We start from the raw sequence: 72,089 nt of genomic DNA on the forward strand, positions 1-72,089 counted from the left end.
CTGCTAAAGATTGATATATTTGGAAACTTCAGAATATCCCCTATAAAAAAGAACAAGATATTCAAAATATGATGCTAACTAATTAAAATAATAATTATAAGAATATTGAGTTAACATCCTTACCTGATATATTGTTAGGATAATTAATATTCGCGAACCTCCAATTGCCTTTGATCTTAAAACCATACAATTTCGCATTCTTGTAGTTCGAAGGCATCCTATAAAACCGATAATTCTGGTTGTGATGAGTATGATATCCCAACGCATAACTTTTAAAAGAAACCTTGTTTTGCCGCATAGGCTTCAATAACTCAAACAAAAGGTCTGAAAACATACTCCTTTGATAAACCTTACAAATCCTCGCTATACGGGCAAAGATAGCCCAATAGTTAAGAGATAATTGTAAAGGATGTAATCTCTATCTAGCTAATAACTTGGAAACTGATTTTCGGAATGGAACACTACAACCAAGTCAAAAATGTGAAAACAATAAAATTATCTCATCCTTTTCACACTTTTGGTTGATATCGCTACCAACATACTCAATAGATACATCATCACCAATATCATACTTTGCTCTCAAACTATCTGCATCAATACCCTTCGCCACCCTATTCATATTAAAATCCCCTTTATCACCCCATCTCCTCTTCAAGTTATAAACTCTCTCCATTAAGCAAAAAATATCAGGTTTTGATTAAAAGAGAAATCCAAGCAGAGAATGGACTAACTATAAACAAAGAAGTCTCGAACACTTAACTGACGCTAGACGAAGAAAAGAAGATCGAACCTTTTTGCTCTCTCAAGTTTGTCTTCGGTCTAATAGTCTGTAACTCCAACTCAACAAGTTCTCCTTTTATCTAAACTCCAACACACAATACCTTTCGTATCTCCCTTTTATAAAATAATCAAACCCGCCAAGCTAGAGTCTCAAACGAGTAAGCAAACAATCTTTGGTGGAAGCAGTCTAGTCTACTGTTCTCTTTTGATGAGGAATATAAGTCTTGTGATATATATTTTCTCTTAAACCTCAGTTGTTCCACTCTCCCACTTCACTATGTTTCTCGATATATATCCCTTTGCAACAGCTCTCCAAAAATCTATCTTCACAACAGATTTTGTAAATCTTCTATATTTATCCCTAATTTCTTGTTAATTGATCAGTTTCACCGATCGATTTGAATTGTTGACAATTAGTTTGGTGCCAACCTCTTTACCAATTGTTTGATATGTCTTATTCCTTATTGGTGTGTTTGATCACTTTAATCAAAAGATAACAGTGACCTTCCAATTTCCGATCATTTTGATCTACCTCAATTTCGAATTTTGAAGAGTCCTACTTCACCTATAGTTAGCACCCGGCACCTATTTTTCAACAGACCCTATTAAACAAATCACTACACAATTCAATTACACTATGGCCTCTTCAATTACAAACAGTCGATCCTCTTTTCTATCCAGATCGATTGTCGATCCCATAAATGCCGCTCGCATCGCTCGCATTGCCAATCCCATATTTGCCGTTGGTACTACCAATCCTTTCGATTTGAATTTCCGCTACTACTGTTGATTGGCGTTGCTTGGTTAATTTCCGCTGTTACTGCCGTTGCTTGGTTAATTTCCGCTGTTACTGCTGATCCCATTGAATTGAATTGTCGCTGCTTGGTTTCATGTTGCTCACTCTTATATGGAAATTTGACTTTCCACCATTTATGGTGCCCATCCTAAATGATGGTACTATAATGACAATTTCTAAAGATCGAGTACGTGAAGCCGTCCCCTCTCCCAAACAGCTGGAAGCTTGCGGAGATTTTTGCAACTGATATAGTTCTTAGAAGTTACATGGCCATCATGACAGTTATATTCTTTTGGGCTGCATACAAGACAAATTTCTTCCCAAGTGTATTTAAGATTCCAAGCCTACGACATACAGAACAAGATGACTTCAAAAAACTTGCATCGGCGGTGTACCTGCAAGTGAGCCAATCACTCATATTTGTGACACGGTCGTGTAGTTGGTCTTTCGTTGAGCACTCGGGATTGTTACTTGGGGCTGCTTTCTTGGTTGCCCAATTGGTAACCAATCTTTTTGGTCCTTCGTTTGGAGCTCCTTTTAAGTTGGTATCTGGGTTGGGAGATTTCACTAGAAAGTCACACCTTAATCTAGCTACTTTCTATCCCAAATGATTTCAACTTGGAGATCACACCAAGGAAATCACCCACCCAAGACTTTGGTAGTTATCACAACAAACTCAAATAAGCAAAGCTACTAATTTATCATCACCCATAACAAGCAAACAATAAATAAGAAAGTAAATATGCAAAGAGACACAAAGATTTAGGTGGTTCGGTAAATGTTACCTACATCCACACAAGAGCCGAGTTTCCTTTATAGCAAAGATTGGAGAGTTTACAAGAGATATCAAGAATAAAAAACAAAAGGCCTCACTCAAACCCTAGCTCAATAGAGCTCCCACAATACCCAAGAAATGAATCTCTCAAAAGTTATCTCAACCCTAACCATAAGTTTCTTTATATAGGTGGGGAGAAAATTTCATGAGAAAGTGGATTTGGTTATTGAAATTTCAACAAACTGTCAAAATTTCATAATATTTCGTCAAGACGAATTTCGATCGGTTCACCTGGGCCATCCAAACTTCTCAAGGTTGGTCACATCAGGCCGACTTCGAAACAGGAAGGAAGAAATGTGCATGGATCTCAGTTGGTTCTCTTGGGCCGTCCAAACTTCTTAAAGTTGATTAGATCAGGCTGACTTCGATGGAGGAGAGAAAAAACTACACAAAGGTGGAACAGTGCTAACGGGCCGTCCAAGAGTGAAAAAACTAGCTTAATCCAGCCATCTATGTTTCACAACTGTTAGTTCCTCGCTACCATCACCGAAGCAAAGCTCGACGGTTCCACAAACCCAACAATCTCCCACTTGGAACCTATCGAGATTCTACAAGCACATCACATCTCAATTGTAACAACTCCATCCAAATCCAATTTACTAGTGAAACACTCGGCTCATCCAATATGGTCTTCAAGCAAGAAAACCCAACGAAGTTGAACACTTCAACTTCATCTTCACAACACCCCTACCATAACATAGACATGTCTCCGTGGTACTCCATAAATAACACAATATCCGTTTCACCGCTTCCCAATAATGTTTGCCAAGGTTATCTATAAACCTCCAAGCAACTCCCACTGCATGGGATATATCTGGGTGCGTGCAAACCATCTACCATTGCCTAGGAGCTTGTTGGAAACCATGCAAGCTCTTTCTCAGCTTGCGCACCATATTCTCTCTATCCTTCCGTAGGAAACCCAACAGTTGTCGCGTGTAAATCTCCTCAACATGGTCACAATGGAGGTGAGCAGTTTTCATATCTAACTGCTTAAGATTTAAACCTTCCGCTACAACAATACTAAACACTGACTGAAAAGTATTTGGGGAGAATATCATTGCCAAATATTTCTTGGAACCATCATGTTCCTTCTTGACTCGATACACCCATTTGCTCTGTAGAGTCATGTCCTTGGGTACTTTGGCAAACTCCCAAGTGACACTAAAGACGAGGGACTTCGTCTCATCATGCATAACAAGCTCCAACTCGCTATCATCACCAACCTCCAATGCCGCATCATAGCAATGAGGTTCACCATCATAGTAAATAAATGGGTGGAGGGAGGACACTTCATGCTCGGTACAGTTTGCCTGGATAACCTCCTTAGTGCATGAGGTGGAGATGGACTTGGTGGCGTAGTCTCTTCACCCGAGTCACTACTATCATCATCTAACTGTGGAACTTCCACAACACCACGACTCATATCAAAGCCTTCCAACTCAACATACTCAGTGTCACTATCTGTAACCGGCTCCACGGGCTGTGTTTCTTTTCTGTCCTTGTACAAAACCATCTCACTGAACAAGGCATCTTTGCTTCGAATAATTTTCCGGTTTTGGTCATCCCAAAAATGATAACCAAGATCATCATCACCATATCCAATAAAGGTACACTTGACATCAAGCTTACTCCTAGCTTGGTCACTAGTGTGCACATAGGACTCACACCCAAACACTCTCAAATGGGAAAGGTTCACATCCTTCCCACTCCACACTTCCTCTGGAATCCTGAAATCCAAAGGTACTGATGTTCCTCGGTTGATCAGGTAAGCTGCTGTGCTAACACTCTCTCGCCTGCAATTGCTCAGTAAGCAAGCTACAGTGTATGCGATACACCTAGCCCTATCTGTCAATGTTCTAATCATCCGCTTTGCAACCATTCTCCTTAAGTGTCCCTCGCAAAGTCTTTTCCATCTTGATGTCACTGTTAGCACAATACTTCTCAAAACCTGAATCAACATACTCTCCATAATTATCGGATCTCAGCTTCTTCACCTTGAAGCATGTCTCATTCTCAACCATGGCCTTCCACATCTTGAACACTTCCAATACCTCGGACTTGTGTCTCAAGAAATAGACCCACACCTTCCTAGTATGGTCATCAATGAAAGTCACAAAATATAACTTTCCGCCAAGTGAAGAGACATTTGCTGGCCCCCAGACATCGATATGAATCAACTCAAGCTTCCTAGCTTTCAGAGTTCAACCCATCTCCCGAAAACTCATCATTCTCTGCTTTTCAAACATGCAATTCTCGCAGAAGTCAAAGTCCATCAACTCTAACGGGAGTTTACCAGTGGAGTGAAGGATTTGCATTCCTTTCTCACTCATGTGACCAAGTCTGCGGTGCCAAACATTCGGATCCTCTTTGCTATTTGCCACAGCATTCGACCCACACCCGTGTGCGGTCATGTAGAGAGTACCATCCTTGTCGCCTTTAGCGACTATTAGAGAACCCTTAGAGACTTTCCAAGTATCCCTCATGAAGATTGTAACAAATCCTTCACTAGCCAATTGACCCACTGAAATCAAATTCTTCCTCAAATCCGGAACGTGTCGAACATCCCTTAATAACCATGTCCTATCTTTCAACATGACACGGACATCACCTTTGCCAACAATGGCACAAGATTGGTCATCACCAAGAAAGACCTTTCCAAGGTCACCTTTGGTGTAGTTCACAAAGAACTCTCGATTTGAGGTCACATGGAATGATGCGCCGGAATCTAGAACCCAAGACTCCTTATTGTTCTCCATTGAACATATCAGGGCATCATCTTCCACTTCAACTACATTAGCTTCTTGATTCTTCTTGTAGTTGTCATTCCTTGGTGCTTGGCATCGGTTACTATAGTGGCCAGGCAAACCACAATTGTAACATATAATGATACTATCATCTCTAGGCTCATCGCTAGGGGCATGAGAGTTCATTCTCCCCCTTCTATTTCTCGGTCTACCACGATCTTTGTGCATGTGCATCCCTTCACTCTCGGTACTCAAAGCGGAACCCGATGTCAAGGCCCCATCCGAACTCCTTCGAATTTCCTCCGCTAGTATCATACTAACAACATCATCGAATTTCAACTTATTCATTCCCGCCGAGCCACTAATAGCCGCAACCGTAGCCTTCCAACTTGGAGGCATTTGTCCTATTAACGCCAACGCTCTCACTTCATCACTAAATGTAATCTCAACCGACTCCAATTGGTCTGTCGTTTGGTTAAATTCATTTAAGTGGTCCTTGAAGGAATCATTCTCCGACATTCTCATGGAGAAGAGCTTGGTAATCAAATAGACCTTGTTCGCGGCCGAAGGTTGCTCATACATGCACGTTAGTGCCTTCATAAGAGACGTCGCCGTCTTCTCATTTTTAATATTGAAGGCCACAGACTTCGAGAGACTCAATCGGATTGTCACCAATACTTTTCTATCTAGCGAATCCCATTCACTTTGCTCGCAACTCGCTTCTCTCCCATCAAAGGTTCATACAAATCCTTTTTTATAGAGTATGTCCTCAATTTGCATCCTCCAATAGCCGAAGTTTGTACCATCAAACTTCTCTATTTTGTAGCTTCCTTTGTCGGTCGTCATGACTCCCACTTAACCAAAACAACGGTGGAGACTTTCTCATAGGAATTTCTTCAAACACCTAGCTCTCAATGCTAAAGGTGGAGTCTTTCCTCACACACCTTGTTCCAATGATTCAAAACCGTGCTCTGATACCACTTGTTGGGAGATTTCACTAGAAAGTCACACCTCAATCTAGCTACTTTCTATCCCAAATGATTTTAACTTGGAGATCACACCAAGGAAATCACCCACTCAAGACTTTGGTAGTTATCACAACAAACTCAAACAAGCAAAGCCACTAATTTATCATCACCTATAATAAGCAAACAATAAATAAGAAAGTAAATATGCAAAGAGACACAAAGATTTAGGCGGTTCGGTAAATGTTATCTACATCCACACAAGAGCCGAGTTTCCTTTATAGCAAAGATTGGAGAGTTTGCAAGAGATATCAATAATCAAGAACAAGAGGCCTCACTCAAACCCTAGCTCAATAACATAGCCTTATTCACAACTGTTAGTTCCTCGCTACCATCACCGGAGCAAAGCTCGACGATTCCACAAACCCAACAATCTGCACAAGAGTAACATTTGATGTGATTGAAGGGATAGGGTGGGGCTGGGTTGGCGTTTTTGGCTTTATAACATAGCCTTATTCTACATTGCTAATCTTCCAATGTAGTGTCTTCGTTGAGATTGAAGAGAGACAGATAAATGAGAGGTGCAGCACGAGTTCCTGCTACATCAATACTACCCTCCCCATATATGGCTGACATGCCAATCCCTTCGTCCTATATCAACCTTCAGATTACCATCAGACAAGTATTAGAAATATGCCACAAGGTATTGGGACATTTTCTACAAGCGACACCATAACAAGTTCTTCAAAGACCAGCATTACTTGGAGAAAGAATGGGCCCATTAATTTTCAACCAATGTGGACTCTACTAATCACTCTTCACCAAAAGTTATATTGGAGGTTGGTTGTGGAGCTATCGTATGAAGATTTCAGAGAAGATCAAGTGAACGCGTTTGTTTGTGATCTGACGAATGGTGATCTTTGTGAAAGAGTTGTGCCTTCTTCAGTTGATGTTGTGACCTTGTTTCTCCAAAAAAGATGCCCTTGGTATTGCAGAACCTGAAAAAAGTTCTCAAGCCAAGTGGTCATGTTCTTTTCCGAGATTATGCAATTGGAGATTTTGCTCAAGAGAAGCTCATTGATAAAAACCAAATGATCAGTGAGAACTTTGGTGTTCGAGGAGATGGTACTTGTGCATTTTATTTCTCGGAGTATATTTTGTCTAGCCTGTTTGCCAGGGAAGGGTACAAAACTATAGAAATCAATACATATTGCAAAGAAATTGTTAATCGCTCTCGAAATATAGTGATGAATAGGCATTGGATGCGTTCTATTTTCTGCAACCAGGATCCTTTGGATACTCAGCACGCTTCCATGTTGAAACCCAGATGTTAATCTTACAATTGTTGAGCAACGAGCAATTTTTCCTCCAATTCGTTGGTTTATGATTTCAAGATAAGCCGTCATTAGTTCTGGTGATCTTTGTCATTCGGCGCAAATGCCTCTTCAAATTACTCGATCACTAGTCATCATCATTTGGTGAAAGTCTTCCAGCTACCATTGTCTGATGGCTCAACAAATATGGTAATGGTGCGTGTCACTGACATCAAAGCTACTTCTTTCCTTGCTGAATTTCATGCAAATCAATTCTGCTTTTGCAAGCTCTAGGTGGACTGCCATCCGAACCCTCTACAGTTATCAAATGATCATGTAGGAGCACAGATATAAAGTTGGTCAAGGAGAAATGACCATGTTTTATGTACAATATGGTCTTAAACCAAACACAGTATGAGTGTATGACCGGTTATCCTTGGCAAGTTGGCATGCGTTTAACCCAAAAAAATAAAAAATAAAAATAAAAATACTTCTTTGCCACATAGGCTTTGCCCATATAACAAAGAGAGGGCAATGTTCCGACCCCCACAAATGTGGCCCAATAAAAGCTCAATTTAATACAAACTCACACTCAAAGCCTATGCTCAAAGCCCAAAAAGCCAACGCTCAGAGACCATGCTCAGAGTTTATCTATAATAAGGCCCATGCTCAGAGCCTAAAAAACCCACGCTTAGAGCTTATTTACAAAAAAACCCACGCTCAGAGCTTATTTACAAAAAGCCCACGCTCAGAGCCCATGCTCAGAGCTTATCTACAATAAAGCCCACGCTCAGAGCCCATGCTCAGATCTTATGCTCAAAACCTACATACCTACACGTAAAATCAATATCAATTGCGCACATGTTTTGCGAGTCAAACAACTTTCACAACTTCGTCTACAACTTCGTCCACATTCAAGATTCACTTCTATCAACTTCATATCATGTGACAGTTCTCCCGCCAGTTCTTCAACTTCATCCCACGATTGGACAGTTCTCCCACCAGTTCTCCAACTTCATCCCATGATTGGCCAGTTCTCCCGCTAGTTCTCCAACTTCATCCCATGATTGGCCAATTCTCCCACTAGTTCTCCAACTTCATCCCATGATTGGCCAGTTCTCCCGCCAGTTCTCCAACTTCATCCCATGATTGGCCAGTTCTCCCGCCAGTTCTCCAACTTCATCCCATGATTGGCCAGTTCTCCCGCCAGTTCTCCAACTTTATCCCATAATTTGACAGTTCTCCTACCAGTTCTCTAACTTCATCCCACGATTGGAATATTGGAGAACGAGGAAGTAACTATCACCAATCCTACCTATAAAATCCAACCTTCATCATTTTTCCAAAACTACGCCATCGAGACTTGATCCCAAGCAATACATTTGGGTACGTAGGCAACTTCACACTGAAGTCCAGTCTCATCTTTCCCCAACAACCATCTCCTTCTCCATCTCCAAAAACATTATTTCCGACCCTCAGCTGGTGTGTTTTGGCAAATCTTGCTGAAACAGAAACGAAACCCTAATAACTCAATACCAAACACGATATAGAAAAAATGATATCAAATTAAAACCGAAAGAACAACTCTTCATTCACAAATAAAAAAATTACTAACCAACTCTATTACATCTGTTTCAAATCAAAACTTTCCACTTCAGAAAACTTAAACCAGTCAGGCTCCAAAAGCGAATTCAAATCAAACGTCGTCATCCACTGCATTCTACCATCTATGTTTCCAATAACACACCCACGTTGCAAAAGAAAGCAAAAATGGGTCGGCAAATTGAATTTGCTGGTATGAGCAAAACTAAAATAATATATACAGTACTACATTCAATCTTCCAAATAAATAAATATAACATTACCAACCATTTCATCTTGGAAGACAAGATAGTTCTATTTTCCAAAACGGCGTATAGTTTCTTCCCAAGTAAGATTTCAATCTCAATATCTAGTAAATTAATTTAATTAAAATCTTACCAATAACCGCTTACGTATTAGGATAACGTCCCTGCATAATATGTTAATAAGTCCTACCCTCCTACAAAACAAAGTTAGGTTTCCCAAACATAAATATTTAATTCATACATCTAGCTACTTCTCTCACAACAACCATGAGAATACACAATCTGGCATAATATATCATCAATATTAACATTCATGTCACACCACCATATCTATTATATTACGCTAACCACATTTACATTCCTTTATAAGAAATCATATGTATCATATCATAATACACAACCAATCATATCCAATAACTCACTCATACAGAAAGCCAATATTTTACTTTAAAATCACTCGTCTACTTGCGAGAATGAAGAGAATCACAACTAGGGAGTATATTCATCCGTCGTGAGTATCAACTCACACAAACCACGTATACATTTCTTGTAAGACATCATGTACATCATAGTGCATAAATATTTATATGCAATAGCTCACTCATACGTAAAATCAATATTTTTCTTTGCTTATTAATTATCTCGTTGACTCATTTATTAACAGACACTGCCCAACCTTTAGTTCCTACTCCACGATTTGTACTTCATACATTTGCCAAATCACACATAACCGTGTACCTCACTCACACCGAGTACCACTACAAGATATATGTCCCAAACAGGGATATCGCCTCCAGGAAGCATATTACCATCTTGTAAACTCGTAACTTGTGAGTCACAGCCATCTCTGGGCTTTCCATATACATAATCACAGCCTCTTTTGGGCATAAAAGCATAACAGGTCATTCATGGCATATTTAATGAATACCTTGGGTCATTCCCGCCACGTTCAAGGAATACCCATCATAACACTCACAGGTCATTCATGGCACATTCAATGAATACCTTGATTCATTCCCACCGCATTCAAGGAATACCCATCATAACACTAACGAATCATTCATAGCACATTCAATGAATACCTAGGGTCATTCCCGCCACATTCAAGGAATACCCAGACCTACATTCTCATACACTCAAGGAATACAGCCAACGCACAAAGCGAATGATTTAGTTCCTCTCTAAGGCGGCTTTTCACATGACATCATTAGTCATAAACATTTCTTTTCTTTTCTTTTTATCAAAGAGGCGTTGAGAGATCTAAAGATGTGGGCGACACATTAAATTTTTACAAGACAACACTTTTTAACACCCAAGAGTTATAATTTATTATAATATTTTCATCATAAAATATATATATTCTCGATCACACAATATAATAATTAATAAAGATTCCAAACACAATAGTCATTCAACTCGCCTCAATATCGAATATATAAACCATATATATCAAAATTCTCAATTATAAGTAATGTATTAATTAAATGCCTCATGAATTAAAATACACTCTCAATCGAGGAGCAACACTCTGAAAGAGCACAATCAAGTTCCACATACCGTTTATCACAAAAACTAATATATAATATAGTGGTTGTACTTTTGCTCAAAGCTGCATACATATCCAAATCTTTCAAGATTGGAATCAAACCTTCGTAGTTCTTATCAGCTATATAGTCAAAGTCAAAGTCCATCAGTGCCAATATATATATAATTGCATAAAACCATGTCAAATCTTTATTAGACAATGACAAACATGTTTATACAAGTTTCAACAACATCCTATTATTAGATTTGTCCACTAAGTTCAATATGTCAAAAGTTTGAAAAGTCAACAATCAAAAAGTCAATGGTCAACTATCAAAGTCAACGATCAACAGTCAACAATCAAAGTCGACGGTCAACAGTCAACAGTCCTAGTTGTGGTCAACAGACTCATGGTTAAGGTCATGGTTCATGGTCATAGCCATGGTTCAGACCCAACTAACCAAAACTAAAGACTAAAACCCAAAATATAACTAAAGACTAAAGCCAAAAGTCTAAAACAAAAACCCCGGCCCATGACAACTAAAATAGATCCACATAAAAAAACACTTAATATGTTAAGGGCCCAACCCACACAAAATTAAGAACCGGCCCCTATAACTAAACCAAGCCTAACTAGAACAGATTCGCCCCAAAAACAAACTCTAACCAAAGCCCATCTAAATTAATAGAATCCAGTCACTTAAAAATAAAAGGACCCAGCCCACAAAAATTAATAGAAACCAGCCCAACAACTCAAGGCCCATCTAAATTAATAGAATCCGGTCCACTTAAAATAAAAAGACCCAGCCCACAAAAATAATAGAAACCAGCCCAATAACTCAAGGCCCAAAATAATAACTAAACTTAAGCCCAAAATCTAAACTAAATAACGACTGGGTGTACAGGATCACCCTCGCCCTCATCTTCATCCTCAACCACCGAACCAGCAAACCCTAAGCACTAACCCACCGACCGCCACCACCAATCGGCCCAAAAATCATTTGAAATTGGTTAGGGTGAAAAACCCAACCACTTTAATTAAACCAAAATCGACAAATCAAATTCTTTCCAAATTCTCTATCGACGCCATTAATGCCCCCTTCGGAGCTTCAACAACACCCACCCAATCAACCAACAACCAAACATCAATCCCTTAATCCCCCGACATCAACCAACAACCCATTCAATCAACCAAATCAATTGATTCACACAACCAAAACAAACAACAATTAATAACCTACGAAACTCCAATGAAACTCTAATAATTTAACTTAACAAATTTTTGTCAGTATATAACCATCACATTAAAGTCAAGTAAATTCGAATTGTTATCAATTCACTTGTTCAACATAGGCAGACAATTTGCAGACAGAGCATGCATAACCATGGAACGACACAGACTGAATATAGATTCTCCATAGTTTTAAAGTCAATTTTATATAAACAGTAAACCTTTTGTTTTCGATAGAAAACCTTTTGTTTCGAGAGAACATTCAATAGAAAATAGAAAATTCAGTGAAAAATAAAATCTACTCACCTCTTGTATCCCGTAAAAAGAATATATATAATAGAACGTCAAAAATCCGATCCAAAGCTAGCTAAGAGGTGCACAAATCCGCCCCTTTCTCTTTTCTTCTCTCTCTCTATGTAAAACTCTTCGTGTGAACTCCTCTTTGTGTTTTTTCAAAACCCCCCAAAAACAGGGAAGATGGTTTATCCTCTTTATCCACGTTGTCCTCTCTCCACTAATCTTTATCCTATTTGTTTTATTTGATTTATTCTAATATTAATATTAATCATATATTGTAAAAATAATAAATAAAAATAGCCGGGTGTTATAATGGTCTTCGATCTGCTATTCAAGGAATTGTTGTTTCTGATGGACCTGGGTTTGGGGATCTCTAGTGACGTTTGTCGACCCTTCTACTTCGTCTTGGTGCCCTTGGTATTTATTGCGCAAAGGATGTCATTAGATTTCTTTTGTAGCCTCACAGATTTAGACTGAAGAGCTCCAAAACCTCATTCTTAGATATCATAACACTACGCCTATGAGTGATGTTTTTTATAGTGTCACTACTGAATTGCATATGCATCTTCCTGATTTTGACCTCAGTAGTCTGACCTCAAGAGGCCGCCACCCCACCAAGCCACAATATGTCTTGGTGGAAGTCTACTACGGTAAAATTATTATAGGACTTGAGAGGGAATTTGATTTGTCTGATCGTTAAAAAGCTGTTATTAGTTGCCTACATTCCTATGGATGGTTTTGGACAACACATGTCACCGGTTGAGTATCAGGCTATCCTTCGCTACCATCTCATGATCCATTTATATATTGCTGGTGATCGATGTCCTGTGTGTATGAAGAGTTGCCTTGACATTTTTGGAGATCATGCAACACAATGCAAACACTTTCCAGGATTTAAATACATACAGACCATGTACGTGATATTTTGCGTTTGATATATTTGGTTTTTTAGCTCCAGATGTGGTTGAGTTGCTTAGGAGGATGCAAAAAGTGTTAGACCGCTGGTTCTCATGAATATGTATTTAGGATGATTGGTTTTGTTTTACAGTTCAATTTGTAGTGTGTTTGACCTCTAAATCGTTTGTTTGATTTATTTTTTATATCAATAAATATATTTTTGATTAAAAAAAACAAAAAACAAAAGTGTTTATTTGTTCACCTCCCCAAGCCCAACAAGGGTACAAGCCCCACTTAAAATACAATTGGGCTTGGGCTTAAAACTTTTAGTCCCATAAAGCCCACAGTAAAGAAACTTCTTCTTCATCATAGAGCATTTGAGTTTTACACAGTAGAGAAACTTGAAGAATCTAGACTGCCTACTAATTTTTCTCTCCGTTGGAGTTTAAAAAATGGCTGCTACTTCTTCTTCATCATCATCATCTTTAGTAGCTTCAGAAAGAAGGGGAATACCAGGAGCATCATTCGTTGAAGATGTTCAGATGTATCTTCAACAATTAGGTCTTGATGTCAACTCTACTTTAGCTTTTCTTCAAGAAAGGTTATTTTTTACACTTTTTTTTTTCATTGTTTCATTGAAATATTCTATTGTTACTTGGGCGCTTTCTTTATATTTGATTTTTTGTTTTGTAAGCTAGTATGTATCAATAAAGAACATAAATTTCAGACATTTAGTACTTTATACATTGGTTTAGATGGGCACATGATATAATTGTCTGAAAACTTCCCGTAGTATAGAGTGTGTTAAGGTGTGTGGGTCAGTGCAAATTAGTAGGTTACTACGTTGGACAATATTGAAAATCAATGCTTAGAATTAGTACCCACTCAAAGTAGAGGAGTTAGAAGAAAACAGGAGTATGATAGAGAGGTTAGAAGAAATAGTTAAAGAGGATAAAGATCTGAAAGTCTTAAAAAGTTGAGACGAAGGTGGAGAGTGAGTATTGGAATGAAGGCAATGAGAGGTTTTAAAGATTGTTCAAATGGCGGCAAAGGAGAGAAGGTTGAAACATGCGTTATTGTCCCTGGTGGGTGTGAAGAACGGTAAAGTGGGTGGAAGTCCTGTGGTAGGAGATTTGGGTCAAACCGTGAATGGCAAGGAAAATTTTGGAGACTGGTAGTGCGAGAAAGAAGTTATTTCACAAAGGAATATGTTGGAGTTTGGTAGGCACAGGACAAATGTTGTTGAGCAAAAAGATAGAGTTCTGAAATTAATGGATGATAGGAGGAAGAGGAGGATGGAAGCGGAAAGAGCTGGTTTGTGGACAGAAAGTAGCAAGGAGTTTGAGGATATTGAGGATGAAGCCAAGCTGGACCTTGATTACTCGAAGAATTTGAAGAGGGAACTGAATAAGAGTAGTGTGGGAGCCGAAGAACTAGTGGTCTAGGAAAAGGGGGTGGTGGAAGCTGTGGGGGTTGGGTCTTTGTGCTGTTCTTTTGTTCTCCCCTTCCTTGTTTATTTGTGTGAACTTTGTAATTTACATTCTCGTTGCTGGATTAGTAAGTATATTAGGGTTAGTAGGGGGTTTAGTGGGTCTCCGGTCCTAGCTGGGTAGTTTCTGGCTGATTTCCTTGGTGTTGATGACAATTATAACAATATATTATCTTTAACTAATGGAATGAAAAAAAAAACTATGTAAAGTTTCTACAATGAGAATAATTATGTAATAAAGGACCATATCTGTTCCTATCATCAAGTCAATCTATGTAGAAGGGCTATGAAACAAGCACACCTGATTTAGTGAAGGGGGTAGCTATAATATGTAGAAAAAGGAGTTGACAAGATATTGCCATCTACTACAAATATAGTAAAGGCTATGCTACAAACTGAAGTTAAAGGATAGCCAATGGATTTCGTACCTACCAACTTAGGAGCAAACTACTTCACAAGGTGAGGCGTTGACTAGAAACAAAGAAGCAAGAAGCCAATATTGTATTGGAATGTGTTCATAGGAAGAGCTCTAAACTCCAATGATGTAGATTGTTAGCTCGTTGTTTTGAAGACATATGCATGCGCCCATGTTTTCTTCTCATATTATAGGCGTGCGCCTATAGCTCAAGTCCAAGCCCAATGGGTTGAGAGTCCACTAGTTTAGTTATTCTATTTTGGTTGTTGCTCACGTGGCGTGTTACTATTGGTCTATTGTTTTTAGGGTTGTTATAAATAAGGGCTTATAGTTAGGGTTTCAGTTAGTTGTTTTAGTTGTGTTTGTGTTTATAAATTATTGAGTGAGATTCAATAAAAGGTAAGACTTTTAGGGTTCTATAAAGTGTAGATTTTAATTAAGTGTTGCTTCCGCTACTTCAATCTACATTATCTAAAATGCACAAAAACTTGTTTCAAATTTGGATAGATGTGAAGGTAAGATATAGGGAACATAGGTGACAACTTAAGTTGTAATCACTGGATAATTTCTACATTTGTGCATAATTTTCCATACATATATAACCCTCATTCCGCACGAGTGGTCGATTTTCATATCATGGAACACCCCGAAAAATATCTGTTAAATGAAAAAAAATCAGTAATAGAGAAAGATTCAAAAATCGAGAAACGAGTGAGGTACATCTTTGCAAAAATTATGCTCAATTTTATATGTGGTAATTCCATATATATATATATATAGTCATTCTCTAAAAAATAGCTATTTAAGTTAACTTAAAATAAGTACGTAAGTAAAACTTCACCTAGAAAATGAATTCAACCTTAATTTTTTGTGGATATGATATGCTCAACATTAATATCATCTCTACAAAATTTCAGCTTATTTGGAAACCTCTAACATTGACAAATTTTGATTGCAAAAACTCGATATTTCTGGACTGTTAGATTTCTTTTTAAAGATGACAACAATTTATATCTATGTTAGAGGTTTCCAAATGAGTTGAAATTTTGTGGAGATGATCTTTATGGTGAGTGTTTCATAACCACCTAAAATTAGGTTTTAATTCATTTTCTAGGTGAAGTTTTACTTACGTATTTATTTTAAATTAACTTAAGTAGCTACTTTTTAGAGAAGGACTATATATATATATATAATAGCTACTTAAGTTAACTTAAAATAAGTACGTAAGTAAAACTTCACCTAGAAAATGAATTCAACCCTAATTTTTTGTGGATATGATATACTCAATATTAATATATCTCTACAAAATTTCAGCTTATTTGGAAACCTCTAACATTGGCAAACTTTGATTGCAAAAACTCGATATTTCTGGATCGTTAGATTTCTTTTTAAAGATGACAATAATTTTTATCTATGTTAGAGGTTTCCAAATGAGTTGAAATTTTGTGGAGATGATCTTTATGGTGATTGTTTCATAACCACCTAAAATTAGGTTTTAATTCATTTTCTAGGTGAAGTTTTGCTTACGTATTTATTTTAAATTAACTTAAATAGCTACTTTTTAGAGAAAGACTATATATATATATATATAGCTACTTAAGTTAACTTAAAATAAGTACGTAAGTAAAACTTCACTTAGAAAATGAATTCAATCCTAATTTTTTGTGGATATGATATACTCAACATTAATATATCTCTACAAAATTTCAGCTTATTTGGAAACCTCTAACATTGGCAAACTTTGATTGCAAAAACTCGATATTTCTGGACCGTTAGATTTCTTTTTAAAGATGACAACAATTTTTATCTATGTTAGAGGTTTCCAAATGAGTTGAAATTTTGTGGAGATGATCTTTATGGTGATTGTTTCATAACCACCTAAAATTAGGTTTTAATTCATTTTCTAGGTAAAGTTTTACTTACGTACTTATTTTAAATTAACTTAAGTAGATACTTTTTAGAGAAGGACTATATATATATATATATATATATATATATATATATATATTGATCACCTCCTTTATTTTTCTTTCCCAGAAATTCAAATATTTATCTAGTGTGTTAGCTAACGCGATACTGAACAACGATTTTGCAGACTTCAACAATACAAATTGGTTGAGATGAAACTACTTGCTCAGCAGAGGGATCTTCAGGTGCAAGCTTCTTGGCAATGTTTTGCATATGCTCATATGGGTTTTAGCCGAAGCATAATCATAGCTTTGATACAAAAGTGTATTCAGTTCAATATAACCGCTTTTTGGGTCCCCAGTTATTACTCGATTAAATTGAGACTGAAGTAACTCGACAAAAATGCAATCTAATTGACTCAAAACATTTACTTGTGGACCTGTAAAGTTGTGTAATGCTTTCTGTTAGAGTAGTAAGGGACATCTCTAGAGGGAATTTAAGGGCCCAGCCCGCTCCGTGTTATTTTCTTATAAATATTGGAGTGATACAAGATCAAAACTAATTAATTCATAGTCTCCCCAAATTGTCTTCTTCATTAGTAGTAATATAATTTTACCCTCTCTACATAATGAAGAGGGAAACCCAAGAGTTTTCATTTGCAAACATTTCTTCTCCATCTTCTGAGATTTTTTTACATAAGACATGCTAGAGTTGACGAATACGCACTTAGTTGCTTACCTAGTTCTGGACTGCTTTGGCATTGAGTTAAAATTTGAAATTGCTTTTCTGGAGTTTCTGTGTGTTCCTTAAGCATTTAGTTGCTCTTGCGGGTTTTTACAATGTTCTCTGTTTCACATACACCGTAAATATGCCATTACATTTTCCTTACATTTATTTAGCATAATTCCAAGTCATTTGTAATCATTTTAGCTAGTATTGTGATTCTGTTTGTGTTTGTTGGAATATGTTATCCTGAAAATATGTACTACTAGTTGTGAAAATTACTTATCTTGGTGACTAAGTCATGCTTCTTGTTTATTGTCGTTGCCAGGCAAAGATCCCTGACATTGTGAAGTGTTTAGATATAGTTGCCACATTGCAAACAAAGAAGGGTACTGGTGAGGTTCGTCTCTATAATCCATGCAAGTTTTGAAGTTCCTTTGTGATATCATTAAATTTCATTTTGTTTCTTTGATAACGTTATTCACAAATCGACAATCATATCATATAGCTTTTATATTACTTTTACTCGTCTCTCAAATCTGGTTGTGCATAATCAGTATAAAAATTAGTTCGACATGCTGTTACCTAGGACTCTTGGGTATTTTTGCGTTAACACCCCATTGTATGGTAGCCTTTACTAACCCCCCCCCCCAAAAAAAAAAGAGGTTGTGTAAGATATATATATATATATATATATATATATATATATATATATATATATATATATATATATCTTACACAGTAATTCTCTAAAAAGTAGCTACTTATGTTAACTTAAAATAAGTACGTACGCGAAACTTCACCTACAAAATGAAATCAAACCTAATTTTTTGTAGTTATGAAGCATTCACCATAATGATTATCTTCCCAAAATTTTAGCTCATTTGGAAACCTCTAATATAGATAAAAATTGTTATCATATTTAAAAAGAAATCTAAAGGTCCAGAAATGTTGAATTTTTGTAATTGTTTTTTGCCAATGTTAGAGGTTTCCAAATGAGCTGAAATTTTGTAGAAATGATCTTAATATTGAGTGTATCATATCCACAAAAAAATAGGTTTAAATTCATTTTGTAGGTGAAATTTTACTTACGTACTTATTTTAAAGTTAACTTAAGTAGCTACTTTTGAGAGAAGGACTATATATATATATATATATAGGGGATGGTTATATGAACTCCATTTAAAATGACTCCAAAGTTACTCCACTCATAATAGTGGACTTACAAGATGAATTGAGATCTAATTTTTTGTGAGGATATACATCACATGATGGAGAACACTCCCACAAAAAATCAGCTCAATCGAATACGTTTAACATTGTCAAAAGTTGTACCAAAATTAAAATAATATGGGCCGTTGGATAACTTCATAACATTATAAACGATTTTTGACGAGATTGTACATCTTCAAATGAATTGATTTTTTGTGAGGATGATCTATATTGTGTAGAGAACATCTACACAAAAAATTAGCTTCTAATTCAATATATTTAGTGGTGGAGTTTTTTTGGAGTCATTTTAAATGGAGTTCATATAACCATCCCCATATATATATATATCCTCCAATCATATGAGGAAACGTGACAATGCACCAACCTAATGATGAGCAGACGACACGTGGCAACTGCAATATGGCAAGGGAGTTACAGGTTGACTAAGTCTTGGTCTCATAGTTATTTGGCATCAAAGGCACAATTAAACATCCAAATGGTTACAAAGTAAATGACTTGATTAATGTAATATGGTTACATGCATGGTGAGCCATTATGAACCATCTTTATAAACCAATTTAGACTCATTCTCTCATGGTCTCTCTCTCTCACTCACTCATGAGACCTCTCCACTCCTCTCTAATGGCTTCTTCATGTCATTCTCTACAACCACTTGTAAAAGGAATTGGGTCTTGCTATAAACCATTCTTTACATAAAAAACAACAATGTAGTCAAATCACTCTATATTAATATATGACTCCTCACACGAGTCTGGGGATGTACCCACACATTTCTTTTGGGAGCTCTGTCAACAAATCTGTCTCTTTACTATTTTCTATTTAGCAAATATTCAATTGGTGTAATAATTGGTGTAATGCATACTTCATTTATGAATTTACATTTAGTGCCTTCTATGGGGATCGAACTAAATATTACATCAATATAAATTGTTTTCTAATGGAGGATGCATGAGATAAATAGAGAAATAGAGACAAGATATTTTACAAGGTTCCCCAATTGAGTTGGTAGGTCCTCGAGCAGGTAGGTCCTCGGACTCATATGTAGAGCCGTATATTGATATTGATTGTTTGGTGTTGCTACAATGGTTTAGGCTACCTTGTTGATGGTGTATGGAATGAGTTTGTAGTTCACCCAATTCCATTACATTATGAAGATAAAGAATGGCGTGGAGAAGAAGCCATTGTGGGAGTGTAGAGAATATGAGAGAGAAGACCTCTTGTGAGCTTCTCTAGCTTGATTTATAAAGGTGGTTCATAATGGTGGCTCATAATGGTGGCTCATAATGGTTCACCATGCAACCATTAATCAAATAATAACTTTGTAACCAGTTGGGTGTTTAATTGTGTTGATGACAATTAAACATGACCATGACGGTGTCAAATTGTAACTCCTTCCCTTGTAAATGTATTTGCCACGTGTCTCGCTCTTATTGGTGGTGAAGAATGGCTCATGTGTTGCCATGTAGCGCCACGTGTCGTCTTGTGATTGGCGGACAATATATGTACTTATGCGTTGCATTGATTAGACTTAGCTCCTCACTCCGCCTCAGTTTTTTTGAAGAAAATGTTGGTATCTTTATATATTGCCAATCATACCCTTTTTTAATAATAGTATAATTATAAGGGTTAATTATAATAGTAAAGTCTTCTTATTATAATTAGTATTATTGTTATTCTTATTATTATAATTACTGTTATCATTATTGGTGCTGTTTTTAAAAATGAAACTTTATTATTGAAGAAGCAAAGTAGGAATCAAATAAAACTTCATCTGTGAAAAAGCAATGTAGTAAAGTACTAAAGTACATTCAAAAGAGAGGAAAACCCTCATGCTTCCTTAGCAAGACGCTAAGGTGAGCGGTAAAACCCCAAACCGGAAACAAATATACAAAAGAACTCAGTTGAAGACAGTGTCTAGGAGTTTAAGCCCCATGAAAGTTGGCATCACCAAAGTCCAATGAGTGGGCAGCTACTTACGGTCAACTTCCATAAACCTCCCATAAGTTAATATAGTTTCAGTTGAAGATGCTGCATTCCATTATGAATTTCCAGGGCTAGTACATTGTATTTGCTTTTGTTAGAAGTTTGTTTATATCTATACAGTATACACATTCTAGAGATAGAGCATTTGTTCGTTTTTGCATGCTTCTGTAACTGATTAGAAATAGTGATAAGTAAACCTTGGAAGTAAAAACCTATGATGTATGAAAAATATCCTATGATGAGTATGTTACTTTTAACCACTTTAGTTGGCTAGACCATTTGTTAGGGGAGTGGAGTCTTTCTTGCGTCCAATTTCGTTGGACACTAGTGTGCAATGAACCAATAGTGAACAGCCACATATACAAGGAACAGGTAGGTGGCTTCAGCCGGTTTAATCAGAGGGGAAAAAAACACTCAGAGGTCAAATTGTACCTCTTGATTTCCTTATGCTGTCAAAAGGGGTCAATTAGTTTGCGCATCACCCCTGAAAACATTGGCCCCTGAATAGAAGGATAAACCTTATAGAAGTAGGCATTAACAGTCATGTTTTCTAATAGTGTAAATTCTGGAATCGCCCGTTGACTACAAAGTACACAAACAGGACGTGCCCTTTTGGTTGATCGGTTTTGCGAAGGCAGTTTTGGTTTTGAGTGAACAACTTAATTCCCTCAGGCTTCCGTTTTTATGAAACATGATGGTAAATGATTACTTATCTAGCATTTTTTGGAGCCCCTTGAGACTATGCGAGTCTTTTGCCCTTCTTCTTCAATATATAGTTGAAGTTCGAGGTGAAGCATGATTGGGGTTTCATGTCAGGATTAAGAGTTGGGATGCCATTATTTTCCTTTGGAAGGAGGCTTTGCACGGGTATGGGTATTTCGCCGGCGTGTCCCGAGTCAACACCTCCATGACACAAATTTGCCATTTCTGATCCGTAAGGGGTTCAACCATCCTCAAAATCAAATAAAAATGCAACATTTTGTGTTCAAGCACGTCTAAACAGTAAAGAAAGAAGGAACATGAAGAAAGAACAGAGAAAGAGGCAAGCTTTTTCTTCCATGGCACCTGGAAAGGTATTATTTGTTGAAAGGGGGGATAATGATATTAAAAGACCTATTCCGGTCTCCTTCCTGTCTTTTCCATGTTCCTCTTTCGAGCTATAAGTGTAACTGATAGTTGTGACACAATTATCCATAATTGTTTTAGGGGGCGACACTGGACGATCACCCTATTTAGTCAACTGGAAGGTGATCTATATCTCTAACGGGACTCTCTTGAGGAAATTTCTAGATATTAAGGAACTGACTGAACAATGACTGATTATGTCGTCTATACATGGTTGACTAAAAAGGTGTTGTGAGAGAGGCTGAGGAAGAATTTGTACGTCATGTTATCTTTTAAGGTGGAAAAGGTACATCATCATATTTTAGACTTGGGCGGGGGACTTCTGGAGCAGTGAGAGGGTGGTCTTATTGTAGCTTGGAATTTGGGTAGATTGCAATATTTTAGTGGTTGGAAGATTGATGCTTTGGTTTCCTTAGCGTTGTACGCAATTTTAGCCTCATCTATTTTTAGATCCCCACCCTCAACCTCTCCCTCTTAGCCTGTAGCAGTTATCCCTCTACGTCTGGAAATTTTGTTGGGAGTGAAAGCTCCTCAGAAAGTTAGTTTTTTAGTGACTTAGTGTTGGTTTGGGTAAGTCCCGCCATTAATAAATATTCATACAAGGAAACAATTATTATCACTCTTTTGAGAACAATGTTGTGCCTCTTGGAAGTTTGTCGATCACCTCTTCACTCGTTATTCATAGTCTTACCCCACCTTGAGTTATTTTTAGCAGTTGAGCTTTCTTCTTGGGCATATTTGGGATCAGTTGACGACCTTCTATAAGTATGGCCTTCCTTCTCGGCTCTTTCTCATGGAAAGAGTAGTCTGTGTAGTATCATATTCCTTTTTAATTTTGCGAATATTTGTAGAGAGAGGACTTGGAAGCAATTAAGCATATTTTGTTGAGAATTCATCCTTCTTGACTTCTTGCTGGGAAACGATAAGTAGTATCTGATCCTTGCATATCTGGAGATAGCTCGTCAATCCCAGCCAGGGAGGTAAGCTAAGGCGTCGATTGAAATAAACTTGCTATTTGCAAGTACAAAGAAAGCTACTCAGGCTTTTGGGTTTTGTCCCTAAGGTTGTGGAATCAATTCCTACCCCACATGGTTTCAGTTCTTACCCCAGGGATTAAAGTTGATATCAAGTTTTCTACTAAAAATAGTTAGTTATAGGTCTCCATTTGTAATCCAAGTTTGGGAGGAGGCAGTATGAGAATAGGGTGCTATTCTTGCTTTCAACAAGAATTTTGTATGTTCTAAGTGCACGGAGCTAGTCAAAGGAATTCGTACTCGCTTCGCTCATGCATTTAGAAAATTGCAAGCTGAAGTTGATTTCAATTGGGTTGGAACTTAAGCACAAATATCATGGTCTACTGATATTGTGGTGAAAGCTAATGTGGTTGCTGATGGGCTTGAAAATTTTGCTAGGTTTGAGTCAAGATCCGGTTAGAATCTTCCTAATAAATTATCTAGTTATCATTGCCCAGTGCCGTAGTCTCTTTCTAATCCCTCTCAAGAACCGGTCGAGGACATTTGTAAAGCATTTACACATAGCAACTATAAGGCATAGGGCAAACAGAGCCACCTTCCCATTAAAAATATGGTGGCGTTTTTAGTGCCACAAATATGTTTGGTAGCCCTTGTGTCTACCCACCAGTCTGTCATATTGCTAACCAGATTAACCTCAGTAATTAAAGCAGAGAAGTTGCCATCCTGAACCACATTGGCTTGCGCCTTATTTTTCTTTCCATCATCATTAGGGAGTTTCTTGTGCTTACAATATGCATGTATCTGTGTAAGCGGCAATGGAAAATGTGGTGATAATTGAAGCAAAAAAAATTGTCTTTCAAACGTTGATCAATGGGTCCTCTTTTAGAGTTATCGAAGAAGGAAGAAGATGGAATACATCGATGGTCTTTAGGTTGGATGAAGCTACGTGGATAATACGGTGCCTTCGACATCTAGCTGCTGTAGGCACAAACAGTGGTGGGTGGTTCAAAAAGGTGTTTAGGAGGACAATCACCATACAAGAGAAAGAAAATGGGGCTGGGAAGTATGTGGTGATTGCTGGTTTTTCTAATCGGGAGACAACAAAGAGGGTGGTTGTTCCTGGTGGTGATAAAGGAACTGGCTGGCAAGATTTTGCAGATATCTTTGCAAGAACTACTGCTAGGATTGGGCATCGGGATGAGAATGTAGTGCAAGATCAGTCTTTTCAACATTTTGTGAGGCCAGATAGATCATTCGCGGAGGTGGTGACTGATTGCAGATCCAATAATTGCTCAGTGGAAGGTGGGTCTGGTGCATCTTTGAGGTGGATTTCGTTATGGGGTCTCAGGTCGGATTTGTGGAACTTTTCATTCCTTGCAAAACTCAAGGAAGCCATTAAAGCTTACTGTGTGATACCTATTATTTCAAACCAGGTTGGGCTCTTGGCGGCGGTGGAGAGAAACAATTCAGACCTACCCAGATCTATCCTGTTTCCTGTCGGAAACCAAGCTTGTAAGATTTTCTTGGACCTTGATCCTCCTAGTTTCTTCATTAATCTGCTAGCTGGTGTTGGTTGGAATAGAGATGCAAGTGATGGAGCCACTGCCAGTGGTGGTGAGGTGGAGACTCAACAAGGCTTTGCCAATCAGAGACCTTGGGTAGATGTGGTGGAGAGGAGGCTGCGTAGCCGTAGCAGTGGGAGACAGGTGGATGGAGGAGATAATGCTAATAGGGGTAGACTGGTCAATAGATCTGGTTCAAATTTGAATCTCACTACTGACAACAACAGACAAAATGAGACAAGAGTTAACAAGGGTGGACTTGATTTAGCGCAGAACAGTGGGCTGGTACTTCACAATTCTTTTGAGTCTCTAACTCAACCGTTGGATGGAAGGATCTGTACTGAAAGATCAGATGCTGAAAACCCAAGTTTCTTACCTAGGATGAGGGCCATCAGAGAGAGGAGGCACCAGAGACATGAGGAGAGGAATGCACTGGATCCAGTTATTGTGAACAGCCAAGTTTGTGATGGTTCTGCACAACTAAATATGATTGAGACGGCCACTTCCAACATTTTACAGTTTCAAGATATGCCCAGAGAATGGAGAGAACCCTAAGAGAGTTTAATAGTGGGCAGGCCCAAGCCCAAACATGCACTGGGCTGATCCAATTACACGCTCAGCATACTGCACAGGCCGAAGCCCAGTCAACAAGTGATGAGCAGGTACAATATCAAGCCGAAGCCCAGTTTCTGTATGTTGGACAGGCCCAAGCCCAAATGATAAATAGTGAACAGGTAGTACCTGTGGTTAATGCAGAACTGACTCAGGCCCATAACTCAGGCAGTCAAATTTCGTTATCTCACAGGACTCAAAATGAGGTCCAGGTTAGGTTCGGACTTGTATCTAATTTGGGGCAAAATACGAGTAACTCAACCCCCCTTCCTTTAGTCGAACCAGGCGAAATATTTCACCAACAAAGAACAAACTCTCCTTTGTCTCACTCTTGTGTGGAGCATAGAACCAATTCAGGTTGTCCAATCCCCTCAATGATGCGACTGGACGATGTTGAAGGAAGTGTATCAGTTCAAGCAGTGACGGAAATCAGGGAGGATGTTCGAGCTGCCGACGGTGCCTTATTGCCAATGGAGGGTGCAACTAATGGCAGACCTGATGCCCCTTAACAGATATGGGATCAGTAGAATGCTCTATTGAAAGGAATAATGAGAGGGCTGCGATTGCAAACAGAACTGCAAACCGAAGGAGCTTGACGACATCCGAAATACTTGTTGAAAATATATGGAACCGGATAATGGTGGATTTAAATGCAGCTGCTGACAATTTAAGAGGGTCTGGACATGGTACTCATGACAGTAATAGTCTTTCATTGACAGGGGAACATGGGAGAGTGGCACACACAGGGGGGGGCTGTATTTTGAATGATCTCTTTCTGTTTCTTCTGGGTCTAGGGGTGACAATTTATTTGTTGTGGATGAGAATAGTTGTCAAAACCAGCATGGTACTCTAGCTTGCTTTCCACATTAAGTGGGTGAGATTACCTACTCAAGAATGTCCCCGACTGACATTCCTTTGCCAGTTAATTCAGCTAGGGAGTGTCCTTTTGATATGCGCACAGGGGTCAACATTCTCCCAATGGTTCAAACAGTCAGTAACATCAATACTCCTTCCCTTGCGAGTTCCTTTATTTTTCCGCATGAAATTCCTTCTAATGGGTGTACTTCTTTGACTATATGTGATAGATTCTTAAAAACTGAGATGACAGAAAATGAGGGAAGGAATGAGTTAAGTCTTGTAGTGTTTAATGGGGAGAGGAGAGAAAGCGGAAGGGGAAGAGACGGGGGCAGTACTAGTTCCCCTAGTAGTCCTAGGATTATTCAGCCGGTTATAGCTAAGAATCCTGAAGTCATAGACCTCACAAAGGAGACGTTAAAGTGGCTTAATGATAATGCCATTACTTTGATGATGGTGGTGGGTCTGAATTGTGCAGGTAAAAAAGAGGAGGTCTTAGAGCTGTTAAGGCCTATCTTTGGGGCAGTTGGTGGCTCTCAGAAAGGCCACCAAAAAGGTAGACGAAAGAAAGGTACTAAGAATGGGAAATTGGTTGGGAAAAACACAATGCAAGGGATTGATGCTAATAAAAAAGGTAATAGGGAACTCTCGAGGCTGGTATCCACTATTAACTTTGGTGAGGTCGTTGTGGAAGGGAGTTTTAGGAGAGGGGGGAGAAACCAAATTGTTATCCATGGGGCATAAAATCATTTCATGGAATGTTAGGGGGCTAAGTAGTAATAAGAAGATATATGTTGTTAAAGAAGTCATTAGGAAGGAGAAGCCTTCAGTTGTGCTGCTCCAAGAGACTAAGTTAGATTGTTTTGATCTTAAGGTCGCCCGAGATATTTGGGGCATTAATGAGATGGAGTGGATAGACATTCCATCAGTCTCTGTTGCATGGGTACGCCCTAATTTCCTCTGTGTCGTGTACCCGTGTCCTGGGGACACTGGTACGAACAAAACAAACCCTAATTCTCAGATCTTGCCGTGTCCAAATCGTCGTACCCGTGTCCAAACCAGACACTCCGTCCCGTACCCATGCAACACAGCCAGCAGTTGATTCAGCTGGAGGGATTTGTATTATTTGGGATAAAGAGAGGGTTGAGGCGGTGGACCATCTTGTTGGGTCGTCCTCTGTGTCCATTTCTTGTATTTTTGACGGCGAGGAAACTGGCTAAGCTTGACGACGTTTATGCTTTTAGTAAAGGTGTTTTTTGGTGTGTGGGTGGCGATTTTAGCATGGGTAGGTTTTCCCACGAGCGGAAAAAGGGAGCCCCTAGTCCCACTATCAATAGGAGATTTGACGATCTCATTAGGAGATGTGAATTAGTGGATTTACCTCTTATCGGGGGTAAATTCACGTGGTCCGATAGAAACGTTTAGCCGATCTTGTCTCGTTTGGATCGATTTATGGTGATTACGGAGTGGGAAGATAGCTGGCCTTCTCTTCTCCAATCAGTTGTTGCTAGCTCAACTTCTGATCATCACCCTATCTTGTTAACTATTCAAGTTGAGAAGAGACGCCCCACTCCTTTTCATTTCGAGAACATGTGGTTAAAAGACGACCAGGTTGTGGATAATGTGAAAGAGTGGTGGAATTGCGAAACTGATGGAGATAAAGCGAGTATTAGACTCGCAAAAAAGCTTCAAATTGTTTTGGTGGAACTTCAAGGTATGAAGTTAGCAATTGAGCATAACATTAGGAAACTCCGTGCACAAACAGATTCTCAAAATGTAATAGCTTTTATACATAAATTTGTTTTTCCATGGGAAGCGAACAAGATGATGAGAAGCATTAGAAGAATGGAGACAGAGCTCGAGGAGTTCAATATAGTCTACATTTACAGAGAAGCGAACAAATTAGCGGATTCTTTAGCTAGTACTTTTCCTGATGAGGCATATGTAGATATTAGTATATACTCTTTTTCTAATGATGTAATGGAAATTATAGATGATGATGTAATAGGAAGAGAGTATGAGAGATTGTAATCCAGTTCAAAAGCTTTTTATTATGAATAAAGGGTAGGGCCCCGCTAACAACCTCACTTGCTGATCAAAAAAATAAATAAAAAGCTTCAAATTATTAAAAATAAAATTAAGAAGTGGAACAAGAATGTTTTTGGGCGTGTGGACAAGAAAAAAGAGAAACTCTTACAAGATATTAAGAAAGCCGATCTCAAAGAGGAAGAAAGAAACCATGAGTTGGATGAGAGGATCCAACGCCAGGATTGGAGGTCGGATTTTGAGAGGGTGGTTTATTTGGAGATGTCCTGGAGGCAAAAAAGTAAGGTCAAAGGTATCAGGGAGGGGCACTCTAATACTAATTTTTTTTTATCAAAAAGCTAGGTTAGAAATAGAGAGAATATGTTAGAGAGTTTAAGGATTTATGGTAATGTTATTTGGAGAGAAGATCGCTTGAGAGAGGAGGTGGTTTCTTTCTACTCTAGGCTTTATACCGAGCTTGTAGGCAGACTCTCACTTGTAGATGATCTCTCTCTTCCAAGCATTTCTAGAGAGGAGTGTGGACATAGAAAGAGAGTTTGAGGAGGAGGAGGTTTAGAGGGCAATTGTCAATCTGGGGAACAATAAGTCTCCGGGCCCAGATGATTTCAATACTGAGTTTTTTTTCAGAAGTTTTGGGATACAGTGAGAGATGATGTCATGGAGACTATTCGGGAGTTTTGGGAGTCATATTTTATTTCGAATAGCATAAATAACACATTTATCAAGTTAATCCATAAAAAGAGAGGAGTCGAGGACATTAGTGATTTGCGCCCTATCAGCTTGGTTGGTAATGTATATAAGATCATATCCAAGATGCTTTCGATGAGATTGAGAGAGGTGATTTCTATTCTCATTGCGGAGGAACAAGGATCTTTTGTGAGTGGGCGCCAAATCCTGGATGCGGTGTTGGTCGCTAATGAGGCAATTGAGGATAGAAATATTAGTGGGATACCAAGTCTAGTTTGTAAAATTGATCTGGCTAAAGCTTATGACCATGTGAGTTAGGAGTTTTTGGACTATGTGATGAGACGTGTGGGGTTTGGTTGGAAGTGTTAGGAGATGCTGCTCATCGTGTTCTTTCTCGATCCTTATTAATGGGTCGCCTGCTGGTTTCTTTAGGAGTTCTAGAGGTATTAGATAGGGTGACCCCCTGTCTCCACCCCTTTTTATGTTAGTAGGGGAGGTTTTGGGTAGAATAATTAGTAAAGCTAATGTGCTCGGTTTTATTGAGGATTTTAGGGTAGGACAGAACCGAGTTCTCGTCTCTCATCTGCAATATGCATATGACATTGTGGTGTTCTTGCATAGGGACCTCTCACAACTTAGATTCTTTCGTGGGATTCTTTGTTGTTTTGAGGTGATCTCAGGGCTCAGGGTGAATATGGCAAAAAGCAAAGTGTATGGGGTGGTTGACACGAGCGATGTTGATAGGATGGCTAGAGTCATCGGGTGCTCTGCCGGATCTCTGCCCTCGAGGTATCTTGGACTTCTTCTTGGTGCTCGATACAAGTATGTTACTATGTGGGAACCTGTAGAGTAGAACCTCCATCAAAAACTTAAGGGTGGCATGGGCGGTACCTTTCGAGAGGTGCGAGAGTGATAAAGTATCATTAGGAATATTTTATAAGATGACAAGGAGGAGAATCATAGGTATCATCTTGTTAACTGGAAAATTGTTTGTCTGTCGAAGAAGAATGGGGGTCTGGGTTTGCGGAGCATTCGTGAGTTTAATTCTGCCCTTATGGGCAGATGGCTTTGGAGATTTGGGGAAGAAAGTAAGAGGCTTTGGAGGTATGTGGTCAAATCCAAATTTGGTGAGACCAATCTAGGTTGGTATAGTAGGGGAATTCAGGGCCTTACGGGTGTGGGGCTTGGAAGAGTATTCAGAGAGGTCTCGTGGAGTTTCATAGAGAAATCACGTACGTTTTAGGTGACGGGAGTATAATTAGATTTTGGAAGGATAGATGGGTAGCAGAGAGACCATTATTCTTGTCTTTCCCGAGACTTTATGCCATCTTAATTTGTAAAAATCGCTCCATTTGTGTTTTCATGCATCTAAATAACGGTAATTTTGGGTGGGATTTGGGGATTCATGTTCTGATTGGGATATTGCGAGCATTGCCACCCTTTTGCTTATGTTGGAGGCGATTCCTGCTGTGAGACCGGATAGGGATCGCCGGCACTAGACTATAGAAAACAATGGAAAATTCTCAGCTAAGTCTTTATACTTTTCTTTGTGTTCTCATCTACCGGCCAACACCCGAGGGGTCATGATTCCAGACTTTCCTAGTTCTTTTAATTGATCAGTAAAGATCCCTTGTTTTGTTTTGTTTTTTTCATTTGGTGTGCACCCATAATAAAATTTTGACCATAGACAATCTCATTAGGAGAAAGAAAATAATCATTAACGTTTGTCTCATGTGTATGGCTAATGGAGAGTCAGTGAGTCATACTTTCATTCATTGCCCTTTTTCTTGGAAAATATGGAGTTACTTTGTGGGCCACTCTGGAGTGTATTGGGTTGTTCCTTGGTAAGTGGAAGATTTGTTGAGCTCTTGGGTGCTTAGTGTCTATTCCCTAAAGGGATGTAGAGTGTAGAACATCTTACCTTTTACTATCATATGGGCTTTCTGGCTGGAAAGGAACAGGAGACACTTTGATGGATGTGCGATGACCATGGCACAGATGATTGTACTGGTCAAGGGATTCATTTCTCTCTGGTCGAAGTTTTGGGAGGAGTGGATAGATGCATCTTTTGGGGATATTATGTTCAGATGGGGTTCCTTGCTCAGCCATGCATGATTGCATCCCTTTGCTTTAGTTTTCTCTAGTAGTTGCAGTTTTCTTTTTTCTATTATCGATATTGTATCTGTCTTTCCCTTTGTTGTGTCTGAGTGAGCTATCTCATCCTACAAAGTTGACTTATGATTGATTGTATATATATATATACACATCACATTTTACCGATAAAAATAAAAAACCCAATCACCTGCAGTATGACCACGGGTACCACACACGTAACATAAAATATCAGGATTAGGCTATAAGACTGTTTGATCTTGTTCCAATATGACTTCTTATTGGTATTGGTATGGGTGTTAGGGGCCTTGTCTTTTGAAGAACTAGCACTACCAAGCTTTTCAGTAACAACGTTTGCCTTGGACATCAATTCAAACGAAATATGTTTGTGGACAGACAACTATTTGCTGTCCACAAAACATCAGCTGGTGATTGGTGGAGTGCTGCCCGAAAATGCTGTTAAACTGCCCGAAAAAACTGTTAAAACTGCCCAAAAAAACTGTTAACCAATAGAAAACTGCTATTTGTGGACAGACTTGTCCATAAATTCGGACTCCAATTCAAAAGTCTCTTATTTTGTTTCAACAATACGGTTATCTTCCTCGATGCGAAGATTCACAGGGAGGTCTTCCATGGTCACAATTTTTTCGCTTGTATTTCAGGAACTTGAAAACCTTTACAAATATTGTAACCCTCTTGTAGAATTTCATGGCAATTTCTCAACTAGAGAAACCACAAATTTGCATAAAATTTCTTAAAATCCAAAAACTTAGCTAATAAAAATTTCTTAGAGCCAGCATCCTCAGTTGTGCATATTTTTTATCTAAATCTTCCCACAAGTCCTTAGCAGTGGCACATACATCATAAACATTATACAACTCAGGTGTTAAACAATCAAGCATATAATTATGGCATAAGTAGTATGTCTTATCCCGTTTTTCTAGTCTAGCAGAACGTGCAAGCTCATGTTCATTTTCAGCAGGAATAGGTCTACTATTAGCTGGCCATTCAACAACTTTCAAAGTAGTCAAATAAAACTTCTTGTCATTTGCCAAAGCTTAAAATTCTTTCCAACGAAAGGTTCAGTCTTGACAGACAACTTACTATGCTTCTCTATTGATTAGTAAAAGAATTAGATTTCCTCCTTTAGATTTGGTGTCAACTGACTAACACTAAGCCGAGGTTCAAGTCTTATGACACCTTCAACCCATTCATAGCCCATTCATAACTTCTAACACACTCCAGTATTATATTATTTTTTTTTCATACGTGTGGGAGATTGTTATGAAAACTTAATTTGGTTTTTAAATATTTATGAAAATGTTTTTGCTTAGGTTTGAGCCCATGACCTATTCTTTCTACTATACTCAAGTGTAGGACTTTAGTTCCACATCTGTGTTGCATGGGTACGGGACGGAGCATCTGGTTTGGACACGGGTACGACGATTTGGACACGGCGAGATCTGAGAATTAGGGTCTGTTTTGCTTGTGTCCGTGTGTCAGTGTCCGTACCCGTATCCACGATACAGAGGAAATTAGGGCGTACCCATGCAACAGAGTCCCACATTGAAGAAACAACTTACGTTTTTCAAGTTTATATTGCATAAGGATGGATAGTGTTATAAAGAGATATGGGGGTGCTCTCGCGCCCACATGGGTTTGGAGTCTCCCAAGTTAAGGGGAGCTCCAGAAAACCTTAATGCACATATGTCCGCGTGTGCAGGGGGCGTAAATTCACCTATTTGGGCATCACGTGGGTGCGGGAATGTGTTTTCTTGGGCTTTTTTTTTAATTAAAATTTATTGTAACTGATTTGACCAAGTCTCAAAACACGTTTTTGGTTCTTTAATTCCTTTTGTTACCTGATATCCAGCACTAGTAAGATATAAAAAAATTAAATAACCAAATAGCAAAGACAACAATAATGTTGAGGCTTGTGATAGCGCTCTGTCCTGAAGGTGAAAATGTTGCCGATATGGTTGACGCACCTCCCAGCCCCAGGATTCAACGACTGTGGACTCCACAAAATAGCACCTAGCACTTACGTGGAATCTCATAACTCTTAGTTTCACTCTAGTAGTAAACTCATGCTTAAAAGTAGAGAAGAAGTAGTAAACTCATGCAATAGAGAAGAGAAGGTGTATTTTGTGTGTTGTTTGTAGGGGTAGATGCAGGATTCTCCACAAAGGGGGGCTACTAGCCTTAATTGCCACTCCTATTTGGTTTTTGACTTTTTAGGGGGTATAATTCATGAATAGTGACCAATACATATATTTTTTTGGGAAAAGTTAGGGGGGTTGTAGCCCTGGACAGCCAACTCATAGATCCGCCCCTAGTTGTTCGACCATGTTCATATAGAGTGATCTGTGCAGTTAAATCGGAAATCGGTCGCTACTAGGTCGAAGAGTGAGTAGCGAGTAGACCTACTCGGTCGGGGATTAATCGGCATTAATCGGGCGATTTTTCAGAATACTATATTTCTTTACAAATACATGTTAAATATAGTTAACATTGAAATGCCAACATAACATAACCAATTAATGACGAATAAGGTGCCGGTCTATTAAACCAGAGATTCTAGGTTTGATCCCGAGTCATTCCATGCTTAATTATGGTTTAAATTTCAGAAATAGGGGTAAAATTAGTTTAATTTCGGAAATGGGGAAAGTGGTTTAGATTTCGGAAAATTGTGGCATGGGCTTAAGTTGGATGGACCTGACCAATTGTTTGGGTTGGGTTGGTCCAGAAGAACCCAATTTAACCCCATATTGCCACTTTCTTTTTTTCCAATTAAGAAAAATAAACAAATCGATGAAGAAAAACCACCAGACGAGCACAAACTCGATGGAATGGAAGAATCAGAGAACTAGTCTAGAAGAAGAAGAAGAAGTGGAAGTGGAAGTGGAAGTACAAGAAGTGGGAGAAGAAGAATTAGCCATGAAAGTTCTGATCTGAAATTGAAGTTACATGCATATATGTTACAATCTTCTCTTTCTATCTCTCTCATCGAATTTTTTTGTGATTTGTTACTAAATCTGATGAGTGTGTATGTTTTTAGTTTGGTCTGAGTCCACACAACTAAATCTCCCGAGCCCTATCACTTATTAATCGGCAAATTGGCTGATTTTGCGATTTTTTTACACCGACCAATCATGGGGAGTAACATGTTGCATGGGTCGGCTAGGTATCAAGTAGAGAGTGTACTCACCGATTACTCGGCCAGTACTCAGCGATTTAATAGCCCAAAGAGTGATAGACCAGATCCACTAATCACCACGCCAAGTGATTGAGTAAATTGTGCTCAGTAAAAACGTGTTTTGAGATTTGGTCAAATCAGTTACAAATAATTTTAATTCAAGAAAAAAACCCAAAAACATAGATTGCAAACAAAGCCTATTCCCGCACCCATGTAATGCCCAAATGGGTGGATTTACATCCCTATGTGCGTTGTGTGCAAGCATATGCACATTAAGGTTTTCTAGAGCTCCCCCCAATTTGGGAGGCTCCAAACCCATGTGGGCGCGAGAGCACCCCCATATCTCTATACAACATTATCCTCATGCAAGGGCATAGACCATATAAACTTAAGAAGATTAAGTTGTTTCTCCAATGTGGGACTAACTTGAGTGTAGTAGAAAGAATAGGCCATGGATTCAAACCCAAGCAAAAACATTTTCATACATATTTAAAAACCAAGTTGAGCTTTTATAACAATCCCCCATATGTATGAAATAAGAAAAATAATATAATACTGGAGTGCGTTAGAAATTATGACTGGGCTGAAAGTGTCATACGACTTGAGCCTTCGTTTAGTGTTAGTCTGTCAGGTTTACTAGTTGACCAGTGAACTAAGTCTTGAACTGTCCAACATTTTGTGTAAACCAAGGCAACACATAACTTTCAAAGATCATCATTGAATTCCTCGGTTGTGCTCGTAACGACCATGAGCTTCCTAGGTTTCATGACAAATAAATAGTAATTCCTACAAAGATGAATACACTTCAATCACCTTGATTTTGTAGCGTAAAAACATGTCTCTTGAGGACAGATATTTTACACAATGTCTCAAGGTGCTGCCTCAATTAAAATATTACAACCCGTGATGTCTAATCTAAGGTTGGCACCCTCTTGTCCTTACCAGCAATGAAGACTTGATTGGAAGATAATTACTGTGTGGGCATTGCAACAATATTCTCCAGACTAGCCCATGACATCCCATTGCCCCCACTTTTCATCTGTTAAGGCAACCTATTACCTAGATTGTCGTGAATAGATGAAGAATTTGAGATGTAGCGGCAAGCAACTGCCATGAAGAACTGGATTCCACAGCAACTTGCTACCGGTGGAACTGTTTTGTCGCGGTACTATTTCACCGTGGCCAGAAAGTATGTGTTGAACAGAAGTCTCCCACGGTAAGAAGTAGCCGCTTGTTCTTGGTTACCACTGTAACTTGGTTCCCCTTGGTTTTCTCTGCCGCGACCTTTCTTCGCCACGACCAACCAGAATACTTCAAATCAAGGGAAGTCTCTCAAGGAAACCAAATTCTGTGATCTTTTTACATTTGGGGTACCTGATGACAAAAACTGGAGGGGTGCCTGAACTGGGGCGTAAACCCATACTGAAGAAGGACAGAGGTGGAATAACCATTTTTCTTCTAACCTTTTACCAAAGGGGTACCAATCCCATATTTCGTGGTGCTAATACTGCAGCCCTGAAAATGATGAGCCCTGAATGAAGACACTTCCCTCCACAAGCTATCCCTCTCCTCTCCTTGCCAAGAAGCGCAACAATGAAACTCTGAAAACTGGTTTTTATGCCTCCCTCTATCAGCTTGGGATCACAGAGGCATGAAATGTGGTTTATTACTTTGGTTACGTAATTACTAAAATTGAGTTCTTGAGTAGATCCTAGCCGTTGGAAGGCAAGTTTTTCGTTAAAGAGATGGACATGAAGTAAATGTATAGTCCATATGTGAAGATAGAGGAGGTAAAATTGTTAAACTACGTCTCTCTTTCAAAATCGGCCTCGGTTTGTTTTCTCCTATATTCAAGTATGAATTTTTTGTAAATTTTAAACTTGGTTAGCTCATAGTTGCCAAAATCCTTCACGAACTTTAATATCCTTGGTATGGAAAACATATTCCACTTCATGTCACATTTGTATAGGCTGTAGTTTTTGTGCGATCATGAGATGCCTCCATGACATGGTTGGTCCTTTACACCCAAGTTATCTTTGCTGGTCCCATACTGCCAGAAATACTCTGGTTCTGCATGAAAGTTCAGAACCCTTTAGGATTTATGTAGGTACTATTTTATTAGATTTCTCGAAGGTGGAAGCTGAGTATCGCTAAAAGGACAAACATGGTATACCTGGAACGTCAACTACATAGTTCTCCTCTTTCTTGGTCAAGAACCATGTACTTGGGACTTTGGGAGCAAGTATTTACCGATTCACTTCTCCATGGAATGTAGAGACACTGCTCTCTCACAGTATCACTAGAGATACTGTATTCATATGCTCCAGGAAGCACTAGAGATCCTCCTTGTTGGTAATAGTTTCGATACTTAATGGTTTTTTGATTGCCATCATATGTACTGGGTTGGTAAGGATACACTTTAATATATTTAGATACTGCCCATTGAATTATCTCTAATACGTGTTTTACCAATAATATCCAAAAGATAAACGATAATAATGTAATGACAAAGTTATATTGGTGAGTGCGACTGATCTCACCATTATGATTGGTTAGGTTGACTTTTGTGAAACTTCCATTTAGGAAGCTCTTCACATGATAGTTGTGTTGTGGCTCTGAGCTATTGCAAAAGTCAAACGTTACCACTGATGTCAATCTTTTCTTTGATTTTCTAGTCCCTTTCCTTATCTGGTTCATAAAGTCAGCTTTGAATACTGCCTTTTATACCATTCTGATTTGGATTTCACCAGTGTTAGTTGTGTAACAACATAATGACAGGGCTATCAATTCTGTGTTAGCTAAGGGCCCGGTACTTTCTAGTTGTCCTGATGAGAAAAGATACAAACTTCTGTTAATTTTTCATAATAAACTGTACAGTAGCATGTGTCATGTTTGTCCGGACTTGGTGTAGCTTGTCATGCTGCCCTTCAGATATCAGGTGGTGGACCAGAGGCCAGAGCTTGTGATTGGTCTATTCCTACTCTGATATGGATCTAGTTTTGAAGTACACACTGTAGCATAGAGTGGTCAGGATGCATTATGTAGTCAGTGGGTAAATTTCGTTGTGCCTCTGAAAATGCAGTTAGTTAAGAAAAAATTTGAAAACTAAACCAATCTAGGCAGCACAATGAAAGCCGGTAGCGGTGACAGCCCCACAGAGTTGGACCAAGTCTAAAATCATCCAAGGAAAATTGTAAACCAACCAAACAAGTCTGGGAAATAAATATGTGAAAGCACAGAATACCCTCAAGTAATATCAGATACACTGACATTATGACTAGTATTATCAGGTTCTCACTGATATGTTGATTAATAATGGTGACACGTTAGAATATGTGTGTTATGTGAAGGATTTTGATCCTGCTGTATAACTCCATCAGGTTGTTTTTCTATAAAAGATCTTATTGAGGTTTGTTTTTTTGATTTAGTATTTAACAATCCCCACCATTTTTATGTCTTTTGTTGCAGGCATTGATTACTGATTTTGAAGTTTCTGAAGGCATTTATTCGCGAGCTCGCATCGACGACAATGGCTCAGTGTGTCTTTGGTTGGGTGCCAATGTCATGCTTGAGTACACATATGAAGAGGTCCGCTAGAGTGAAACATCTCAAGTCTTTTTCATTCTGTTATTAGGACACAAAATGCATTAATTGATGATATTTATTTGCAGGCTAATTCCCTTCTACAGAAGAATCTTGAAAATGCTAGAGCCAGCTTAGAAGTACTTGTTGATGATCTACAATTTCTACGAGACCAAACGACAATAACTCAGGTTATCTTTACAAAGGACGTCCAGAGTTTTTTCACCATTTAGTGATTAATAAGCTGGATGAATTTAGCGATAAGCAGGATGAGTTTTTAACATCAAATTATTGCTGCTAATCAGGTCACAATTGCTCGTGTGTATAATTGGGATGTTCATCAGCGCAGAAGCAAGCAAGTTGCTGCCACTCCTATGAACGACTCATGAAGACATAATTTTTCAGGTGCCCAGGATTTAGGGAAAGCGAGACTACGATCTTTTCAGATTGCTAACTTTTCTTTGCGAAGTGCTTCTGTGTTCATTATGTTGGCTCTATTGTGTGTTACATCTGTTTTGCCCCAAACTTGATAATGATATCTGTTGTGCAAATGGAAACTATCTCTAGTCATTGATCTATAAGGGACGAAGAGAAATTTTGAACGGGAACCATACTACAAATGATGGTTCTTTTGGCGTGATTCAAGGTTGAATACGGTACTTAGTTGTGTAATTCACCCATTAATCACAACTTGATTGGTTATGGTTCAACTAAAGATAATCTGGATTCTGGACCCGAAGTAAATGGCAAAAGCACTCATTTAAATTAAAAGGGTTAACTAGTATTATCCCCCACTAGATGAGCCAATTAGGATTGCCCTCTTACTAGATGGCCAATTAGGATCTCCCTCCTAAACACACGGTCAATTTGGATTGATCGTTAAATTTCAAGTCAAGCAACTGAAAATTATACAAATGCCTTCATTATTTTTAAAAAACAAATATTCAATTTTAATTAGGTGGGGACAATTGTGTTATTTTCAGCCATTTGACTTAAAAGTTAATAGTCAAACCAAGTTGACCGGAGAAGGGGGGGAGATGGGGCCATAATTTCCCATCTAGTAGGGGGGAAATCCTAATTGGCTCATCTAGTAGGAGGGTAATACTGCTTGACCTAAGAAAAATTCTTGTGTAGTATGAGATGGTACCGCAGTACTGCTGCGAAAGCAATATGTGTCAAGGTTTTTTATGAAAGAGGGAATGGCATTGATAATTTTTATGGTAGATAATGCCATACAACAACAGCAAGTGCGAAGAACCATGAAACTCTCTAGTGACCAAATACAGTTGCTTGCATGAAAAGAAAGTACATTTAAAGGCATCTATTATGTTGACGTGGTCCAAACTAAAGAAACTACATTCTCGATCATCGGGCATCTAAGTATCTAACTCATGCATAAATGTTGACGTGGTCCAAACTCCAAACCTCTCATGCATGAGTGCATGTTCTTGGATGGACTATATAAACCAACTCTCTTGCTCTCTTGTTTCTCTTTGACATTCTGGATACTGATTTATTTATTAATTGAAGTTTAAAGAAGACCTAAACTCGAGAAAGAAGAAAGCTGCATTTTCTCCTGTTTTGAGTATCCCTAATAACGCGTGAATTAAAGATTATACAAACATCAATTTTGGACCGTTGTGCTGGGTCAATCAATCAGAAGAGATCTTACAGACCAGAAACATTAGTTTTATATTTAGCACTATGTTTTTACACAATAAACTAATCTGATTTTGTCCTCACTATATTTTCATATATTTTGATCTTTGTTCTTCCTGTTGACTTCTACCCTTTTAACTCCTTGCCACAGCACTAGTTGACTTTGACTTCTCATGTCACCTCAGCTTTGATTAGAAACAGGCTTGATGAGATCATGACACTAGCTGATGAAGCGGGAATTCTAATGTAATTGCTGGATAAATTACTAATAAATTAGGTAATCATCAGATTAATAGTTGTTGATTTATCTAGAATGTTTTAATTTTAAAACGTAAAATTTTAAATATTCTTTAGGGTCTAGCTAGCATTTTAAGTGGTCGATGATCATTGCTGTTTTTGAGCCATTTCACACCAAGAATCATTCAGACAAATGACACGAAATAACTTTTCGTAGCAATGTTAGAACACCAAACCAGAAGTCCAGAACTTCTTAGGTTTTAAGAAGCAATATAATGGAGATGGATCCCACTTGGTCACCTGGGTCCTGGGCTAAGATTTAAGAAAAAGACAACCAGTACTACAGTACTAATTAAATTCATATTCATTTCGTATCTGATGTACTTCAGCAAATTTTGGTTGAAGAAAAACTTGGCTAGTAGCCTGGCCAGTACAACAGTCAAAACTCGCTTGAACTTTACTTTGACATCTTTTTAAGAAGAAAACCTGAACCTGAATCTGAATCTGATATGATATCTGATAATTGAATTGGTAATTGTCCAAAAAAATGGTGATAGAGAATGAAACAATTCGCATATATGAAACCGAAAGCATGGGACTATTAGTTTACTTGGAGATAACATTTCCCAAGTCTCAAAGCCTACAAGCCAAATTATGCTACTTTTAAATGTTTTGTCTATTTTGTAGCTCCCAAACGTATCCATCAAGCAACAAAAATAGAATAATATTAATTTCACTCTCATTCAAATAGTTATCTATTCTATAAAATTCATAAAAGAAAAAGAGAAAAAACTGCTCACTGCACCCAAAATTAATATTACACAGCGTGTATTAAAAGCAACCCACAAGAATATACCACAACCGCGTAAAACTTGCATGTGCTCCAAAACTGTGATAGAGAATCTGCACCGTCAAATTAAGCGCGTGGTTGATAACGCGGAAATCACGTAGTAGACAGAGAGGGAATGAGGAGATTACACGTGGACCGTCATAATGGGCCCACTTGGGCATCGAATTCTGGACCGATGGCGACCGGGACCGTGTATTGTGGCCAGTTGGTTCACACAGAAGGATTTTATAATTAGGACCTTTCTTGCCATGCTTTGCTCTCTGGGTCCCAAAATCTATGCAAAGTTTCGTTTTTAGTTCGGATTTCATTTTAGTGAAGTGATTGTCTTATGTTATTAGAAAGTTTGCTTAGTCTGATTTTCTATACATAACATAGAATGAATAATATATATATATATATATATATATATATATATATATATATATATATATATATATATATATATCTCGGAGGAGGAATTGTTCATATCTCAATATAATGTATGGTTAGTAAGAACACCTATTAAAATATGATAATTATTGTTTATATATATTTAGAGTATGAACAATCACTGTTCATACTTCAACATGAGCTATGAACAATCATTGTTCATACCTATTTGGGATATTATAAAACATTGAAGAATGTGTGATTTCTTGTATATAAAACACAGAAATATAAAAATGGTATTTAAGATAAAGATAAAAGGTCGGGACAACTTATTTTGTTCTTGAGAATTATTTTAATTAAAACACAGGGTCTGTGAATTATTAAACCAGAAATTTGGTTTTGTGAGTGACTTCTAAACAACCTTGTCTTCTACAGTGATTTTGGCCCGAACCAATTTCTTGAGTTAACAATATATAAACATCAAAATAGTATGTTGTTATTAGTTTGGTAGACACAATTTTGCGAATTAGTATTAGAAGATTACGAGTCGCCACAAAATGTTGAGAAACATTCTTGAAATGTAGATGAGATAATCTATGTCTTGTGACATATTTAGTAAATTAGGTCGGTACCAAAACATTTATAATCTAGTCTTGTATGGTGTAGATGAGAGTAGATAGTCATATGGCCTCTTAATATATACCATAAAAGAAATTCCTGTTGCCTCTCAGGTTGCGCCAATGTAGAAATGTTTACAACCCTCCCTATCCTATATATGAAAGGCTATAGCTTTGTATTGGAGAGCGTGATGTAACTATGGAAGAGATACAAATTAACTTACGCGTCTAAAAATGATTATATATGATTCACACTCATCCAGTGGGACTAAATTTTCAGCTCGCATGCCTCGACTCTATTTTAAGGACTTGCATGTGATATTTTTACAGATATATAGATATTTCAAAGCTAAAAATTTGGTCTCCTCATGGACCACATCTCAGCCTTTTTAAATTGGGTGAACTAATATTGTAGGGGAGCAATGTTCCTTACGTAGGGGATCTCAATACAACGACCTCCAGGACCGATCTATGAAGCAGCTCTCTAAGAAACATTGCATACGCGACTTCAATGCATCGACCTCCAAGAACGATCTACGAATAGCTCCTTTCTGGTAGGTGGTACGAACGAAGATATCTCGGTACGAGCACATGGCTAAAGGCAGAATGCCTCGGGTAATGATCACCACCAAGGGTAATCATTACCAAAATCTTGATTGTATTTCCCACCACCGGGAAATAGGGGTAACCTCGCCAACACCCAATCAGCACACGACTTATAATATAACCAGCTCAACACTCATTCGCGATCTCCACCTTACACGTGTACCATAGACACACGTGCCTTCTAGATTGACATTTCCCTAAACCTATAAATACCACTTGATTGAACTACGCCGGGCCCGATTCCTCTCTCCCCAAAAAGAAAAGAAAAAAGAAAACCAACAAGAGGATCGTGGCGGTTTCGCTCGTGGTTTAACTTCGGTCCCAACAAGAAACCCAAAACACGCCTTTACATTGGCCGCCGTTTCTTTCGATTTGAGAACCACCTTAAATCGGTGCATCCATCCCCAACTCTCAAGCCCACGGCATGGTCACCTCGAAGCTCAAGTCCAAAGACCTTGCCCACCAGTTGGGAATAACAAATGAGAGCATTTCCTTGCTCAGGGAGGAAAATGCTACTTTTGGCCTTCGGTGGATAGTTACCAACAGCAACAAGTCGGTAACGGAGCAGAGAACGGCATCAACGACGTTAATCAACAGATTAATGAGTTATCACAAAGGATTGGTCAGAACGCCGTAAAGAAGGATTCGACACAGATTGTGCACAAGATGCTTAAGACATATCAGCGCGTCGTCTCCGTTCATTCAGTAGAGAGGTCCTCAATAAACCCTCTCCACAAGACTTTATCCACCCACGCTTTCCCGTATGTACGATGGCAAAGACGCGTGCCTCGGGCAGCATGTGGCTTGCTACATTCGAGTTTGGCACTTTACTATTTCCCGAAGTTTGATCATCTCCATCGCAGATTATTTCCCGGCCGATCTCAAGGATGGGCTCTTTGATTGGTTCTTTTTTCAATCGAATCGATTCTATAAAACCTTCGAGCGACTTTATCGATTTGTTCGCGGCCAAGATCGCCCACAACAGGCGGAAGAAGGCAGATCTTGATTCTTTGTTTCAATTATCATTCAAGGAAGACGAAACTATTCGTGAGTTCCTAGGACGGTTCAAGGCCGAACTGTTGTGCATGGAAAGCGGCTTGAAAGAATCTTTCGCCATTAATCGGCCTTTTCCAATGCTTGCCGAGTGCGTAACACCGACCTCTCCAGGTCGTTGATGAAGGAACGCCCAGAGACACTGTCCGAGCTCTACGCTCGCGTGGACAAGTACATCAAGTTGCAGGAAACTTTGAAACTCCACGGCTTAGACGAGAACCAGGAGGTAGCAGCAGTTTCAGATCGTACTCCACGGGCCAAGAAGCACTCTAGGTCGCTTGCACCAAAACCCAGTACCCGATCAGACAACAGCAGAGAGTTCGCTATCCTGACGCGCTCCCCCAGTTACATTCTGGGTAAGATTAAGCGAGCCCCATTCTTCCGGCCCGCTGTGAGGCAACCAGTAGATCGACCTGACAAGCCATTTTACGCATTTTACAACGCAAAATGCCATGAAACTGATGCATGCTGGGGGCTTAAACATTATCTCCAGGATCTAGTGGAAGCCGGCCATATAAAACAGTACACTAGCATTCCTGACGGCGACTTGCGTCACAAACTGATGCCTCGCCGAGTACGTAGTCGATCTCCACCTCGCCGTCACTCCCAAGAGTTTCAAGCTCGTCCTCGCAGCAGAGGACGTCCACAAGATCGTTCGCGCCACGAGCGAAGGTAGCACTCATCCGATCGTGACAATGATCGAACTATTCACGTGATTACTTTCCCGGGACGATTAGTAACCTCATCCGGAGAGAAAAGACGCCGCGGTCGGCTTCTTCGTGAAGTCTATCATTTCACTTCACAGGCAGCTCCCGCCCCACGTGGTTCAGGTCGCAGCGCAGGCGATATCACTTTCACGGAGGCCGACTTAAGCAAAGTCTGCCTCCCTCATAATGATGCATTGGTAGTCCATGTCAAAATCAGCGACTGGACAGTCAAGCGCGTCCTGATCGACCCCGGCAGTTCCTGTGACATCTTGTTCTACCACACCATGCAAGAGATGAATCTTCCCAAGTCCGTCCTCGTTGACCCGATCGCCCCCCTTTATGGGTTCAATGGTTCCAGGGCCGATCCCATTAGTGATATTATACTTCCAGTGTCGGTGGGATCTAGGGAGGACAAGATCACCCGCAATACACGGTTCGCGTTCTAGACAAAGAAGTCGCCATACAATGCCATACTTTCGGACGACGTTGGATCCATCGGATGCAGAAGCGGTATCATTAACTTTGCATCAAGTTCTCCGCTTCCCGGGACCTCGAGGAATGATGGAACTTAGAAGCAATCAACTTGAAGCGTACCATTGTAACCGGATCATGTCAACAAAGAGAGTGAGGCGCGTGAACCGACCCCGCCACACATGAACCCACCGGTTATAATAATGGCACATGACTTAGTTGTCAAGTCCACTCCGAACCGCCAAGAAGAACGCCGGGGCTCTAGCAAGCAGATTTTCTCTCCACGCGGATACCGCGACTCGCTTCCCCGAAGTCCTTTCGCCAAAGAAAGATCTCCAAAGATTGATCCACCGACAAGAACTTCTTCGTCAGTTAAAGTATCAGAGGTCGTCTCAGCTCGTGTTAGGCCGCCACAGATGACAGCAGCAGCCACACCATCAATGTGCATGCAGCCAGGTCCCACTTCCCAGGTCGTGGGTACCCTGTCGGCGTTGCGCGCGAAGTCAGCTCCACCCCCTGACCGGTCATGTCGTCCCACAAAGTGTTCAGACCTCCCCCGATAGCGAATCGCCAAGCAGCGCTTCACCATCAGCCGCAAAACCTCCAGCGGCACAAAGAGAAAAAGTGAACCTAGGCACTGAAGACGACCCCAAGTTTGTATATGTAGGGGCTAACCTCGACCCCACAATCAAGACCCCACCTTGTAAATTTCTTATCTATGAATAAAGATGTTTTGCTTGGTCGATATCGATGTGCCGGAATAGATCCCGCGATCGATGCCATAAATTAAAATGTTAATCCCAATGCTAGACCAACCCGACAACGACCGCTTACCTATCCCTCGCTAAAAGCCATCAATCGGCGGCGAGGTCGACAAACTCAAGCAAGTCGGTTTTATCAAAAAGTAGACTATCGGAATGGATCGCTAATATCGTGGCGCATCCAAAAAGAACGAACAGTTAAGCTTTATCGTCGATTTTACTTAACGTAAATCAGGCCACTCCAAAAGACAGTTTTCCCCTACCTCGCATCGACCGACTTGTCGACCAGACCTGTGGTCATGAGCTTCTCTCCTTCATGGACGCGTACAGTGGGTACAACCAAATCCCACTCGCAGAGGAGGATCAAGAGAAGACCTCTTTCATTACAGAGCAAGGGATCTATTGCTACAACGTTCTCCCATTCGGCCTGAAAAACGCCGGAGCAACGTATCAACGCCTGGTCACTGACATGTTCCAAGACATGTTAGGCGACACCATGGAGGTCTACATCTACGATATGGTCGTCAAAAGCAAAAAAACCGGTGATCACCTCGCCCACCTTGAACAAGCGTTCTCTAGATTACGCCGTACGGGCATGAAGCTAAATCCAGATAAATGCCTTTTGAGCGCCCTCCGCAAGTTTTAGGGTATCAAGTGTCTCAAATGAGGGATCGGTTTAATCCAAACCAGATCCGAGCGTTCTTAGACATGCCCGATCCATGCACGAAGAAACAAATACATAAATTGTCAGGCATGGTCGCTGCACTCAACCGATTCATATCAAGGGCATCCGATAAGTGTAGACCGTTCCTGCAACTCCTTAAAAAAGGCGAGCAGTTCTCATGGAGCGATCAGTGCCATCAAGCATTCGCTACACTCAAAGAGTACCTCACCACGCCTCCCGTCTTAGCCAAACCCGTAGATGGAGAGCCTCTGGGGCTCTATCTGGCAGTATCCGATTTTGCCATCAGCTCAGTTCTCTTCAAAGAGGAAAACAATTCAGAAAAACCGATCTACTTCACAAGCAAGATGCTCACGACAGCGGAAAAGAATTACTCTTTCCTTGAAAGAGTCGTACTTGCTTTGTTGTATTCGGCACGGAAGTTCAGGCCTTACTTTCAGGCGTATCAAATCAAAGTTCTTACCGACCTCCCATTGAAGAAAATCCTCCACAAAGAAAACAAGACTACTCGAATGGCAGTTTGGGCCGAAGAACTCGGCGAACACCACCTGGAGTTCGTACCACAGATTTCTCAGAAAGGACAGGTAGTCGCCGATTTTCTAGTGGATTTCCCCGTTGATGACCCTAATTGGGAACAAGAAACCGACCTCCCAGATTCGAAAGAGCACATCAAGTCCACCTGGTCTCTCTTTGTAGATGGTTCTAGCAATCCTGGCGGCAATGGCATAGGGGTTGTCTTAGTTTCACCCGATGGAACGGTGATGGAGAAGTCAGTTCGCATCGACTTCGCAACTTCCAATAATGAGGCAGAGTAATGAGTCGGGGGACTTGGATTCTCAGATGCCGCTTCGGTGTCAAAGAGCTCCAAGTCTTTAGTGACTCGCGCTGGTTGTTCGCCAGGTTGCAAAAGAGTACACTACCCATGAAGCTAATCTTTCAAAATATCTTCAGGTCGTTCATCAATTATTGCCTTCTTTTAAGCAGGTACACATACATCATTTCTTGCGTGACGAGAACCGTCATGCGGACAGTTTAGCTTACCTAGCAACCCGCACTCGAAGTGCGCACCCCAAGACAACTACTACTAATAGAAGTAGTCGATCGACTCGCTGCATCAAGTCGAAAGCACACCTTGACATTAAGCGACCTATTCCCTCTCTCCGCCAGTCAGTTGAGTCAAACATGGATGCAGCCTATCATCGACTATATCCTGCACGGCGCGCTCCCTGAGGAGCGTACCAAGGCTAAGCAGATCCCCTATCAAGCACGACGTTATTGTTTGCTCCATAACAAATTGTTCAGGAAATCCGCTGGTGGCCCACACTTGCGGTGCCTCACTCCAGAGCAAGGTCAGTTAGTTTTCGCAGAAATCCACGAAGGAGAATGTGGAAATCACGCCGGCGGTCACTCTTTAGCCCATAAGGCCATTTCGCAAGGATATTTTTGGCCCCGTATGCAGATCGATGCTAAAGCATACGTCCTCAAATGTGTCAAGTGTCAAACATTTGGCCACAATATCATCCAACCTCGCTCGCCGCTAATCGACAAGATAGCAAGCCCCTGGCCATTCCACATGTGGGGCATGAACATCATGGGACCATTCATCCCACAGAAAAGTACGGGCTTCCACTTTGTCTTAGCTGCAACCGACTACTTCACCAAGTGGGTCGAGGCTATTCCTTTAGCACACGTCAAAGAGTCACATGTCAGAAACTTCATCTGGACTCATATCATCACCAGATTTGGTTTGCCACATACATTAGTAATGGATAATGGGGGCCTCGGTTCAAAGCGCGAACGGTTAAAGAGTTTCTAGCCAAGTGGAAGATCGTTTACGCATTTTCTACTCCACGAAGACGCTTCAGAGTAATGGTCGCGGTTAGTAACAAAGCAATCTTGGAAAACTTGAAGAAAAAGATTGAAAAGAATAAGAGCCAATGGCCAAATCAATTGGAGAATATTCTATGGGCTCACCGCACCATTTCGATCGATCCAAGATCGCTTAATCACCATTCTCCTTATGTTATGGCACAGAAGCCGTAATTCCCACCGAGCTGACAGTCACTACGACTCGATCATAATTTGTCGAGTCAGGACACAACGACTCCGTGTTAGCACGAGAAGTCGACCTGTTGGAAGAAAAGCGGGACTTAGCTGCCATCAGAGTCGCATCTTATCAGCAAACTCTGAAGAACTCCTACAACAAGCGAGTTCATCCTAGGTTTTTTCAACCTGGCCACCTAGTGCTGAAAAAGACGCAAGATGACTCCAAGTTAGCACCCACATGGGAAGGCCCCTACATCATGGAATGCGTCGTCGGTAATGGAGCATACTGGCTAAGAACCCAAGAGGGGAAGATGTTGCCTCGACCTTGGAATACCTATCTACTGAATTTTTTTTACCAGTAGCGCCATTCATGTTGTATATCCTTTTATTCACATTAATGAAAACTAAGTTTCTTGTGTTAACTAATACAATATAATCTATTTACTTGTATTAACAAGTCAAACAGTTTACACAGCATAGATAATCAACACGTTTACTGGGTCCGCCATCCTCAGCCAGTAGCACGCTGTTACGAACGAGAACGCTCTCCGCGAGCATACAGCTCTCTGGAGCTTACAGGCTCTATAGCCTTTCCAAGTCTTGTTATGTCGAGGACCTATATTTCTAGGATCGACCACACGAGAACGCTTCTCATGAAAGCATACGACTCTCGGAGCTTACAGTGCTCTGACCTTTCCAAGTCTTGTTACGCCGAGGACCTATATTTCTAGGATCAACCACACGAGAACGCTTCTCCCATGAAAGCATACAGCTCTCTCTGGAACTTATGGGCTCTACAGCCTTTCTAAGTCTTGTTACGCCGAGGACCTATATTTCTAGGATCGACCACACGAGAACTCTCTCTGAAAGCATCTGACTCTGCGGAGCTTACTGTGCTCTGCAGCCTCTCCAACTCTTGTTACGTCGAGTACCTATATTCCTAGACTCGACCACACGAGAACGCTCTCCGCGCCCATACAGCTCTCTGGAGCTTACAGGTTCCACAGTCTCTTCACTTATCACTCGTCGAACACCTATGCTCTAGGGTCGACCACATGAGTACAATCCCAATGGGCATTACGCTTACATACGCTAACACGCCCTGCCTAAGCAAGACATTCCCGGCGGCATTACTTATAAATTCGGAAAGAATACACCTAACGAAGAACTCTTCAACCTCGATTCATATCACCTAAGCAGGCTCCTAGCAGTTCTCTCTTACAAACAAGGCGACAAACGAAGTATAGTAACAGTTACATGAAAAACACTTCTGCGCGCTACGCATTGAACTACAAAACACGCGCATAATAAGCAGGAGAATATTTGCAAACAATCAACTGTAGTCATACGTTCTAAATCCAATCCATACTAGTGCTTGGCCATAGCCATTACAGCTCGTTTTACCGATCTGCTGGGGCTACCCAGAAAATCCAGATCGGTACATATTAAACAAAACAACGAACTGCCACTTCCGTGGAAACCAGTTCTCAAATCAGTGTAGCGAACTGCTCAGGCAAGCCTGAAAGTACAGCTCTATTGTTTACTCCCATATAAGAGAGGCAAAATCAGCACATCATCAAAACTTCCGACAAAGGGAAATACAGTACATCATCAAACATCAGTTAAAACATGCTTATCTTGGGGGGTCGCACTCCTGCCAGCATCGTGTCGAGCAGACCTCAGCATCACTCGTATACCTTGTTCCTGCGCTTCACCATCACCGCCTTCTTCAGACATGATATTTCGTCCGGTAGCGGCATATTCGGCACAAGCCAGGGTGTATGCCTTCTTTGCCTCGCGAGCGACCCCTTGGCATTTCTTGGCATAAGCAGTCACTTCAGCCACCTCCTTATCTAGCTTCCGGTCCAGGTCAGTAACCGGTAGAGCGCGTTCTTCAGAACGGCGTTTCGATATCTCGTCATCATTACTTCCAGCTTCCTTTTCTTAGCTCTCCACGCAGCCCGCATATAGCCCAGCTCCACATGAGAGTTATCATCACTTCAATGCCTTGAACACACATTCTTGCCTATCATACCCCGCAAGAAACCGCGACAACCAAAGTCAACCGGACCGAAAAGACATTCGAAACTAACATAAACACCTACTGCATCACGAGTTTACCAGACAAGCCGCCATATCCATCGTCCCTAGAAGCGTTTCCATGCTTTCATCCTTCACCTCCGCTTTATCACCATCCAAAGACGCCCCTTCAAAGAAGTTACTCGCTATGGGGGGAGGGAAACTACTGATCAACGCGTTTAATCGCGGCGTTTCTTCCCGTTTCCCCATATAGTAGAACTTCGCTCCCCACATCCCCAGGTCACGGGAACGAGTTGTCACCAGCACGTTGTGGCGACCTGATCACAACGCCACCAGCCGGACGACCAGCCCTCCTAGGTCGTTTGTTGCTTCTGGCCCCCACCAAAGTAGCCTTCCGCTTTCCACGATCTCCATGCACGTGAGGGGAGAACTCTATCTCCTCCATGACCAGTGGAGAAGTTTCTCTCAGACGCCCTTTTCCTTTACTCCGTTTGCTGCATTCTGCCATAATTACACCTACGAACAAAGAAGACGCAGTCGGAGTTAAAGACCGGGGCAGGATTATGTTTAGCAAGACATGTTCAAACGAAGAGAGCAACGTTACCTTTCAAAGCAGCGGTAGTGGAAATGCACAGTGCGAAGAAGAAGAGAAGCTGGAACAAACGTTCAAACACCTTTGGTATTCCGCGAACAGTTTCACTTGTCAAGTAAACGTCTTTTCCAAACCACGTCATAATTACCTTTGAGGACGTAAACGCGGCAAGCCGTCGCCATCATTAAGCCCTCGAGCCGCCATTTGTCTTACACGTGGCATTCCCATCAAAGCGATCTGGGATCATCGATACAGGAAACGCACAAAGAGAAACAAGTGTGCAACATCGCAAGAAAGCAAATAACGACCTTATTTAAACAGCACTTTCATACAGTTCGTTCTTTAGCCGGGCTGCTGAGACTACTCAGGAAATCCAACCCGGCTACGCAAAAGTTAACTTCATATGGTCACCCCGAACTAGTGCGGGATACCAACTCATTCAACAAAAAAGAATACAAGCAATGCAAGAAAGGCGAATCGCCGGTTACCCTGTGAAACCGGTTCTTGTATCATCGCAAAGATATAAGCCGATAAGAGACATTCAACAAATTTACAACTTCGCCCTCCCGGGCACCACGATTAGTTCTGCGAGCCTCAAAAAGCTTCATCGACCTCGGCCTCCCTCCGCCCACACTACGATCGATCGCCATCCAGTTCCAAACTCATCAACGCGTCGGTAAACAACTCCGCCTTTCGGACACCACGCTTCGGCATGATCAAGGAGGAGGCAATCGCCTTTACCACCATCTCCTCGCACTGTTCCATCGAGGTGCGACGCAAAGCCGCGGCGTATGCGTGTTCCTCCTTCAAAGCCTTGTAATCGGCTTCCGGATCTCGAAGTCCGTGATCCGGATCATCATAGGCCTTAGTAAGCGTCCGAAAGCAACCTTCTTTGGTGAAGCGGCATAATCGTTCACCTTCTAATTTCCCGCGGTTGCGCTAACGTTCCTTCCGACTCCTTCTAGCTTTTGCCTCGGATCTTGACGAAGATCTTCAAAGATCTTCGCCAGATTCAGATTTTCATGAGCCTTCCGCAGGTCCTCAAGCTCCTCACGCGCTCCATCTTAGCGGCGTCGTCGCCGCATTCTTCTTCTCCTCCTCGACGGCTTCAACACGACTCTCTATCCGTTTTTTCAAATAATCGCGCAATCTCTTTCAACTTTTGGAAACCACCGATAAGCCGCCATAGTCCACGATATAGACAAATCAAAGCAACGAACATAACAAAACACGCTTATATCAAAGGGACGATAAAACCCATTCGCATACATTACGCGATTTCCATCCGCCAGATGTTATCCACCAGTCCCTTCTCATCCAGTTCCTTGCGATTGCCATCTAACGCGATCTGTTCCAGCAAGCAGGCCGCTACCTTACTCGACTAAACTGCGGTCGATGCGGCTTTATCGTTCGCTGCCCTCTGTGTTCATCTAAATACACGAACCGGGCCTCCGTGTCATCAAGACTCACAACGCCTTTCCACTCGCCTTTACGGGGAGCCTTTCGCTTCGCTTAGCGGATCGGGTTCCCGTCCTCGCCGAGACGGACTAGATCCCACAAGAAGGTCGCCAAGTCCATGACCGCTTTTCGCCCGACTCTGCGCTACCGCTAGCCCCCCACTAGAGCTCTCCCCGTATGTCGTCGACAGCCTTCGCCATTCGAGCCCCTCGCTCGCCCTCCGGCTCTTCTCTTCTCCGACCCCACAGGGACGGCGGTGAAGGCTACCGATCTCCAATTCCACGGGCGTCAATGGTTAACCCCGGGATCTAAAACTCGAACTACACCGACCTACAAGATTACACCACCGGAGGGCTTTACGCGCGCCCGATCTCGGTCCTCCCGTGTTATCAGGTCACTTGTACGCTTCTCCATCCCCACCCGCTTCGTTCGATCTAGAGCTCGCTCTTTTTGAGCCTTTCTTTTCTCCCGGATCGCAGCACCTCCTTTTTCCTCAAAGAAATGAGCAAATTCCGGAAGCTTCGCACGCTTTTCTTCTCGACTCAACCGCGCGAACCTTTCTATCTCCCCGCGATCAGTTCGTGTCCGCACAGGAAATTCTGCAAACAAAACAAAGAGATGAACCAGTTAGAACAACAGTCGCTCACCCATTAAAGTGTCAAAAGCAAGACAAGCCTACCCACCGGCTAGGCTACACATCCTAGTTCGCAACCTACATCCACTAGCACAGTAGTTGCCAACTAGCAGCAACGGCCTCTTCGTCCAGGCCTCATTGCTTACACCATCGAGCACAGCAGAACGCGTCGTCATGGTTTGCAAGCTAAAATTCAGATTACCAGACCGCCTCATTACGTAGTGCTCTATTATGTCAGACACCCCTATGTGGTATTCACCACTGGCATTCAACAGGTCGAACACCTTAAATAGTCGCCAGGTGTTACCAACGAACTGGCATGGAGACTTCCCACAGTGACTCAAGAAGTCACAAACCAATTTCGAGAACGGTATCTGCATGTACGCTCTCAGCTGACCTTCACAGATGATTATTCCACCATTCGGAGGATTGTACCTCTCACTACGAACATCTTCACTCAGCCTGGGTTCGTATATTTCCAGGTCGGGCACATTGATCCCATAAGCTACTCGCAGCTCAGGAAACGAGCTAGCAGCACGATGCTCTACCGCTCTTAGGGGTAGCTCACTTTATCGGGTGTCATCTCCCCGACCCGACGTGATTAGCTAGCCGCCATCATCCTCGACCCGGATCGACTATTAACCCCTCTAACCTAATTTCTTCATCCACTTCAGTCCCACCACCACCACTCAACGAAGTCTTCATTCTCCTCTTCATACTTTCTCCGCAATTTCGGTGAAATCTCCGAACCCTCTTCGAGCGAAAGTGTCGCCGAATCCGACATTGTAGTATTTCCTCTTTTTTTTTTCTCAAGTTACCCAACCTTAAACCCTACAACCTAACACTGACCTACCAACTTAACAAACCATACTGGAACGAGAAGAAAGCAAAGTGCAAATGAAAAGCAAACAGCGACAGAAGCACTCACCTGCAGAGCCCTAGCTTGCGTTTTTGGCGAAAGAAGAAACCTGGAAATGCCTTTTGGTTATCCCAAATTTGATTTTGCACAACCGCCTGTTCAGTGCCCAAGAAGTTATGATTACGGCCTATCATATAGCCCACACACGTGTCCAAGGACCTGTCTTTTCATGGGTTCCGAATAACGCGGCGACACGACTCCTTTCCAACTGCTATGATTCTGTCACGTGTCACCCACGCCCTAATTTTTCTTTCCCGCCAAAACCATCATGCTACAAGATTCGAACTCAGCGACACCTCCGTCAGAACGAGTACCGTAGCTCGCTCATGCTTCACACAAGTGTTGATTCTTCTCTCAGCAGATCGCTTGCATGAACACAACCAATCTACTAAGAGGGGGCTGTGTAGGGGAGCAATGTTCCTTACGTAAGCGATCTCAATACAACGACCTCCAGGACCGATCTATGAAGCAGCTCTCTAAGAAACATTGCATACGCGACTTCAATGCATCGACCTCCAAGAACGACCTACAAATAGCTCCTTTCTGGTAGGTGGTAATTAACGAAGATATCTCTTGCGATGAAAGCACATGGCTAAAGGCAGAACGCCTCGGGTAATGATCACCACCAAGGGTAATCATTACCAAAATCTTGATTGTATTTCCCACCATCGGGAAATAGGGGTAACCTCGCCAACACCTAATCAGCACACGACTTATAATATAACCAGCTCAACACTCATTCGCGATCTCCACCTTACACGTGTACCATAGACACACGTGCCTTCTAGATTGACATTTCCCTAAACCTATAAATACCACTTGATTGAACTACGTCGGGCCTGATTCCTCTCTCCCCAAAAAGGAAAAGAAAAAAGAAAAACCAACAAGAGGATACATAGGCAGTTCGCTCAGAAGCGAACTCGGTCCCAACAAGAAACCCAAAACACGCCTTTACAAATATATCATTTCATATTTCGATGTTTATCATACACCCCAATGTTAACGATTCCGAATGGAATGTCAGAATTTTGTTAAATACTAGGATTTGCCCATGCCGTAAGTTACTGAACAACTCGTCGCGCCGAAAACCCAATTAATGCTAGTCCAATTTCTCATTATCCATAAGCTCACCTAGGAGTGTAAAAAAAACCGACCCATCATTCGATAGGGTATCCGGTCTTCACCCGCCACCCAAACCCGCACTGACCCAAAAACAGACCCGTCCCGCCCCGCCACCATCTTTACGCGGTCAGGCTATGGGTGTAGGTTCTATGGTCAAACCCGACCCGTCAAACCGCCTGACCCGTACCGTATCAAAAGTCATTAACCCAACCCTGTTGACCCGCACAATTTCAAGACTAACTCTAATATTTTTGTATTTTGTGTATATTTTCTTTTAACTTTTGTAGAAATTTGAGAGATATGAATACAAACTTATGAGTTCAACATCAATTTCAGATATTCAAGTTTGAACAGTGGGTAAATATCAAAAGTTTAAATTCAACTTTCGAATTTTGGAGAAGATGAATTATTCATCCTTGTATTAGTTTCGAATTCTTTTAGTTTATATTTTATTGTTTTGTACCATAGATCCTTGCTCCCATCTTCATTTTGTCATGTTATGGAAAATAATCAATTTATAAATGGATGGTAAATCACGAGAAAAAAATTTCAAATTTACAGATATGGTTTTGGGTTCAAGTTCAAGTTTTTTTTTTTTTTGTTTTTTTTTTATCGATTGATTCAATTTTTTTTCTCTATGTTGTGAATTGGCAATATATTACTTACAGAATTAGAAAGTTTTTTTTGGGTGAAATTGGGTTAAAATGATAATTTCTACCTGACCCAGATGACCCGCCCAAAATCCGCCCTGTAAGTTAACCCAACAGGTCCGGTGATGGTACTAAGACATGAAACTTCAACCCGCCCCGTCGGGGACCACAGAATTTGCATCCCCTAGACTTGCCCCGACCCAACCCATCACTATTTGACCCGCGGTTAACCCGGCCCGCCCCGTATTACACCCCTAAGCTCACCATGTCAAATTTGGAGGCCCAACAGTATACGGGCTAGCCCAGTGTTTAAGCCCAACCGTAATTGTTGACTTTCTGGATAGATCCGATAGATACTAAGTGTTTTAACAAAATTGCATAAGCCCTTAAATCACTTGGATTCGCCATGTTATATTTTGTTGAAAAAGATTTTTAGTCGTCGGATAGGGCCCTTCGGGCCCCCACACCGTTATGTTTTGTTAGATAGATTTCAATTTTTAAAAAAAAAACATAAAAAACAACATAGGGTCGAAAAATATTGATAGAATCAAAATATTGATGATTTCAAAATTAGTCGAAATCAAAATATGACATAAATCGAAATATTGTTGTAGAGGTATAGGTTTCTACATATCACCTGATGATGGGATTGGATGGAAATGGCCGCACTCTTAATTTGGATAAGAGTTGCCTACGTATCAAGTTTCTCGGATAAACTTGAATCAAGCCTTACGTAGTTAATATCTCTCTACTTATAGGTGTTTGACCTAACATTCCTTATTTGCTTCAGGCCATAATCAAGTATAGATTCATATTTTGTGTTATCTTGATGATTCGTCATTACTTTTGTTGTTACAAAGTAAAATGCCTCCTTCATTGGTGCATTGACTGAGCTTCAAGATCGAGATAGATCATTTGTTTCTATGTATGACTGTATTTGATATTTGGAACGACCTGATCTTGGGTCATGATTATGTTTTGGTGGTGTAGTACGACCTTGTGATACACGAGCTATTCATATACGACCTGATGGATTAGACACGTGTGATATAGTGAATACTTGAGAACGGAGGGTACTTACAATTGTTAATTTTGGTTTTTTAGATTTTTGAAATTTCGAAAATTCTGAAATTCCGACATACACCAACCACGAAATCGCTGTTGGTATTGAGTAGGCAATTTAAGATTTTCTTATTTACTTAATTTAGAAACACCTCTTTCACTAAATTTAAAATAAGCCCCACTTTTATTAATATAATTTGAACAAGGTCTTTTTTGTATTAATAATTTAGAAACACCTATCTAATGCCACTTAAATTAAATAATTACCTCTATTTCCCACATTGAAATTAAAACAAGTCCTATTTTATTATTGATAATTTAAAAGAACCTTCCTAAATAGATGAGTCTCTCATATATAATTACAATTACCATTTACAATTAGAATCTAAAAAAACCATGCTAACTATATATCTAGAGGGACGGATTTCAAAACTTAGAAATACCTATGCCATAGCATGGTTTGCATACATATATACTAAAAGGGTCGGATCGAATCTACTAATCGCAATTTTTATGGCTTCGTCCTGATAATTTCACTTGGTATTACTCACAGGCAAGTGTAAGTTCATAAAAACTTATAACAGGCAATAAGATATTCCTTGATTTATGGCCCTATCGGACCATTTATGTGGAAAACCATGCTCGGATTTTGATTGCCTGGGCTTTTAAAGAGTGTGTTGTCGAAAGGAACTTAGGCAGCCAACGACGGTGATGCGGAAATCGTGTCAGCAAGAGATCTGCGTGTCAGAAAGTGGACCACACGTGCATTTACTTCTTTCTTAAGGCTTCGACTCATTTGCTTCCTTTTGTTTTTCATTTTTCTCAACTTTTTTAGGACATTTTTTCCACCGACCCCATACACAGTAAATCCGTTCGCATTTCATACTATCATCTTGTTATTGGGCTCTGGTTTTGTCCAAAACGAGTGTTGGTGCTCAATGTCCATGTTCTTTGATTGATTTTAAAATAGGTGAAATAACTAATGGCTGGTCCGGTCTTGGATTTGCCCCCAGTGGTGACTAGTCCGATTCCCTTCGAAATCTACTCAGGCAGTACCCAATCGAATTTCCAACTAGAACTCTAATAGTGGCAGAGTCAGAAATTTGTTCTAGAATAAGCCGGTAAGCACTACAAGTATTCAACGCCACAAAACTATTAGAGTGCACAAGCAATTTATGTTTTTGTTTTCGTCTTTAGTTTAATATTTGACAAGCTATTATTATTATTATTATTATTTTGTAAAACAATGTTTAGTGTATTTTGTCAATATTTCAAAATCAAAATCCATATTATTAGTTAGTTTAGGTAATGAATTTTTTTTATTTAGATTACAATTACAGCTACTTGATTTCTAAAACTAATTTAGATTATTGATTGCATGGGTTAGTTAATAATATTGTTTGTTTTACAATAGTTGATTTTTATAAATAAGGTGTGTGTCTAATTCTATGCTATCGATATCGGTCATCTCGGCCGATTAATTACACATCACTTGTTAACCGATTAGTTTTTACCGATTTTTTAATTTTTCTCACCGAACCGATTTAATCACCGAATTAACCGATTAATCGGGTAAGATGACCGATTTTTCGCTAAACCAAGAAAAAATTTATTGAAAATATATGTTTCCCACCAAAAAAAAAAATGTAAAATTAACGGATTGGATTCTTAAACCGTATTAATAATAATAATAGAACCTAATCAATACACAAAGCTAAAAATTTATTTATTTTTCTCTCCTTAACGAAAGTTAAATATACAAATTATTGTATTACATCTCTAATATATATTATCACTTTTCTCTCTCCTTATTCCTTTAAATATTTAATTTAACATTTGTGTTTGATATCTCTATAGTATTTCAAAATTGAACTAGTTAGATGTGATTACGAGAATTTGATAATTTTTGTTGTATCTTGGAACACTATTTAGAAATATTTGGTATGATTATACTATTATATATTTTAAAAATATCAAATATATACATCCGATATAACCGATTAATCACATATCGCTCATCGACCGATTAGTTCCGAAAAGGCTATATTTTTTTTGTTTTTTTTCCTTCTCTTGCTTATTTATTATTATTTTTTTTTCATATTTTCTCTTAAGCATTAAGAGCATCTTTAGGAGAGTTACCAAAAAAACACTAAAATTTTGAACCCAAAAAACACCAAACAACTTTAGGAGCAACATCAAATTTTCGACATCAAACTACGTGGTTTTGGATAAACTGCGCTATATAGTCCACGCGGTTTTTCCAACACCGAGCCACTAAAGCCCAACTGACAGGCCCAAGCCCACGTGATTTTCAGAAAACCGCGCGGTGTTCAGAACACCGCGTGTTACTTCTATATAATCAGGACCAAAGCCGCGCGATTCAATCACTTTCAACTCTTCTCTCAATTATAAACCCTCTCCTAGTTAAAAAAAAAACAAAAACCTATCTAAACTCTTGAAATTTTATATGGATCCTTTTGAACATTTCGACGGTGATGATTGGCAGTACACATACGACATTGCGATGAGGGAGAAGAACCCAAGGAAGTAGAATACGGTGGGGGAGAAGACAGTAGGGGAGAAGAACCCGAGGATGTCGCGCCGACTGATAGACATCTATATGTACTGGAGTATCAGATGAACGATTTCGATTGACAATTTGCAGCCGGTGAAGCACTTGATATGGAAGTTCTGTCTTCTACACATGATACAAAACACGTGTCGAGTGCAGTGGCTAATACTCAGGTAATTATTTAGTTTTGATTAAATATTTTGAATATTATGCATTAATTAGTTGATTTGGACAAATTAATTATTTATCTTATACACATTATTTTTTTTTCATAATATCAGCATGTTATTGACTACCGAGTTAGATCGGCTTTACATGGTGTTAGAGAGTGGTGGAAGGTTATTAAGAGTTTGGATGAGTTTATACATATTAGAGATAGTATTTTGTATACACCTTTGGATCTTTTGGTTGATGTGGATTATGAGAAGGCTGATTGGGCAGTGGTCATAGCTTTAGTAGAGAGATGGTGGAGTAGAACTCATACATTTTATTTCCCTTGTGCGGAGTTAAGGTTCACACCACTAGACTTCACTATGATTTCTGGGTTGAGTATCGGTATAGGCCAACCGATACCTTTTCATACAAATTATGAGAATATGGATAGTATGCTTACGAGTTTTCCTCGCTTGGATGCAGATGCTTATGATTCTTCTGGTATTAAGATATCTCATATTAAGACTGCATATATGGAACCCCTCTTAGATCCTAATACACGAGCGGAGTTAGCTTTGACTGTTCTACCTGGTAGTGAGGGTGATGATGTATATGTTAGGGCTTTTTTGATGTTTTTTATTGGGCATGTTCTGTTTCCCAATGGTCATTCTACAGTACGACTGGGATATTATGCTTATGTATCTGATTTGCATGCTATGAGAGGTTATGACCTGGGTAGCTCAGTATATGCCACATTGATGGGGCGTTAGATAAAGCTTCACAGACATTTGGAAGTAGAAGTCCTCAGATTGCAGGATTCACAGGACTTTTAGAGATTTAGTTTTATGAGTATTTTCGAACTCTTTGTCCTAACATAGACATGATTGCTAATACTCGCCCTAGATTTGGTAGTTGGTTAGGGCCTCACTTGACTCGTAACAGGGGGCAGATTAGAAATAATGTCTGTATGGCTCGGGCTCATATTGATATTAGATCATTGTCATCTATTGAGTGGAGACCTTGGCGTTTGACTACTGCCTTTGACGATCCAGTTGTACAGCATACTTGTGTGTTGTCACGTCATTGAGTTGTTTTTGCCGCACATGACTGTATGGTTTGGTACTGTGGCGACAGATGTTAGAGGCAGATGACTTGACGTTATGGAGTTCCATGTGCTCCCATGCCAGATGTTAGTGATGCGAAGTCGTGGGGTAGAATTCAAGTTCATGAAGTTCATACTAGTGGTGGTCCTTGGCCAGATGTGTCTTCTTTTGTTGTTGAGCAGACTGCTAATCAGTATTATAGATGGTGGAACTGTGTCTCCTTGGGTCCGTTGTTGCCCCCTGTTGGTCGGGCTAGCAACTTCGAGTTTGTGGGCCTGGAAGAGATTAGACGTGAGCTACGTATTCCTCATCCGCCACAACCTCTGAATGCATATCATCCAGTTCCTGTGTCTGCCAGTAATCCTCAGATGTTTGCCGTGTGTGGACCTGATGGGGAGGCTACTTACATTTCCATTCCTGAGGTGCCTCATGCTCGTTGCCATGAGTTAGAGCTGCAAATTGATTAGTATACCACGGTGAGTTTAGTTATTTTATTTTTCTTATTTATTATATATATAATATGTACTCACAATGTATTTTCTTGGATTTTCAGGCTAAGATTCGGGAAAGATATGAGAACCAGATTTGTATGTTTGATGGGATGAGGACTGTCGTGTATCATTACAGCCAAGAAAGGGAAGAGGCATATTCTCAGACATATCAGCAATCCCAGCGTGCGTATGTGACACTGCCTCTTTTTGTGTGTGTAGATGTGTATGGATGATGTAGATGTATGATGGTCGTTGAACAAATAGAAGCGTATCAAAACCTAATTATCCTTCAATAAGTAAAGGATGAGTAGGGTATCGTTCCACTTTTAAGTGTATGTTATGTGAAGGACAGGACTGGAAAGGGGGTTTGAGGAATTAAAAAACTATGATTGTAGAGATTTTAAATACTAAGCTAAGATAAACTAACTAAACTATTGAGAATTTATAAGAGAGGGAATTCAAGAGATTATAATCCACCAATACTTTTGAACTATGACTTTCTGCTTCATGGTTGTTCTTACAAGTAGACTACAATTAAGCAATCGAGCGAGTAACGATGCCCTCTTGGATGAAACATCGTTAACAATTAACTCTACTTAAGGTTGTTCCTATGTTTATGCTATTAATATCTTCTTTCCTTTTATGTAAGCTCGGGCAGCCATTCAATGTATTACCAAGAGCAACATCAAGGAGTACTTCCTAATAGGGCGGCCATTCAATGAATCACCACTTAAGGCAAACACAAATAATACTTCCCCTAGGTAGCCACTCCCTGAGCTACCCCTTCTAAGGCAACACAAAGACTACTTCCCTAACTCTAAAAAACTATACTACTAGAAGAAAAGTAAAGAACACTAGCATGATATTAATATTGCAAAACATAAACCCTATTCTATACTTCCATCCCCCGGTGTCGGCAATGGAACTAATAACTACAAACATAAAGAACTAACCTGATTGAAGAACACCATGAATCAGAAGAATCATTAAACCTTAAGCACTGGCTTCATCTTCTCCCTTGAAGGAGAAGATTAGCCTTCCATAAAGAAGGAAGAACACGAAGAACGAGAAGAAGAAGAGTCGAAGAACATAAGACTAGAAAGACTAATTTATTAAGACTCAGCTAGTTAAAACCGATCTTTTATTATTAATCTCTCTCTGCCTCAAGTTATGGAGACAAGAATATAAGTGAATTGGCAAATTACATGAGGCACTTAGGTCCTCTATTTATAGGGGTTACAATGAGCTCTAGAAGCATTCCAAACCGTCATTTGTTTCCTAATACAAATAGAGTTCTTCTAGAGTCCGACTTCATCTTCAAAACCGAGAAGGAATTGGCTCTGATTAATCGATTCATGCGTGCGACGATTATTCATGCGCCCCAGACTTAATAAATGTGTCCGACGCTGATCTATCGTCCCCAGACGCAATCAATGCGTCTGGACGCTCGATACATGCGTCCCAGACGCATAAGCCGATTTTCTCTCTTCTACTCTGTCCTTCTATCCTCTTTTGCGGGCTTTGGTCCAAGCAACGAATCCTTTGGCCTTGGGCTTCCAAATAAACTTTAAAATAGGTCCAAGTCGCATCTTTAACAGCTCCAATTCCTTGGCCTTCTCCATGATTGTCCACGGGCCTCCCATGTGATCCTTAATGCTCGAATTGCTTCGTTTTACCCCATTTTATCTAATATTCTACAAAACTCTTCTTTTTCACCTATAGAATCTTAAAACACAACTTATAAACACTATTAGTCCACTAAGATGGCTAAACAAGAGGCATAATCGAGGGTTAAATAACACTTTTTGAGTACTTATCAGTATGACGAGACTCGAAAAGCGTATGAGGATATTCAGCAGGTGTACACACAACAACATCAGGGATATGAGGAACTTCATGTTGAGGTAGTTAATCTTCGTGCAGACAGAGAAGATCTTGATTTTCAGGTTAGGAACTTAGAGGAGCAGCTTAGGAATATCCAAATAGAGAGAGGAGAGGGATCGAGTGGTAAGGGGTGTAAGAAGAGAGCTAAATAAATTTGATGTAATCGGTTTTGGATCATTTTTTATATTATATGATTATATCATAATCATAGATTTTGGACTGCATAATCATAATCATAATCATAGGTTTTTAATTTCTTTAATTTTTTCGATTTTGAATCACAATTCTTAATTTCTTCAATTGCACAATTATTATTTTCTTAACTTCTATGCACAATTCATATTTTTCAAGTTTTATGCACCACAGTTCTAATTTTCAGAAAAAACGCACGCGGTGTTGGCAAAACTGCGCCCATAGAAGCCCATTTAGCAGCTCAAGCCCACGCCGTGTTGGAAAAACCGCGCGGTTTTGGCAAAACCGCGTGAGTGATTTGATACAACATCAAATCTGGAACCAAATATTGGCCGATTTGGTGTTTGGTTTGGTGTTTTCATCAACATGTGACTCTCCTGAAATTGAAAAACACCAAATTGTTGAAAATTTAGTGTTTGATGCTAGATTGATATCACTCTTAAAGATGCTCTAAGCACCTTCTTTCTTTAGCCTAAACTTTCTAAGAACTGAAATAACTCCCTACAGGGCTACAACAGCATTCCCGTGGAATTACCTTTATTTGTCAGTTGAAGTGGCCCATGTGTTTGCAAATGCATGACGTCAAAGAAAACCAAAGTACTTTTAGACCCATGTCAGTTCTCATCTTTGCCAAAATCTTTAGCTATTATTCTATAGGCAAAACTGACAATTTATGCACCAGTGGTTATGCTTAAGCCCTTAAGAGCATTTGCAATGCAGGAAAATAAGGGGGGTTTGTGACTTTTTTCACCTAGTTGGGTCCAAAAGCGCTGTGCAATGCAGGGTGAAAAACTCGGTGACTATTTTCCCCAGTTCAAAACAAGGTGAAACCTTCCACTAAGATAGTCACTGACTTGTTAACTTCGGACAGGATGTTGGATTCCGTCTGGATTACAAAACTCACCAGACGGAATCCAACATCCCGTCCGGAGTCCTAACGGCTAGTTTACCAACGGTCAAAAAGTCAAAACGGTAAAAAACGGTCAAAATAAAAAAACTTTGGTATATATACAACATCTGTTTCATTTAAACTCACACTTCCAACAATCATATATCATATTTCTTCTTCTTTAAAATTAGTTCTTAAAAAAAACCAAATATCAAATGGCATCAACTCAAGCATCTCAAGCAAGTGGTAGCACTCAAGCAAAAGCGAAAACTCACTTTAGCATGTCCGATGATCAAGCTCTATGTCTTGCTTGGATAAAAATTAGTGAAGACTCCATTGTTGGTGTTTTCCAAAATGCAAAAGGATTTTGGAATCGGTAACAAACGGAGTTCAATCAAGCACGTGGGTCGGATAGGTCTTCCGATTCAATTAGCGGTAGGTGGAAATATATTTCAAAAATGATGAACAAGTTTGTTGCAATTGTGAATGCGGTGGAGGCTCGACATGCAAGTGGTACAACAATACAAAGCCGGGTAATTACAACGTTGTCAATTTGGAATTTATTGATTATCTTAGTCTTAGTCTAATTATTTCCGTCTTAGTCTAATTATCTTAGTGTATTTATTATTTCCATTTTAGTCTTAGTCTAATTATTATCTTAGTCTAATTATTATTTTAGTTTAATTATCTTAGTCCTAGTGATTATTTTAGTCTAATTACCACCATTTTATTTTTTAGTTGTCCGAGGCAAGGATGACGTACCAACTACAAGAAAAATCGGCTTTTTCACTTGATCATTGTTACGTTATACTCAAGGATAATCCAAAGTGGAGTAACGTTTTTGAGGCAAGGTCAAGCCGCCCCACAAAGGGAAAAAGTCGCAAAAATGATGGTGAAGATTCAACTTCTAATTCACCAAGTGTTGGTGGAGTTGAATTGGAGGGTTCTCAAGAAATAGAGCGTCCAAAAGAAATGGAGCGTCCTCTTGGATCGAAGAAAGCCAAGTCCAAAAGGAACCAAGAAAAATCAGTTGGTATGTTGGGGGATTACTTTACACGTTTAGAGGATACATTTTCACAGGATGCAAATGAAACACAAAAATGCTTAGAACTTAGGGAAAGGGAACTTGTATATGGTCAAAGAACTGTGATGGCAAGAGAAGAAAAAAATCGGATCCAAGTAGAAAAAAATCAGGTTCAATTGGAAAAAAAATCGGCTTCAAAAGATGCAATATGAAGCTAAGATTTTAGCGACCGATACAAGTGTCCTCCATCCCGATACCGCTTTTATAATCGAGCAACAACAAGCTGAAATACGTGCTGAATGGGCAAGGGCTAGAGGTGGTTCTAGCTCTAACTAAGCTTATGTAATATCTAATATTTTATTTTAATTAAAGCACTATGTATTTTAATTAATGCACTATGTATTTTAATGTCACTAATTTTTTAATTAATGCACTATGTATTTTAATTTCATTGTATTTTTAATTAATGAACTATGTATTCTTATCTAACTGTTTTTTTTAATTAATGCACTATGTATGTTCTGTCCAATATAATTATTTTCATAGAAATACAATTACCAATAAAATTAAAATACATTGTAATATAGTTCATTAAAACATAACTCATTAAACACATAAGAACTTATAGGAATTACATAGGAAATACATTAGGAAATACGTTGGAACTTAATAGTTCATGTTAGGAAATACATAGGAAACACATAGGAAATACACTTTCATTTTCATTTTCATTTTCGCCTCCTTCTCCCTCATCTGGATCCTACCAATTTGGATCATAAATTGGTACCGGATCTGCTGTTTCTTCAATGCCAGTCCAATTAAAAACATGTTCAACTAAGTCCTTTTGAATATTAGTATGTGTAACTTCATTTCTGATCTTATTTCTTGCTTCAATTATCTGATAGACAAAATGAAAACCATCATCTTCCTGAAAGAGCGCAGGTATTGTTTCTTTCCTCTGACCTTTCAAATTCCAAACTCCACTTTCACGTTCATTCTCAACAATCATATTATGCATTATAATGCATGCCTTCATTATGTCTCCAAGAACAACAACACTATGACAACGGCGCCAAAAGCCTTAACAATATGCCATCGTGCCCGCAAAACTCCAAGCGCCCTTTCAACATCCTTTCTTGCGCCTTCTTGACGTTGAGTAAAGATCTTTTCATGCTTATTTCTTGGATAACGAATGGCTTGAACAAATGTGCCCCATTTTGGGTAAATACCATCAGCAAGATAATATCCCATATCATAGTCATTACCATTCACATTAAATGCAACAGCAGGAGCCTCACCTTGCTCTAATGATTCAAAAACATGAGAACGATGAAGCACGTTAATGTCATTATGCGAACCTGGTAAGCCGAAGAAGCAATGCCAGATCCAACAATGTTTGTCTGCAACGGCTTCAAGTATCAAAGTTGGTTCCTTCTTGTACCCTACATGTGTTCCAGCCTATCCACTTGGACAATTCTTCCATACCCAGTGCATACAGTCGATTGATCCAAGCATTCCTGGAAAACCCCTTGCCGCATTTTCAGCTAATATCCAAGCAGTGTCTGCCTAAGTTGGTCGTCTCAAGTACTCTTCCTCAAACGCCGTGATAATTGCCTTGCACCAACGCTTCATAGATACATTTGCTGTGGAATCTCCAATTTGTAAATACTTATCCGTTGAATTAGAAGAACAACCAGTTGCTAATTGTGCAACTGCAGCTAGTCCCTTCTGTAACCCAGAAATTGCTTGCCGACCCAATCAATCCACCTTGTCTTTAAAGTAATCGTCAAATGATGCAACAATATGCAACATATACATAAAAAGCTCTCTTGTCATCCTGTACCTTCGTCTAAACTTATGAGGAGGCCACCTACAAGGTGTTGTGAAGTAATCCCTCATTATCTTTTGTTTACTGAAATCACCACCATCTCTAAACGTGTACTCTCTGCCCTTCACAGATCCACCGCGTTTGTCTGTATCCACATCTTCAATTTCAATGGCTGCTTGAGTCATTAATGCCCCAACAGTGGATAATAACTGCAACCTCCTCCTCCTCCTTCGCCTCATTATATCATTATGCTCATCTCTTACTCTTTCCATGTAGTCATCTTTAGCAGAAGTACCAGAAGACGACCCGGTGAAACCAGAAGACGAACTATTACTACTAGATCCTCCCCATAACCTTTGGTTATATGCAATTCTTTCTTCTCTAGACATTTTTCCTATTTTTAGCTTGGTTGTGGGGAAGAAGATGGCTGTTTGTTTGTGATCTAAAAGAAAGAAAAGTAAAACGAAATATGAAAGGTAAGGTCACATGTGATACTTCGATTTTGGTCCACTTACCAATTGACAACACATTTTATCAGATTTTTGTTCACTTTCCAAGTGACAACACATTGTATCCAAATGTATCCTCAATAATTCCAATGGGCCACCATCCTCATCCATAATGCCAATGTTTGGAATAGTAAAAGGTGCAGGGAGAAGGACTGAAAAACCAGACGGGATGTTACATTCCGTCTCGGTCTAAAAAAACCAGATGGGATGTTACAATCCGTCTCGGTATCCCCATACACTATTCCTGTCAGAACCAAACCACCTACAAAAATGAGTGATATTCCATCAAAATTTTCTGTTTCAACAAAGACAGGAAATGAGTGAAACGAATGTGAAATTTTTGGAAACATACGAACTTATAAATTTTTAATTTTTTTTTTGCCATAACCTCATTTGTTTTATTGACATATTCATATCCAAAACCTGCTAATATACTTTGAAAATAATAAATAAGACAAACAACAATCATGAACAACACCCAAGTCTAACACAGAAACTCGGTAAAAAAACTAACTTATAATTTCTAAAAAAAATTGGACATAACCTCTTTTGTTTAATGACATATTCATATCCAAAACTCATCAAAGAAAAACCTGTTAATCAAAAATTCATTACAAACAACAATCCCAAACGCCATAAGACAAGTAATGGCGCACAGTTATTACAAACTACAAAAAAAAAATCTACTGAGATCTCCTCCCCCTACGAGAATGCTCGGTCGAAGAGCTCTCCCCCTTTCGTCGTTGTCGCCTCTCTGGTTGAGGTTGAGCTTTAGGTACTCCACTTCCAACATTCTCCAACTCTTGCACACGTCTCTGAAGATGCAAAGTTCGATTTCGCTCTTCTTGTTAGTACTCAAAACTGCGACGAGAGGACTCCATGAAGGACTCACGCATGACATAACTGAGAGAGCTGTAGTTAAGGAGCTCCAACCTTACTTCATCCTGTTTAACAAAACAAATGCATGTTAGGGGTTATAGTGAATACTAATAATAACAAATCATGAATAAATTCAAATCATACTAACCTCGGCTAACTGCTCAAACTGTACTGACAAATTTGCTACCACTGCGGCATCTACTGGTGGAATAGGTATTCTCATATCTTGCCCCTGAGAAGTAATCATGCCAAAGGTCATCATCATCAAATATCTGTGGAGTTCTTTGCGGCATCTGAATATCATGAAGCACCCTGAGCTGTGATTGTGGCAACTCTACTCTTCCTGGGAAATGAATGTCGGGCTTCAATGCTCCAGAAGTAACCCCTTCATAATTGGTGCCCCGTTATAACGCACCTAGCAAGATACCTCAACCAACCCCACCCTCTTCCAATATAAGTCATAGTCGCCCGTAAAAATGAAAGCTGATGCGTCTGGCCACTCATTTGGGTTTGCTCTATAGTGTGAAAGAACAACAGGAAGAATATCAGAGGCTGTCATATCTATGGGTGGTGGGTAAGGTATAACAATCTCTCCAGATACTTGCCGCCAACATCTGTCCCCAAGGTACCATGCAGTGACTGACCCTATAAGTATCATTCGCCGCTGAGAAAGAAACCTTGCTCTATGACACATATATGATAGTTCGATTTTCGTTGTTCTCTGGAACATCCGGAATATCCGCATAAGGGTCCGAAAGATGAAGGACTCGGCCCGTGGTTGCCACTCAATTCGGGTAGCTCCTAAAAGCTCAATCTGGCGACGAGTGTTATGAATATTATCGATAGGTCCCCATACCCCCTCGCCTATGATGAAGCCCCCATGCTTGAATACGTGGAATCAGTCATGAGTCTCATCCTCTTCCAACCTCTTCAACACAGGATGCATCACACCTAAAAATGTTCGTACCACCAATATCGCCATTAATAGATAAAATACAATATCAATATATATATATATATATATATATATATATATATATATATATATATATATATATATATATATATATATATATATATAAGACTTAATATGTCAACATTAATAATTAGATAAACAAATGAAATGAAACAATAACTTAATAAATAAGACTTACCGGTATAATCCAAACAAAGCCACACAAATTGCCTTTAGCGGCTTTCGTCTCAACTGCGAGGTCTAGCCAGCGGTAAAGGTATCCCAAGATAGATTGACCCCACTCATAATCCCACATCCTCTCTACGTCTGAGACAGCGACCATCCACCCGATACGTAAATAACTATCAGCATATTGATAAACGTAAAAAGAGTAGTTTACTACGAAATGAACGTTAAAACTCAAAACGCAAGAAAACTAAACTAAATTACGCGTTGTTATCAAAGATTTCTATACTCTCAATTCTATCGAAATAGAGTGGAGTAAAAAGTTCGTTCCACTCTCAGTTTCTTAGTATTGAAGTTTTCTACAATTGACTAGTAATCCAAAGTTTAATGAGAGCAATGGTGGAGGTTTTATACTACTTAATGAATTGAACGACAAAATACTTGAATAACGAAACGACATATATAAAGATGTGAACTTTACTACTTTTAATTAACCAATACTTCATATCTAATTAATGACTAAGAATTGAATAACAACAATTGAAATTAGATCTAATAAATTGAAATGACAAAAATTGAAATGACAAGAATAACTATTTTATTTATCTAACTTAAATGAAGAACAATGATTCAAATGATTAATCTAAAATAATAAATTGAAACTAATTAATTTAACTAATTGAATTCAAATAAAACTAGATCTAGAAGCTATTTTAATGGCTACTTTTTTACTATAACCTATCTAACTATCTCTAACTTAAGAGCTAAGTCTTATTTTATACAAAGGAGGAGACCAGATCCACAATTTCATGCATCGGCTGAAGAGCCATGTTTTGGGCCGGAAATTCGAGCCCAAAGCCCAATTTCTTCAGTCCACAGAGCCCGTTTCAGCTGGCTTCGACTTCAGCAGACTTTTCGTCCACTTTTGCTCCTCTGATTTGGTCAAGGCTTAGACCATTGGAAATCTCTTTTCGAGCCGGTCGTTTTGATGTAAGGTAGGCCCAATTTCGAAGTCTGAGTCCAAAGATATGGTCTTCGGAAGTTCTGCCGACTTGTGCACTGTTTCTGTCCGTGTTGACTTTTCAGCTTTTGACCGGACTTTACAAAGACTTTGTCTCCTTGAATCTGGACCTTTATCACAGAACTTCTTAGCAACCAACCCTTGCTCCTTTATCTCGCCAAAGTGGTACATTTCTGCACATAATTGACTTTACTGCCTGAAATACATAAAAACACGTAATCAGCATTAACTCTTATTTATTACTCGCATAATTGGTCTAAAAGTATAATTATTAAGGGGTTAAAACTACAGTTTTGGGCTCTTATCACATATCCAAATAATACCGCACCAACAAAGTAGAAGAGGAAGGCACGTACATACTCGTGGATCGACTCCTCACCAATATGATAGTCTTTCGGCTTCTCCTTAAGTCTATTCAAATATCTTGAAGTAAACCAACTCATATTTATAGCTCCTCCCTTAAACTACTCAGCCGATAATCTCAAAAACCCGTCTTGCTCATCATCTTCAACCAAATCAAAACCTTCAAAGAAACTCATCGCCGTAGTAAAAACCTCTAAAGTTTCATCAAAAGGAACGACATCTCCATAACCAATTGGGATACCCGTGAGCATTGTGAAATCAAGAGGGGTAATCCCAAGCTCACCCCATGGGAAATGAAATGTGTGGATAGTTTGCCACCACCGCTCAACTATCCCAAACAACAACGCCTGATCATTTTGTCCCAAATTAGAATTCAAAAAGTTCTCAAATGGTGTGGCGGATATAATGTCGGTAACCATGACAAAATTAGGATCCGTTTTTTATTTCATACATCACCACCACGACACAACATTTGAAAGTGCACAATGCACTTTCCATAGGTGTACTTCCTACATTCAACCAACACGCAATATGATATAATTACAACTATTTTTTTTTTAAAACAATGAGACAAATTCAAACTAATTACACAACAACAAACTTGATATAAACTAACATAAATAATAATAATTAACAAAAAAAATCAAAACTTATTTTGAGATTCCGCCCTTTCGATTTGCTATGTGTCGGACCGATGTTGACGCTTAATGGTGGGTGTTCCTCGATTTCATTAACGGTGGAAAATTGAATTGAAAGTTCAATTTCGTCCTCCTCACCCACATTTACGCGTTTCGACGACGATCCTTTTTGCCCCTTTTTTTTGGAAATTTTAACATTTCCAAACTATCGGGAATGCTCTTCATGTGGTGAGGTTGGTGGGGATGCATTTGGGGGTGGAGAAGTCATTATGAATGGAAGTTTGTGTCAAAAGGTTGTTAATGGAGGCTAGAAAATCGCAATTTTGGCTGGAAAGGAAGTGAAAATGGAGCATGTTCGCGTCTGTTCATATTGAGTCATCAGACGAGATGTTACATCCCGTCTCGTTATAAAATACCAGACGTGATGTTACATTCCGTCTCATATCAAAAACCTCCAGACGGAATCTAACATCTCGTCCGAGATATATTATTCACCTTTGCATTATACAGCTTCACCTTGTTTTTCACCATTTTGGTGAAAAGGAGGTGAATAAGTGATGAGGTGGCGGTGAATAACGGGGGACTTTCACCTGCATTGCAAGTGCTCTAAGCAAAAAAAAATAATGGTTTTGATTCTAAATTATCAATTATTTTTGTGGTTTTTGACTTAACACCCCAAAAGTAGACCCCCCCCCCCCTTTCTAGATAATCCCCTATTTTGAGAATCATTACTGATTGCCTCCTACTCTGTCTGTTTTGTGTGCGTTAGTATTTTTTATATTGGTAATTTTGCCCCTACTTCAAATTTGTAAAAACCTCCCATTTTTAACATGCGTCTTTGACTATTAACTAACCTTCTCAAAAAATCAGAAAATTAGGAAAAAAAATCAGAAGTTACTGAAGCTTGAAACACAAATTTATGTTAAAGTTTGTGAATTCACTATTAACTTAACATATCAAAAGAAGTAAAATCAAAAGCAATCAAGACCCAAACTATCAAAAAAAAAAAAAAAAAAAAAAAAAAAAAAAAATCCAACATTTACCTGTCAAAATTAACTTTTGTATTGTGGACTTTTTTTCTCCCTCTCAAAATTAATCCAAAATATTTCTGCTTTATAATAGAGATAAAATGGCCA

The 72,089-nt window shown here is 39.6% G+C and overlaps 1 protein-coding gene and 1 pseudogene across 1 annotated transcript; both read left to right on the plus strand.

Moving 5' to 3' along the window:
* The first annotated feature begins 6,694 nt into the window (after positions 1-6,694).
* Positions 6,695-7,750, plus strand: LOC147516373 (uncharacterized; annotated as a pseudogene).
* Positions 7,751-13,582: 5,832 nt separating this feature from the next.
* Positions 13,583-38,282, plus strand: PFD3 (prefoldin 3). The gene is made up of 6 exons (XM_086588993.1): positions 13,583-13,830; positions 17,229-17,286; positions 18,093-18,164; positions 37,618-37,737; positions 37,821-37,922; positions 38,037-38,282. The coding sequence occupies exons 1-6, from the start codon at positions 13,682-13,684 to the stop codon at positions 38,118-38,120; spliced, it is 585 nt and encodes a 194-aa protein (XP_086445119.1). The 5' UTR covers positions 13,583-13,681; the 3' UTR covers positions 38,121-38,282.
* The last annotated feature ends 33,807 nt before the right edge of the window (positions 38,283-72,089 follow it).

Source organism: Coptis chinensis, chromosome 2, assembly GCF_015680905.1.
Source record: "Coptis chinensis isolate HL-2020 chromosome 2, ASM1568090v1, whole genome shotgun sequence".
Lineage (NCBI taxonomy): Eukaryota > Viridiplantae > Streptophyta > Magnoliopsida > Ranunculales > Ranunculaceae > Coptis > Coptis chinensis.

Coding starts and splice junctions, on each gene's coding strand:
- PFD3 (XM_086588993.1), top strand. CDS start 13,682: ATGGCTGCTACTTCTTCTTCATCATCATCATCTTTAGTAGCTTCAGAA. Junction 13,831..17,228: donor TTAGCTTTTCTTCAAGAAAG/GTTATTTTTTAC, acceptor ACGATTTTGCAG/ACTTCAACAATACAAATTGG. Junction 37,923..38,036: donor ACCAAACGACAATAACTCAG/GTTATCTTTACA, acceptor GCTGCTAATCAG/GTCACAATTGCTCGTGTGTA.